Here is a 72,089-nt window from a genome sequence, read left to right as displayed (position 1 = left end):
GGGAAGAAAGAAGCTATTTGGCAGTCTATAGTGAATAGAAATTAACAGTGCAGGCCAAACAAAAAGGACAGTGCCAGAGTGCAAGAAGTGCTGGCATGATCATAAGTGCAGGATCAAGGAGAAACTGGCCTACAAACTGAAGGCAGCCATGCAGACCAGACGAGGAAGAGGACCTGAGGATCATGATGAGCTGGACTCCTTGGAGGAGCAGATGGCGTCAGTAAACCCAGCAGAGTTAGTGGCAGGAGTGGAAAAACAGCACAGTGCTGTGTTTCAGGACTGGGAAGATCTACATGGTAAAAGTGAACAAGGGACAATATGCTATAAACTGTCATGTAGTGCAGCGCAGCAAGACACTTTGCTGTGCTACATTGCACAGTGTGAAAGGGAAAGGACAGGAATCTATCACACATTAATTCATACCTCACATATATGTAAGTTATTTAGACCAGTGACATATTTTACTGCCCAGTCCAGCCCTACCAAGTTTGTCAGGTCCATGTGTAATGTGCCCACCCAGTTCAGGTTGTTCTTTGAATACTGCGACTTGTAGTGTAAGGTATGAAATGAGTGATCAGGACTACAAGTCCCACAACACAAAGCAAAAAACTTTACTGGGGCAGCACATTATGCACAGACCTTGGAAACCTGTCTAACCTAACTGACAATGCCAACACCCTTGCACCATGAGTCAAGTGTGCTTGTCTTGGAGCTACCCAGCAAAAAGTGGTTTGTAAAGTACGCAAAAGGAATGGGATTGCCAGAGGATTTACTTCTCACCTGATAGTGGATTCAAGTGTTGAGTATGTGAAGCATCTCTATGTTGGGATCATGTGAAGAGCCATGTGTACGGTCACTACAATGAAACCACATTGCACACAGTTGTCCTGGTGTGCTGTATGAGATCTCACATGTCTTGCCTGCCAAGTGAGAGACCACACTGCCCTCTGTTTAGTACACATTAATATTCAGTTTGGGGTTGAATGCAAGTGATGCATGCCAGAGGTCCATGAGTATTTGTTGAAAGCAGAGATGGTGTGCTAGCTTGGTGGACCTCTGGTAGTGTAGTGCCATGTAGGTCTGGCTGAGTTCATTGAACTGACAGTGAGTCTGAATGGGCAGCAATTCTATTTCAAGGAGGGGATTTGTGATGTGTGTGCCTCAAGGTAGCCTGAGTTAAAGTCACACACTGATATGTTTGATAGTGTCACACTTGTGTAGCGTCTGTGAAAGGATGCCGTAAAAGAGGGCGTTGGTGCACTACATTCAACATATGATGTGGGCCTGGGTGAAGGTGTAGCAGGTGTCAGGTTGGAAGGCATAAGTTCAAAAGTCTGACTATGTGCCATATGGCAATGCAGGAGGAAGTAAAACAGGGAAATATGAAGTCACAGGATGAGCTGGCTATCCAGGTTGATGGCCAGGTTTTGGGGATGGTTGGAGGGTGAGTTGTCTTGGCTTTGTCGTGTGGGCAGCCAGGGTAAGTACATGATACAGAATAACATCACTACTATCTGCTGACGGTCAGCATAAGCCAAAGCTCTCACACATGGGTAGGCATGTTGGTCAATTGCATATTGTAACAAATGTTGGATGGTGTAGGCGTCTCCTGCGATTCAATGTATGATCTGAGTGTCATCAGTGTGCGAGAGTAAGTTCAGTCCCTGGGCCTAAATGATGATTGCTGTAGGAGTCATGTACAGTTGCAAGTGAGTGGGGTTGAGAGAAGAGATTTGTGATACTCTGCAGATGACCAACTTGTGAAATGATCAAATGGTGTGAGCTTCAGTGGTTGCATATTGTTCTGTTCACTAGAGATGACTGTGTGTGCTAGGAAATCACAGGATTAAACACACATACGTAACCCATGTAAGTACATGTCTGCAACCACATCTTGCAGTGTAGCAAGGCTGCTTGTTCTGTAGAGTTGTGTGGATGTGTGTCAAACGTGAGCCCTAGGCCACATGAATGCACGAATTGCATGCAAACAGCACCACAAGGCAGATTGGCGTGGTGTACTGTGTGAAAGGTAGAGTGCTTGCCCAAATATAATGGATGACCGAGCTAACATCACTTTGTCAGGTGTTGTGGCCTAACTAATGGCTAGAGGGAAGGCAGGCACCCTGGTGACATGGTGCAATGTTCTCAGTAGTAGTGTCAAGAATGTAACCGTAAATAAAAATAACAGTGATATAAAAATAAGCCAAGCAACATGGTAATTGTGGCACTTACCTGCACTCAGGCCAGCAAGCAGCATAAATGTGTTGCGATGTGTGGGATGACACAAAAATGGCCCCTTGTCACCCAGTCATTGTGTCAACAATATACAGATATCGCCATGTGGAAGGCCGTAACAGTGCAACTTGTCCTCATTTACTGTGAGTAACACATTTTCAACACATCTCTCCGTATCATAAAGTAAATGAAAACTAAACTCTGTTTGCCACCAAAATTACCAATGTCAATATCTATCATAGATCATCATTAACCTTTTCCATGCATCGGACGGCCCCCGGCCATCCGACTTCACAGTGGGCATGTGTGGAGGACCGCCAGGGGCTGACCGAACTCTGTCCACTCATTGTTTGGCCTGCACCGCGGTGGAATTCGTGTTGCGGTCAACGGGTTAACATATGACAATTCCATTGCAGAGGGACAAACAACACTACCTGTTTAGAAGCCTGTCCTGGATGACCAACCTTTTGGTGATGACATCCAGCCCTCCATTGACGATGACATCTTCCAGCAACTCCTGGACTCCATACAATCTCCTTCTCTGGACATGGCAAGGGATATCAGTGTAGCAGAGTGTCCAGAGGAACCACCACCCACAGGACATACTCATTCTGCCAGTCCAACCCCAACTATGGAATCCGAGGACCCTCCAAGTTGACTTCCAATGGTGAGTGGTAGGAGTCGAGCAGCAGATGGTTGATGGAGACCACAAAGGGCAGCCTAGAGGGAGTCTGTAGATGCCTCGGTCCAATTAAGGATACATCTGAGACAATTACAGGCACCTACCCTTGGCTCCTTCGCATGAATCAGTTTCTAGCTGACATTGCTGATTTCCTGAGGGAGAAGCAAGAACAACAGCCCTCACCATCTGACACCAGTGAGGTTGCCACCAAACTGGGGACCATCCTTAACATCATGTCATCTATGGAGCACAAGTTGGACTCCTACATAACAACAATGGCTGCCCTCCATAGCGACATTGTTGCTTTTTTGAGAAGCCATCATTCCCCTTTCAGTGCTGCGCTGCCTACCTTGGAGAAGGAGCCACTTCTTCTGCCCCTGATGTGCTGTGCCTAATATGCCTCCCACACAAACACCACCAACTGCAGGGTAGGCACAACACCCATTAGTGAGAAAGATGAGGACTTCATCAGTTTCCATCAGCAATGAAGGACGGGGCCCCACGGGTTATTTTCCACAACCACCTGCTATGCCTTCCCAAATGAAGAGTCGGTCAGACAGTAGAAAATGCAAACTTACTTTATTCAATATGTGCTCTGCAGAGGAGCCCAGTCAGGCCTTCACCCTAAGATGGTTTCCAAGCGGGACTGACTCCCCAAGGCGTGCTAATACATGATAACCCCTTCTGGGGACTTCAGCCATGCCTCTTGTGGAAAAGTGCTGGCTTGAGCCGGGCATGAACAAAGGAAGTACAGAGAGATGAGCTAACACCTGCCAGATGGGTGTATTATCAGTACTCCAAGGCCAATGTGCTGGGCCTCAATATCTCCTAACATGGGAGCAGAACTACACATTCAGAAAGGAATGTATAAAAAGAACATCTATTCATTAGCAAGTCAGACTTCAACCTTGGACAGGAGAGAGAAAATAATAACAGTGTACAGTTTTACAGTTCTGCTGAAGCAAGCGAAAAGCAAAATGAGGCCTAGTGTGGATGCGGCCCAAACAGACCTTTAGTAGCAGTAAATTATTAAATGGAGGCACACAAGCCAACAAAGTTTACATGCTGCAAGGATAACTCAGTAAGTTGCATAATGCGAATACAAATGGTGTCTATTTAGCCCCATAATGCTAACCTATCAAAGTATGTATAAATGAACAGTAAGAAAAAGAATTTAAAACCTAACAGACCCTCCATTTAGCATATGTGGCTAAGCGCTTTCATTGCTATCCGGCAGGGTCTTTACAATTCTAAAGGGGGGAAAAAGAACTATTGCATAATCGTCCAAATGGCAGAATGTATTCAAAGCATAGGAAAGAAACATAGGAATCATTGCTCTTCAGTAATCAAATATTCCCTCATCTATTAACATAATTGACTGAATTTCTTGCACCATCATAGTGGTATATTTATTTTTCTGTGTGGACAACACAACGCTGGGTGGTGACTTTGTTTGCACAATATGTGCAACAGGCCGGGAGGCAGTTGAAGCACAAGCAACATGTGAAGATAACCCCTGCAATGGCTATTCGAACAAGAAATATCTTCCAACCCCATGAATTCAATAGGTCCCAGAGCCACCCTGTGAGAGACCATGAACCATTGTCCTGGTGGATCTCTGCGGCCAATCTGTGTAACTTTTGTTTAGCAGAATTTACAGTCGGAGCACTGTCAGGTATATACACACAGCTACTGCCGATGACCCGACATGCTCCACTCCTATCACCTAGTAGAGCATCCAAAACCATCTGATTTTGAAGTTCAACGAGTCTCGTAGCTTCGAGCTCAACTATGATATTAGTGAGTATACCAGCAGTAGTATTAATGACTCCCTCAACTATTCTGGCCAGACGGCGTATGTTGCGGCTATTTAACATGGAACCCCAGAATTGCACAATACACTTCATTATATCAGTGAATTGCTGCAGAGAAGTATCAATATCATCTACATTGACCACTGTTTTAGCTCGGTGCTTGAAGATATCCCTTCAATGCAACCTATGATCTTTGTGGTATGTGGATGATGCAATGTAAACAGGAGGCAGAAAGAAGGAGAGATAGCACTGGTCAGACCATCACCTAGGGAGCCACATATAAGCTTGTTCCCGACAGATGAAGTACACATTCAGAGGTGTCAGTAAGGGTGGACTTCGAGTCATATTCTGTTGGTAGATATAGTTACAATGACTCCCTCCTACAGAAACATTCCCTGACCCTTGAACACAGAAACTAGCTATAGCATTTATCACAGGAACGGGCATAGCTTTATCTTCAGTGTGATATTACGCTCTTGGAAACATTTAAAGTATTCAGTGACATTGAATACTTGAAAGTCTAATACTTCGTTTTTCAACCAGGTGACATTTTCAGTACTGTGAGAACATTCATGCAAGCATCAGGGTGTAACGTACCCTCCTTTCCATCTTCCCCGGGGGTATATACTTGATGCACCACCATGTAATCTAGGATTGCTTCATAGTCAGCCTGCGTCATTTTCATTGCAATTGCATAGTGCATTTGCTGTGGTGCATGAACATATAGGACTATGATACCTCTCAGATCTCATTGCACTGGCACCCGTAATGCGCTGGTTTCGAATCTGGGTTATTCCTGCACTTGTATTTAACCATCTAATGTTTGATGATTACAGAGTGCATGAGGGTACACTCTCTATCCCTTGGCTGTGGTACATTAGAAACATGTTGGAGAGGGTGGGTCATCCAGAGTTATTTGATAATACTAAAACCTTGAGGAAAAGGTACCTGCCAGAGATAAAGAATTTGCCACTCTTAATCAGGAAATCAGCAAGAAAGGGGAGGTAGCTTATTAAACCAGCAGTGAGGCCATATACTCTGCTGATGGTGGACTCACTAGATAATCCATATTTGGAAGCAGTCAATAATCTTCATCATCGCTTCCTCCTGACAAGATTTAGACTTAATTGAATTCCCTGGCCTCTATCTGTCCCAAAAGGCTTTCACAAAATAGGGGACTTAAACCCCTGTCTTTGTGACAATTCCTCCAAACAAGATACTATGTTTTTCATATTTGTTTTGTGATTATTACCAGACATTGAGGCAACGCTTCATTTTCCCTTTGGTAAAAGGAAAACAATTTGCCCAAGTCAAACCAGCACTGATATATTATGCGTTCGTCCCCCTTGGTCTGTTTTTGGGTTGCAATATTTTTGACTGGTGCCAACAGAGTCAGGAAACAGCTATTTAGTTATAAGGGTGTTCCCATACACAGAGTTGCCAACTCTTATCCTTGACCTGAAGGAAGTTAAAATTGGTTTTATTGCAGTTTTTTGTAAATAGTCTGTATTTTTTATTATTTTCACATGTACATATTTTTATTTTTTATCCTTCTATTTTTATAATACACATGTTTTTAAAGGTATTACTGACTTTGTATCATTTTAGATTACTGAATAAAGTATTTATGACTGACTGAATAAACTGAAACATATATAAAACTACAGGAGTAAATGTGTCATCTGTTTCAGAACTGGGCCCCAAGTTTTTGTTCTATGTGTATTGTTGCGCCTGGCCCTTTTTACAGGGTTATCCGAAAGCGTTTTGCCTGACTCGTGTATTTTGTCTGACCTCTTTTTGTTGGCTTTATGACTCTGGGCTCTTTACCACTGCTGAACAGTGCTAAAGTGCATTTGTGCTCTCCTGTAAACTTGGTAAGATTGGTCTACACCTGTTCGGCATATTTAATTTACTAGTAAGTCCCCTGTACAGTAGTATCCTATGTACCCATGGTATGTAAAGTAAATGATACTAGTGGGCCTCCAGTGCTGTTTGCGCCACCCACAGAAGCAGCCTTTCAAATGTTACTCAGCCTTTTTGCACTGCAGGGTCTGTGTGTGCAGTTTACTGCCACAGTGACGTGGCGTTTAACATGTTTGCCAAGTCTGAAACTCCACTTTTACTACATGTAGGTCACCCCTAGGATAGGCCCCAGGAAGTCCTATGGGCAGGCTGCTATGTAGGTAAAAGGTAGGACGTGTGCCCTTGTTGTGTGACATGTCCTGGTAGTGGCAAACAGCCTATTTGGTTTTTCACTACTGTGAGGTTTCTCCTGTCAAAGGCTTGCAGAGAATTCCCCGATATGTGTTTCAGTGGTAATTTCTAACCTGGAAGAAGTAGCATTGCCATGTATGGTATGTTTGGAATAGTGGTGATAAATTCTCCTTATTGGTGGAAGTGGATTTGCTATAAATATTTTATAAATGAAACATTTAGACGTGGGTATTTCTGTGCTTATGACTAGTTGTGCTTTGCAGCCCGACTCCAATCAACATCTGGTTTAGACTGACATGGGCCTGCTTTGTGCATTTACTCTAGACAGTCACAGAGGGAGCTTAGGTGTGCCCTGCATATCCTGATGAGTCTTCCTGGGTTAGAGTGGCGGGAGATGTTGTCACCTGCACCTGAATAGGGCTGTGCCTGCCTTTCACAATGCTGTCTCCGCCCCCCTGTAGTTTGTCTGGAGCCAGGGCTGGGTATTGAATGAGGGTGTTGTGCACTTCTAAAGTTGTTTGAAGTTACCTCCAGAACAAATAATTTGTGACTATAAGTGACCCCATGTTGGGGACGTGTAATTAGATGCTGCTTTCTCTACATACTACACATTGCCAGGGAACTGATGTGCTGCCAGTTGAAACCGCCATCTGAACTGCTTGCTTTCCTTTGCTGGCCTGTCTGCCTGCCGGTTGGGCTGCATTTCTGTCCTCTTACAATTTTCAGACAACTATAAAGATGTCAAGATAGCTCCTGTCATTAATGTACTTCCTAGAGAGAGAGCGGAAGTTTGCTAGTGAAAGTTATGACTCCTGGAAAGGTAGCACAGAGGGTTAATATGCTTGCTGCAAAGCACATGTACCATTCAGATTCAGATCACTTACTACAAATAATGTAAATAGGGCAGCATGTTACTGATTTTGTCTGAGAGTACCTTTTCTTACTTACAGTTTATAAGTTTTCATCCTAGCATATTACAGTGAGCTATTAACTGTCATCAAAGAGCCTCATGCAAACTGTAAGGTGTAATTTAGAGTGTTATGATTTATTTTTCCTCAGTTTTTAATTATCCTAATGTTGGAAATAGTGTTGATTTGGGTATAAATCAATTCTGATTATTAAAGAGAACCCCCAACCATGGTGTTACGTTTTAAATTCTGAGTTTGTGCTTCTCCAGACAAAGCACTATTAAGCTATACGGTCTACCAGTATTGATGACCTGTGACTCCTATACCTTGTTGTCATCTGTCTTATGTAACATTTCCTATACATTGATTTACAGACCTATGATTGACTGTCTTTGTACAGTGGTGTTAAGTGCACCCTACACTGGGATGAGTGGAGGTGGTGCTATACATCGAATTAATTGCACCTGAGAAAGAGTGGTTATGGATGCTTAAGGGGCATTGTAGAAGGGTGGTAGTGAGGGAATTCATGGCGACGGTGGTCATTGGTGGGCACCAACAAACATTGACGCACTGGGCACCACCAGCTCTAAAGCAGGCCCTGGAAGAATGCATGCACCAATTAGCCTAGTAGTAAGCGTTCAAAGACCCCTCATAGGACATGCATAAATGGATGTATTACGTAGCATCAGTGCATGCCTCAAAAAGCCAAGAATGAACTACTTCCCAGTGTTTTAAAGAGAATTGGAACCATTCTGTCAATTCAATTCAATTCAATTCAATTCAATTCAAAGATAGCTTTATTCGGTATTTTGTCAAAAAACCATAAAAGCAGACAAGAACACAAAATACATACATTGAACACTCTAGATAACTTTTCTCATTAAAAACTCATTACAAAATACGAACATCATACATAGGCAAGCATATAAACAATTCTTAATATCCGTATAAAAATTTAAAAATTCATTAAAAAATCATAAAATTCATACGGTGTTCAGGAGTACATGTTTTCAATTTTAATTTTAATTATTATGTATTATGTGATGTAATTATGAACAAAATAATACATTTTATCGTCATGCTCCTAGCCATTACCCATGGTCCCTCTACATTTTACAGCGAATGTCAGAAATTTGATCGCCGTGACAATGGTAAGTTCATCTTGGAGCATGTACAGTCTGATCAGTGCAGTTTTACAATTTCTCAGACCCCATGTCTTTAACAATGGTATCAAGTAACTTTTTCTCCCCCACTGATAATACTTGCAGAAGAAAATGCAATGTATATTTGACTGGATGGATAAGTCATCACACGGGCATTTTATCAATTTGGCAGACCAATCATTGGGAACGGGGAACGATGTTAACCTATAAAAACACTCCGTCCGCATTCGTGTCAAGAGCATTCTATGGTAACATGAATAGGTTGGCGCCAGATAAGGATGAAGTCCCACACCGTGAAGAATACAGCGGTGGGCTACGATAGTAGACTTATTCCCATCTAAATACCACCTCCTCTCCTCTAGTAGGTCAAGACATGCCACCTTTAAAGCTTTTTTAGTTATTTGTGAGCATGATGTGGGATTTAGATAGAGATCTGGTTGGCCAATTGAATTCAATTTTTTTTTAACATAGGCTAACCATGGCTGCTTACTAGGAGCGGATTGGTTTAAGCAGTCCAGGATTACTTCCCTGTTAAAAATTGTATCCTCACATGTCCATATCTTATACCACAGCATAACTGGAGCTATCTTTATCAGATCAGTAATGTGTACTCTATCAAGTTCGCTATGGCATATAGTTGTAGACGTGGATCGTGGGACTGATAGCAGGTACCTCAAAAATGCGTTTTCCACTGTTTGAATTTGGGTGCAGTCTGCCAATCCCCAGATGCCCGCCCCATATACAGCAGTGGAGACACATTTCGCTGCGTAGATCTTGAGAAGTATATCCACAGGTTTCCCGCCCAGTCTTTTAGCAAATTGTTTGACAGCGCCTATCGTGCGAGAAAAGGCCAGGTTCCGCGAGGTAATTGCTGATGTCCATGTGCCTCTATTATTAAAAATGATACCTAGGTATGAGAATGTTTTGGTCGTGGCTATCTTAGTATTATTTACAAAGGTTTTACAGTCTAGTTTGTTTTTTATAATAGTACAGGGCATTGTAAATGTTTTACCAACATTTATTTTTAGACCTCTGGTGCTCATAAAAGTTGAGAAACCCATTAAGGCCCTCTGTAGGCCCAGCTGTGTGCGAGCCATAATCACAGCATCATCTGCATATAATAATAGTGGGACTGAGAGGCCATTTATTTTAGGGTAATCCACTTCTAGGTCATTTAAATAGACTGCTACCTCATTAATATATAAATTAAAAAGGAATGGAGCAAGGATGCAGCCCTGTCGAACACCCTTTTCTATGGGGAATTTTCTAGTTCGCTCTCCATTTTTGCCATATCTAACCGTGGCACCTGCATCTCTGTATAATTCCTGTATGAAATATAAAATATTTTTATCTATTCCCATTTTAACCAAGGTTTCCCATAACAGTCTGTGATCTAAACAGTCAAATGCCGAGGATAGATCGACGAATGTTAGGAACAGATTCCCTTTTTTTACACCAATATATTTGCTCATTATTAGGGACAGGTTTAGACCCTGCTCTACAGTGCCTAGACCGGTCTTAAAGCCGTATTGGAATTTCGAAAGAATCCCATTACTCTTGGTCCCGGCTTGTAATTTAGTTAACAACACTCTGCCTGCAACTTTCATCAGAGTGTCTAGCAGGGAAATGGGACGGTAACATTTTGGGTCCTGCCTGTCCCCTTTCTTAAATATTGGGATTACTATTGCTTCATGCCATGTGTCGGGAAAACCTACTTTGCTGTAAGCATTTATTACGTTTGCAAGCAAGGGCGCCCAAAGATCTACGTTCTCTTTGAATAAATCGATGGGAACTCCATCTGTCATATTCAATACATATTCCCATATGAAAAAACACAACTAAATAAAAAAGACAAGAAGCAAGGAGTCACACACATAACGAATACAAAACACAACATTAGGGTTCAAACAATACATACCTTGACGAAAAGGAAAATCCCAGTAACATCTGTGAAATACAGGAAAATCACCTAGAACTAAACAGTTTCTCCCACAATACTGGCACCTTATCAACTTCTGCATCAAGGATTCATATTTCCACCTTCCAGCTTTTAACACACTATTTCAACGTTCCTAGTTCCCCCTCATATTGGGTGTTGAAAAATCAATTACTTGTTATTAACGCCATACACAGCAGAATTCATAACATCAGATTTCGAAAGGACAGAGACACCTTAAGTTAAGTGGTCACAGTACTAAGGAACAAAAAGCAACTGAGGCCCACAACATTCCTCATTAAATGAATGCATTAGTTTACCTATGTTTTCTGGCATGGGGATCTCATATTATGTGGTGTGCGCTGCATTTGTACGAAATTGTAGACAAAACCCTGTGACAGAAAACTAAATTGTAGGCACATTGATGGTAGTCAGTAGACCTAAAAGAAAAGGTGACTGTAATGGTAAGAGTCGCATCTCAAGTGAACTGAGGGAAACATTCCCTATGATTGGATATGCTTCATGCACTCAAATGTGTTTAGATATTTAATACTCTACTCTTTCCCTATATCAATGCTCATCATGAATGGTCACAGATTTGTACTTATTCTCACCTATTTCAGTTTTTGTACAGGGTAAACATTTTCTGCATGAATATCATGGCTTTTTATACAGTGGCTATTCAGGTTACAAAATTGCATAGATTTCCAAAATACTAAGGTATTTATTACACTGCCACGGGATGGTTTAGTAGGATTTAGCAAAACGACTTCAACTGAGACATGGTATGGTATGGGTGCATATTTTGTCATAAAGGTCCCGACATGTAAGGCACACTGGGATATCAGTGCTAGGGCACTACAATGGTGTCTGGACCCCTCTGTCCTTAGACATCCCTCAATGGATTTTTGTAGCACAGCAGCTAAAAACTCTATTATTAATAAAATTAATACTAATCTGATCTGAGAAGTAAATCCATACTGATGAGAGCTTAGAGAGTCTCTTCATGCATATTCTATTGTTTTTCATCTGGTGTTTGGACAAAATATAAATGTAAAAATATCGTGAGACAGAAATATCAGAAATTAAATATCGTGACATGCAAATATTGAAATGCATAAATATCAATGGCAAGAATATTGTTTTTGGAGGTAAATATTATCATTTTAAATAATATCAATGTTTTTAAAATCGGTTTCACTTATGTAGTGGTTCAACATATTGTTTAAATGTGTTTTAGTAGATATATTAATTTATGTTACTATTGTTTATATAAATGTTATCAATTGTTTTTAAGATGTAGCTTGCTATTTTAAGCGATTTAGATTCCTAAAATCGTTTTTAATGATTATTAATTGTGTTGAAGTGGGTTTTTGGATTTGAAGGGGCATAGTGTGGGAAGTAAATTAGGTAATAATTAATGAAGAATTATTTAATTCATTTCATTTAATTATATGATTGATATTTATTATGGAATCAATACTGATTAATTTACCATATACGTGCAGGCTATTAGGTGTGTAGGGTGGGAAGTTAGTTAAGTAATAACTAATTTACATTTAATTGTTAATTGGTAATTAATTATTTAATTTATTTTGAATATGAAATTATGTAATAGATATTTTAGATTTTATGTTTTAGGTGTGGGCTGCTGGGCAGGGAGGCAGGATGGGAAGTTAATTAACAACTGAATAACAATTATTTATTAATTGGTAAATAATTTTTATTGAATAATATTTATGTAAATTGATAATTAGTTTTCATTTTTTATGTTAGTTAATATTTCTTTATTAACAGTTTCTTTTTTCTACTTTCAGTAATTACTCTTATATTTAATGTATTTGAAGTTACGTATTTTCACTTCTCTTGCTTAGACTGCAGTAGGTATAGTACTACTGTTGCGCTGTTAGGAGTGGGAATAGTTAAATTTCACTTCACCGAAATTAAATTATTTGCTTACTGTGGCACAGACTGGCATGAGAATAGTAAGTTTTACCCCTTCAAAGTCCAACTCTTTAGCTACTGAAGCGCTGACTGGCGAGGGAATAGTAAACTTTACGTATCGAAATACAATTTTTTTCCTACTTTGCCCTGTTTGGCGTGTGAATAGTAAATGTAACCCATCCAAAGTGCAATGCTTTCCCTACTGTTGTGTAGAATGGAGTAGGAATAGTAAATAACAGGCCTCTGAAGTCGAATGCTTTCCCTACTGTTGCTGACACTAGAGTGGGGATGGTAAACTTCACTTATTCGAAGTCCAACACTTTCTCTACTGTTGAACTGACTAGAATGGGAATAGTAAATGTAACTTCTCTGAAGTCCAGCACTTTCCCTATTATGGCAGTTACTGGAATAGTAATAGTAAATATAACCCCTTTGAAGTTCAACACTTCCCCTACTGATTCATAAACTCAAGTGGAAATAGTGTATATTTATCTAACATTCTTAGGGCCTTATTAAGAGTTTGGCGGTTTGATGGACTGCTAAACCCATGATGGCGATGCAGCTACCGCTTCACCAGTGGTCCGACCACCCTATTACAAAAAGGATGGTCGGACCACCATAGAACTGCTGCTGCTGCCAGGGATACACAATCCCTGGCCGTCTTATAGCGGTATGAGGCCCCTAATATGCTGGTGGTGCCGCTGCTGCACCGTCAAGCATATTAAGAGTTTCCTCACCAGAGTTTTCATGGCGGTGAGCCCACCATGAACAGTGCAGCAGTGAGGAAACAAAAGGAGGCCCTACAGGGCAACCTGTTGCTGCTGCACCAGGGGGTGCATGTAGGTGGGCACATGGTATGCTACCCTATATGCATGCACCCCCAGTTTCCTCAGGGTATGGACTTGACAGTCCATGCCCTGCAGGAATATGCAGTGGGGTTCCCACTTATGAGCCTCAGCATTGCACTGCCACTGGCAAGCCACCGTAGAACTGCCAGACCTGGATTCCGGTGGACAGTCTCATATGGCTTTGGTGGTGTGGCAAAGTTTTAAGTTTATAATAATATTGGTTAAATAGATTGTATTGCATTGATTGTTTTATTTTTATATTTTACCTATTTTATTATTTTGAAATGTATTTTAATGTTTATAGTTTGTTTATAGAATGCATAGTATTTTTTGTAAATGTGTTTTTGGATTCTTCAATAATTTGTCTATGTTAATTAACATAATTGGTATAATTGCAAAAATATGTATTTAACAATATATACATTTTATTATTATTTTAAATGTATTACTAGCAATATATATATATATATATATATATATATATATATATATATATATATATCCAAATTAGAGCAAAGCAGGGTCCTTCTTGAATCTCTCCCAAGTCAGGTGGCGCAACACGCCGGCGGAGCCCCAACGCCGGTGGTCATTAATTGCAACAGCCAAAAAAGAATTTCAATGCGCACTCAGAGAGGGAAAGGTTTCACCAGTTTATTCCACAATAATCGCTACGCGTTTCGACACCCGGCGGTGTCTTGATCACACGATACTGTTTCGTGAAGTGATTACGTGCATAAATAAAGTTTTCAACATACATAGTGTAGACATAAACAAAGTACTGATGCAATGTAATGTATCTGTAACTGAAAGCGCCATCTTGGAGTGGAGAAAGGGAAAGTGTATGACAATAAATGCAGTGTATACACGTTACATGAGCTGTAGTCACTTCTGCAATGTTGATTTCTCAAAGTATAATGTCTTAAACGAACGCATAAATAATACATTTCCTTTAACATTCCCTGAGAAAAATGACAAAAATATCTTTTGCGGGCACATAATCACTTGAATATTGCATTTGCATTCTGCCCGATTAACCCTTTCGTGAAAAAAACAAAGGGGGCGATAGAAAACACGGCTTGCATAGGACAATGTCTACCAGCATGAGCCATATGTACAAGTGGCATGATACCCGGGCCAAAGGCCATACGAGTAATGCCTACTAGGTTCATCGCGTTGCAGTAAAACCGCAGGCATTTACTGTCGTGGTAAATTAAATTTAAATTTAAATTTAAATCAAACATTTTCTGTACTCGGACTAGTGCCCGTATTTATACACTTGAAATGTAAAGCCCTTCCTGAAAGGAGGCTCAAAACAACAGATATCATTAATGCATGACAAAATACACCATTGGAAAGAGAGTGCAAAAAAGTGCAAAAAATGTGCAAGAAAAGTAAGCAATTAAGCAATAATATTTAAACAGATACCCCTTATATACACATAGATTTGACATGAAATGTCTATATTGTAGTATATTTTATACTTGAATCCATGATCATATATTCTACCTCACAAGGATAGTGAGCGAGAAGAACGGAAGGTATTCTCATAAATAGGGAAACGGAAAAGAGTGAGCTGAATCCTGTATCCCAAGCTGCTACATTCAGATAGATCCCTGCTTGTTCCTCCTGCATGAATTAAACAGAAAGGAAAAGAAAACAGCTTAAAAATATGAATTAAAAGATTTAAAACCAATGCACAAAATCTTTCATTTAACAAACTCACAACATACTATGCTATAACCAGTTACTTGGCTCTTACACTCATTTGTCCCTCCCCTCTATGTTTCATGGAGGTGAATAGCCAATTCTTCGTCTAAATTATGCCCACCCGGGGATCTAGACTCTAGCTCCATGATCCATTTGCATTCTCTTTTACGTAGTGCTGTAAGTCTGTTGCCCCCTCTTTTGCTTACGTTCACCTGTTCTACTGCAAAGTATTTGAGCAAGGCATTATTTGATTGATGGTGGACTTGGAAATGACGTGCTATGGGGTAGGACGTATCGATGTTGGTGATGGCCCGCAGATGTTCTTGTACACGCTTTTTTGCCATGCACACCGTACTACCCACATATTTCAATTTACACGGGCACTCTAAGACATAAACAACATACATGCTACTACATGTTAGAAATTGATTGATATGGTGTTTTCTTTTCGTACCTGGTATTTGTACCTCTTTAGTCATCACACTATATTTACAAGCGTGACAGTGGCCACATGGATAGAACGCTTTTAGATTATGGGGAGATACAAAAGGGGATGATGGACGGAGCGTTTGAGCAAATCAAACACTCACCCCCAGTCAACTGATCTGTGTTTAATCCATCACCATTCTTTAGCCCACTCAGCCACCCCATTTCAGACATGGCCATATGCAAATCAGTCTGACCCTGTGCCTCATGGGAACAGTCCAGCCCAAACTGCCAAGCCATGTCTTCCATGGACCGGAAACAAGCATCCTGGGACCGGTTTCGGATTCATAATCCTCATCAGCCAGGCTATCTTAAATCCAGTGGCCAAGTGAGCAAGGGACTCACGTCTGAGCATACCCTGCCACACTTAGGGCGAACAAAGCGATACAAAAGGGGATGATGGACGGAGCGTTTGAGCAAATCAAACACTCACCCCATGAGGCACAGGGTCAGACTGATTTGCATATAGCCATGTCTGAACTGGGGTGGCAGAGTGGGCTAAAGAACGTTGATGGATCAAACCCAGATCTTTTGACTGGGTGTGAGTGTTTGATTGGTTCTGATGCTCCGTCCATCAACACCCCCTTTTGTACCGCTTTTGGCCGCCATAAGTGTGGCAGGGTATGCTCAGACGTGAGTCCCTTGCTCATTTTGCCACTGGATTCAAGTAAGCCGGGCTGAAGACGGCTGGAATGCCAGAAACCGGTCCTCAGAAGCTTGTTTCCGGTCCAGGGAAGGCATGGCTTGGCAGTTCGGGCTGGACTGTTCCCATGAGGCACAGGGTCAGACTGATTTGCATATAGCCATGTCTGAACTGGGGTGGCAGAGTGGGCTAAAGAACGTTGATGGATCAAACCCAGATCTTTTGACTGGGTGTGAGTGTTTGATTGGTTCTGATGCTCCGTCCATCACCACCCCCTTTTGTACCGCTTTTGGCCGCCATAAGTGTGCCAGGGTATGCTCTGACGTGAGTCCCTTGCTCACTTTGCCACTGGATTCAAGTAAGCCGGGCTGAAGACGGCTGGAATGCCAGAAACCGGTCCTCGGAAGCTTGTTTCCAGTCCAGGGAAGGCATGGCTTGGCAGTTCGGGCTGGACTGTTCCCATGAGGCACAGGGTCAGACTGATTTGCATATAGCCATGTCTGAACTGGGGTGGCAGAGTGGGCTAAAGAACGTTGATGGATCAAACCCAGATCTTTTGACTGGGTGTGAGTGTTTGATTGGTTCTGATGCTCCGTCCATCACCACCCCCTTTTGTACCCCTTTTAGATTATGGCTGTTAGCACTGCCCTTAGGACTGATATCGCCTTTGACAAGTATGTCTCTTAAGCTTTTTCCTCTTCTGTAAGTTATGGATGGACAATCACTTAGTGTGCTTCCTACGATGTTGTCAGTCTTTAGTAGATTCCAGTTATCTGCTAGTATTTTGCTAACCTTTCTCGAATCTTCATTGTACGTGGTGATAACCCTAGTGACAGTAGTACAGTCTTCCCTTCTTATTTTAGGCTGTAAAGTACTGTCCCTAGATTTACCAGATATTTTATTGACAGCCTTAGTCAGGACCCATTCTGGATACCCTCTCTCACGAAACCTTATGAGCATGTTATTCTTCTCTTCCTCATAGAGGCTTTCCTCACTGCAATTCCGCTTAGCTCTAAGTAGCTCACCATACGGTATGCTCCACTTGAGACTATGCGGGTGGGCGCTGTTGGCGTGTAATAGACTATTACCAGCCGTCTCCTTCCTGTGCAGTTTGGTTGTGAGGCAACCCTCTTGTACCATTACCGTAGTGTCGAGGAAGTTGATACTTGTCGTGCTGGTGTTAAGACTGAGAGTAATGTTATATGGATTCTCATTCAGTTTTTTGACGAAATCCTGGGCTTCCAGTGTCGACCCACTCCACACTAGGAACAGGTCGTCAATATACCTGATCCAGGTTCTAACCTTAACAAAGTCCCCACTGAGATGTTCATCTTGGCGTATCTCCTCCTCCCACACCCCAAAGAAGAGGTTCACCAAACTGGGGGCAAAGCTCGAACCCATGGCTGTACCACGTATTTGCCTATAGAGGTCACTATTAAACATGAAGATGTTATTGTTTAAGCACATTCTCATCATTTCAGTCAGCATTTGCGTGTGTTCTACAAAGGCGATGTCTCTTGTTTGTAGAAAGTGGAGGCAGGCTGCTATACTACCTACTAATGACCTACTAAGAACCTCCTGAGGCGGATGCCGGGAGTTGTGACAGCCCAATTCTGATTTTTAAAACTTGTATTACTTTGTTTACTGTGTTTTTAAAGACAACTTGCACTGACCCCCTGGCACTTACCTAATTCTTCGCCGAGCAGCAGATTGAATGCTGTTCCGGCAAAACCCTCGTTTCTGCTGCCATTACCTGATTGAGAGAGCCACGAGACACGCCCACCTCTGTTGGCCACGCCCCCCTCACCAGGTACAAAAAGTGCGCGCTGAACACTAGCGCTGCATTGACCTACTAAGAACCTCCTGAGGCGGAAGCCGGGAGTTGTGACAGCCCAATTCTGATTTTTAAAACTTGTATTACTTTGTTTACTGTGTTTTTAAAGACAACTTGCACTGACCCCCCGGCACTTACCTAATTCTTCGCCGAGCAGCAGATTGAACGCTGTTCCGGCAAAACCCTCGTTTCTGCCGCCATTACCTGATTGAGAGAGCCACGAGACACGCCCACCTCTGTTGGCCACGCCCCCCCTCACCAGGTACAAAAAGTGCGCGCTGAACACTAGCGCTGCATTGACCTACTAAGAACCTCCTGAGGCAGAAGCCGGGAGTTGTGACAGCCCAATTCTGATTTTTAAAACTTGTATTACTTTGTTTACTGTGTTTTTAAAGACAACTTGCACTGACCCCCTGGCACTTACCTAATTCTTCGCCGAGCAGCAGATTGAACGCTGTTCCGGCAAAACCCTCGTTTCTGCCGCCATTACCTGATTGAGAGAGCCACGAGACACGCCCACCTCTGTTGGCCACGCCCCCCCTCCAACGCCCAGAGCATCTACCATAAATCATGTGTCTATGACGGAAGCGCAGCGGACGAGTGCAGCGGGCGCGACGATGGCGCGCCGAATGCGCGCTTAAGGCAAGCTCGTCTGCGCTCGTCCACGCTAGGCAGAGCACAGAGCCAGACACTATACACAACACCTTCTATCCCACGCGCAGATACTCAAGGGATGCACTACTACACCTTAATAGAGAGTTGAAGGGCCCCTGCCTACACTCCGTACCCGGGGAACACCCCCTCAACCACTGCTACCACTGCCCATATAGACTCACACCCGCTGCGCCTGAATACCCACCCCCCACCCCAATGCGCATGGCTCTGATCAACTGTAGATCCCTTCCCAAGCACTCATTGGAAATCTACCAGTCGCTGGAAGACTATGAGCTTGACGCTCTCTTTTTAACCGAAACCTGGCTAGGACAAGACTCTGCTCCCGACATTGTAAACTCCCTACCACCGGGCTTCCTAATCCATCATATGGATCGCTCCAAAGGGAAGGGCGGGGGTGTCGCCATAATCTATAAAGACCATCTTTCCTGTCGACTGCAAGGCAGTCCTCTCCTAGACTGTGAAAATATCTTGTTCACAATCCAAGTCTCCCCATGTAGATCCATGTCAGGTCTCCTCATCTACCGCCCCCCAGGACCCCTAGGCCAGTTCTGTGAATCTCTTATGGAACACACCTACACACTGGCCGCCACGCACTCCACCTGTATGATCCTAGGTGATCTGAACATTCACTTCGATAAAAAGGAAGCCAAACCTGCAGCTGACCTAATAGCCGACTTCGAAAATCTTCAATTAAAGCTACTAAGTCAACTACCCACCCATTCACTGGGCCATTTGTTGGACCCGATCTTCTCCAATATCAACGATTTAACGGCCCTGGATCCCATCCCGGTAACTTGGACTGACCATTTTCTAATCCCACTAAATTGGCAGCTGACTCCCACTTCACGTCCCACAACCCTACCTAAGAAGGCCACGGCAACCTGGTCTAAACTTGATCCAGAAAAATGGAAACTCCAGCTAGAGCGATCCCCCCTTTACTTGACGCCAACCTTATCCACGCCGACGCACAATTCTCAACTTGGATAGGAGAAACACTGGAAAAAACGCTTAAAAAAAAAACCTCTGGCAAGCCTCGGGGCAAAGCTACCTCCCCATGGTTCACCCAGGAAATGCGGCTTCTAAAGAAAGCATGCAAGAAGTCAGAAAGAGACTGGAGAAAAAATTTTGACCCCAAAAAAAAAACGAATATAAAAAAACCCTTCTCAACTACAAAAAAGCACTCAAAACTGCCCAAGCCAAGTATTTTGAGGAAAAAATCAGGTCATCTACCAACTCATCCCGGGAAACATTTCAAATAGCCAAGAAACTCCTCAGAGTACCGGAGCCTCCCCCCCTAGTAGAAGCGTCAGTCATCCGTTGCAATAAACTTGCAGAATTTTTCAATCTGAAGATAAAAAACATCATCAACTCCCTTCCACCGCCAGCCTCCTCTGATGGCGACCAGCCCTGCCGTACACACCAAGCCACAGCTTGTCAACTGGCACACTTCACCCCTCTGACAATAGACACCCTCCTCCCTATATTCAACTCTATCAAAAGTGGTAGCCCTACTGACCCCTGCACCACTCAACATCCTTAAACTAGTTGCGCCCACCATCCTTCCACACCTGACAAAATTGATTAACACCTCACTCGCCCACGGCATCGTCCCCCCCAGCTGGAAAAAAGCAATGGTGAAAGCACTGATTAAAAAACCCCACCTGGACCCAATGGAACTAGGCAATTACAGGCCGATTTCCTTGCTCCCAGGCATTAGTAAAATAGCTGAGAAACACGTCAACTACAGCCTATCCCACCATCTTGAAACCAATGGGCTCCTGGAGCCTTCCCAGACGGGATTTAGGCCCGGCCAGAGCACTGAAACTGCGATATTGGCAGTGGTCGAAGAGGCAAGGAAAATCATGGACTCTGGAGGATCAGTGGCAGTGATCCTCCTGGACCTGAGCGCGGCCTTCGACACCGTCAACCACGCAACACTGGCACACAGACTCAGTGAGCTTGGAATCACAGGAATGGCCTTGGCCTGGCTCAAATCCTTTCTTGAGTACAGATCTTTCCGGGTAGCAGACGGCATGTTCACGTCCAGGTCCACTGCCATCAGTTGCGGGGTTCCCCAGGGCTCATCCTTGAGCCCGACCCTTTTTAATGTTTATATGTCCCCCCTTGGAAAAATTGTCACCCCCTTCGGATCAAGCTCCTAACCTACGCCGACGACACCCAATTGGTGGTATCGTTGAGTCAGCAAGATCACTCCCTCCCTAATCTCCAAACCTGTCTAAGTGAAATAACCAAGTGGATGAACCTTTCCCACCTTAAACTGAACAACGACAAGACAGAGATAATGATCCTGGGCAATAAATCCCTCTACCATTCCAAATCCCTATGGCCATCCTGCATGGGTACCCCACCTGTCCCGAAACCGGAAATCAAGAGCCTTGGAATATGGCTGGATGAAGGTCTCAATTTTTCTGCCCAAGCAAGGAAAACGGCTGGTGTGTGTCCCGGCCTCCTACGGTCAGCTAGGAAAATTCTGCCCCTACTCCCAGCACAATCCCAAAAACTCCTTATCCATGGTCTTGTGCTATCTCGCCTGGACTACGGCAATGCCCTCTACCTGGGGGCCCCCAAACAAGTACTGTCAAAATTCCAGACAGTACAAAATACTGCCGCCCGCCTACTTACAGGAACCCACCGTCGCTGCTCAGCCAAACCTGCTCTGAACACCTTGCACTGGTTGCCCGTTCAGGAGAGAATACAATTCAAAGCACTCTGCACAAGTATAAAATCCTACATGGTAAAGCCCCACCTATCTTACAAAACCTCATCTCACCTCACACCACCAAAAGAACGCTCCGATCCTCAAACTGTAACTTAGCTTCTGTTCCTAGAATCAAGAAAGCCCGTTCTGGCGGTCGACTGTTCTCATACAACGCTTCCAAACTATGGAACACTCTACCCCCAGACATCAGAGCCCAACCCACCCTCCTCTCATTCCGCAGAGCACTTAATACCTGGCTGTTCCCATAAGACTCCACTTACATCTGGTTCTTGTCACTTAATTTAATTTAATTTAATTTAATTGCGGGTTTATATAGCGCTAGGAATCGACTCCCGGAGGAGTATCTCCACGCTTCGACCGCTGGGGAACCCATCCTGGCTCACCCTGAGAGATGGTCCCTGATGGGTATCTCTAAGGTGCGACCAAGCATCCCCGGCGGTCTGGGGGGCCGTTGTGAAGATGAGGCAAGCTGATGCCCAGAGTTGCCGAGTGTGGTTTCTGACTAGAGTAGGCACCGAGGCGAGAATTATCGAGTCCGCTGACCCTGGTCCACGACCCTGCCGCGTCGGGAATCGAACCCTGGTCCCGGGCCGTTCTCTGCTTACGGGTCTGCCGCCTCTAACCAGTGAGCCACACTTCTCCATACCAGTGAGCCACACTTCTCCATCTTCTCCAACTTAGCGCTGGGACGCTCACGGGCAGCCATGCGCTCTACAAATCGGTTAAATAAAATAAATAAATACCTTTGCTCGTGGTCTATTATGGTATAGAGGGAACTCACATCCATAGTCATTAGTGTGAGACCCTCCTCCCATGGCATATTCAAAATTTTATTGAGGAAATCTTCAGTATCCTCAATATGTGAGGGAAGCGAGATGACATAATCTCTGAGAAAGTGATTGATGTAATGGGAGATGTTCTCATTGACACTGCCTATGGTGGACACTATGGGTCTCCCTGGTGGTATCCTGTGGTCCTTGTGTACCTTCGGTAAAATGTATAGGATAGGTAGTTTGGGGTAGTCCTTTTTAAGGTGGCAATATTCATGTCAGGTTATGAGCCCATCATTTTGCCACCTCTCTAGGTTCGCCCAGGTACTCGTGATAGTATGATTATACTCAGCTGTGTTGCTTATACTGTAATAATTCACATCATTGAGTTGTTTGTAAGCTTCTGTGGTATACATCTCTCTACCCCACAAGACTATATTCCCTCCTTTATCCGACGGTCTGATTATGACCGATTCGTCCTTAGCCAGGGAGAGAAGAAAATCACGCTGGATTTGTGTCAAGTTAAAGTCAGGTTTATATTCTGTTCCCTGCCTTGTGTTTGTGATTTGCCAGTTCTTTAGTTACCACCTCGTGAAAGGTGTCTATACTGTCATGAGGTAGAATAGGACAGAAAACAGATTTGGGTTTGAAGCCTGTGCAGGCTGCACTGTCTGTAGGGATGGCATTAGTATACTGTGTCTCTAGGCTTTGACTTACACTTTCGGACACTTCACCTAATTCCTATACTGTGTTTAGAACTTCATTATCTCCTACAGTTAGATGTAGTGTATTAGATGTATCGCGTCCTAGTTCTGGAGGTTTTCTATTGTACAACAAATGCCATTTCTTTAACTTCAATTTCCGTATAAACTTGAATATGTCAATTCTAGTATTGGGATAATTAAAAAGTTCAGTGGAGCAGAATGATAGTCCCAAACACAAAGTAGATTTTTCAGAGTCGCTCAAAAGTCTATTAAAAAGATTAATAATAGTTCTGTTTACCATTTCGGTATCCATTATTGTTTACCCCTTTTGAAGCCACCACGTTTGTTTCCCATGGGCTTTTTGTTTGTTGCTCCGTTGTTTAGCTTTGAGGCGTCGTCTTTTGGATCGCCCCTGCCTCTTGGTCTTCCTCTGGTTCGGCCTCGGGTTTGTGCACTCTGTGGCGTTGTGTTCCTGGCTTGTGCTTGTTCCTTCGCTCGTCGGGATCTGAGAACTCTGAACTCGTCTAAAAAAGAGGCTTGTTTTTTGGTGATTACTATGTCAGACACAGAGCTTACTGTTTGAATGGGCCCTTCTGTGTCGGAATCACTCACTGGTGCTTGTTCTTGAGGATCTTGCTGCAATACATTTGCTGATGAATCCGTGCTTTTTTTAGTCCCCTGTTGGTACAAGTGGTCGTACTTGGGACTATATGTCAAGATTCTGCCGCTTTCATAGTCCCCACAATCTCTATGCAACTTGCGTTGCTTTCGATACTTTATGTCATCCTCATATTTCTTCATCCTTGTTTTTAGTTCATCCCGAAATTTCATTATTTTGTCACTTTCTGAACTTTTTGTGAATTCTTCCTCAATTTCCTTTAATTTGAGAAGGATTTTGTCACGATCTTCCCAAGCATATTGTATGAGAATACAGAGCATTGTCTTGGAACTGCTTGCTGAATTATCAGCCCAATCCTCCAACATTTGCGGGTTGAGAGATTCGTGAGAGGGCGTGATATAAATCCTTAGGCCACGTGGAACCATCTCCTTCTCTACATAATCCTGAAGAGAGATAGCCTCCCACCATTTTGATGTCTCTTGCTTTTTAAGTTTTTCATATCTTTTACAGAGAACATTTAATGCATCACTTTCAGATTTCTCAGTTGTAACCACAGCCCCTGTTTTCTTCCCCGGGGCTCGTGCAAACAGTAATTGTGCCTCCTTCCTCCTAGCGCCTTCATCTTCCATGCTGGTTATAGATGTGTGTGAGTTTGTATTACAATCGTGTTCCTTGTCTTTGCACGTATACGAATACAAAGTTCAAATGTGAGGAAAACTCACAGTCGCCCTTGTTGGGTTTGGTGAAACCTTTCTCCCCTCCCCGCTTAGTAGTAAGCGGTTCCTGATGCCACGATATTCGGACTGTGTTGGGTGGAAAGATGTAATATAGTGAAACGGAAATGTTTTTTGCCAAACGACATTATTGTCATACACTTTCCCTTTCTCCACTCCAAGATGGCGCTTTCAGTTACAGATACATTACATTGCACCAGTACTTTGTTTATGTCTACACTATGTATGTTGAAAACTTTATTTATGCACGTAATCACTTCACAAAACAGTATCGTGTGATCAAGACACCGCCGTGTGTCGAAACGCGTAGCGATTATTGTGGAATAAACTGGTGAAACCTTTCCCTCTCTGAGTGCGCATTGAAATTCTTTTTTGGCTGTTGCAATATATATACATATATATATATTCACTGAAAAAACCATAGGTTATAGACCATATATAGTTAGGAATTAGCATTTACAAAACCTTATTTTACTCACACAAAACCATTGAAATTCCATATATAGTTAGTTGCACTAACTATATATCGCGCACCCGCAATCCACTGCTGATGATGTCACATATTACATCATTCATGACATGGCCAGTGACATCACTGATGACATCACTGATGACATTTCAAATGACATCACTGATGACATCACTGATGACTACATCCAGTGACTGTATGTTTCTGTAAAGTTAAAATATGTCTTACATATTGAAGAATGAGTGGATGTATAAGTGTCTGGACGAAGGATTTAGTAGGTGCATGACTGACTGTATGAGTGAGTGATTAAATGTGTCTCACTAAGTGCATGGGTTAGTGACTAAACTGTCTTAATTTGTGCATCATTATTTCTGTTGTTCTGTAAACTGCTGCATGTGTTGATCAGTAGCTATATGAGTAAATATATGGGTTATTGATTGGTTGCCCAATTATTTGTATGGGAGACTGAGTGTGTGTGTGGCTGGCTGGGAGGTGTGTGACTCTGTGCAGATCAATGTGTACTTGTATCAATGATTGTATAAGAGAGTAAGTATGTGTTAGTATATGTTTGAAAATGTTATGTGCTCTATGTTTAACTGTATAGATTAGAAAATGGAAGTGTGATTGATTCTTTACAGGACTGACTAGGTGTGTGAGTAACTCATGGATGAGTGGCAGAGTGTGAGTGTCTGTATAGGTGTATGAGTGCATATGATAGTGTTGTAAAGATGAGTCATTGTATGTATGAATGATTGTATGGGTGAATGAGTGAATATGTGTGTAGAAGTAGGAATCAGTGAGTGCGTCTGTAGTAATTAGTATTGGTGTGTCAATGGTTTCAAAAATTATACTCTGTATTTAACACTGGGTGTAACAGAGGTTATATTAAAGTGTGAGGAGATGCATTGTATTGTCACATGAATGATATCATCAGTGATGTGATCATTGATGTCAAATGAGATGTCATCAGTGATGTCATCAGTGATGTCATTTGAGATGTCATCAGTGATGTCATCAGTGATGTCACTGACCATGTCATGAATGATGTAATATGTGACATCATCAGCAGTGGATTGCGGGTGCGCGATATATAGTTAGTGCAACTAACTATATATGGAATTTCAATGGTTTTGTGTGAGTAAAATAAGGTTTTGTAAATGCTAATTCCTAACTATATATGGTCTATAACCTATGTTTTTTTCAGTGAATATATATATATATATATATATATATATTACCTACTGGCGGTCGCCAGTAGGTATATATAGTTAGGATTTTTTCCCTATGGGATTTTTGAAAATTCGATGTCTAATAACTTTGGCGTTTGTGGACGGAATTGGCTGACATTTTCAGGAAAATTGAACATTTTGTTTCTGAGCAGCCCCTGGAAATTTGGGGGGGGGTTCGTCAAGGGGTGGCCGAGAAAAAAGGGGGGTCCCAAAACGTGTTTTTCCCATGTTAATTTCCATAGGGCGGTTGGCCTCATTTTTAGGCCGAACGGCTGAATGGATTTGCACGAAACTTGGCAAAATTGTAGGGACTGTTAGCCCGATGTGCCTTTGCTAGGTCTCAATATATGTGCTCCAGTGGATTTTGAGAAATTAACGTTCAAAAAAAGATATATATCTGTAAGCGCGCTCCAGGCAGCGCTCCGGTTCGCGTACCTGACGCGTAACGGAACTTCGCGTAGCGAAGCTGATTGGCTCTCCGGTGTCTGTCAACATTCTAAACAGTCCGGAGCGGCCGCCATCTTGTCTCTCGGTAGGATCGAGAGACAAGAGGAGGCCAAAACAAAGGGGGAAATGACCATAAGGGGGCATAGTAGATCCTCCCTGACCCCCTAGGTTTGATGTGGAGGCTTTAAAAGGGCCCCGCGAACCGGGAAGCGTTCTGGGGAGCGTACTATAAGGAAAAAAGAATGATAGACTTTTAAAATACTGTATGTTAATTGATTGTTGGTTTTGTTGATTATTTTTTAATTTCTTTATTTTTTAAGCAATTATTTATTATTGTGATTGTGTTTCAAAATTTAATAACATTTCTAACATTTCACTGTCTGAAATGTCGTCATTTTCATTGAACATAGCTTGTAATCTCTGAGTGTGTAAAATGTCCTCATTTTGAAGGAGGTCATCTACTGCTTGCACACATTGCAGTAGTTCTTGGTCCCAAGTTTCATCCATAAATTCTATATAATTTGGATCAATTAATTCTTGGCTGCTCTCTTGCAGGACAATTTGAAATGAAACTTTCTGTTCGCCTTCCATGTTGCCTGAAATTTGGATAAAAAAAATACAAGGAATTTGCACCACGGGGAAAGGTCTTACATTAAAATGGAAAAACAACATCAGAGACACTCAAATGCCTTATAAAGAAGCATACACCATTATGTCCTTGTCATAAATGTTAAAAGCATTCCTTTTCCTCAAAAACGATTTTCAAGTCTTAATTTGAAAACACTGCACATGGGGAAATGACTTATAATGTCCTTAAGACACATGAAAGCGTTTTTTGATTGCCTTTGCAGCATTTTTGGGTCACTTTTAACATGGCTATGTAACTCAAACTATCAAAATGTAAATTTGCCAAGCACAGGTGGGAGCATATTTACAAGGAATTTGCACCACGGGGAAAGGTCTTACATTAAAATGGGAAAAATAACATCAGAGACACTCAAATGCCTTATAAAGAAGCAGACACCATTATGTCCTTGTCATAAATGTTAAAAGCATTCCTTTACCTCAAAAACGATTTTCAAGTCATAATTTGAAAACACTGCACATGGGGAAATGACTTAAAATGTCCTTAAGACACATGGAAGCATTTTTTGATTGCCTTTGCAGCATTTTAGGGTCACTTTTCACATGGCTATGTAACTCAAACATTCAAAATCTAAATTTGCCAAGCACAGGTGGGAGCATATTTACAAGGAATTTGCACCACGGGGAAAGGTCTTACATTAAAATGGGAAAAATAACATCAGAGACACTCCAATGCCTTATAAAGAAGCAGACACCATTATGTCCTTGTCATAAATGTTAAAAGCATTCCTTTACCTCAAAAACGATTTTCAAGTCATAATTTGAAAACACTGCACATGGGGAAATGACTGAAAATGTCCTTAAGACACATGGAAGCGTTTTTTGATTGCCTTTGCAGCATTTTAGGGTCACTTTTAACATGGCTATGTAACTCAAACATTCAAAATCTAAATTTGCCAAGCACAGGTGCGAGCATATTTACAAGGAATTTGCACCACGGGGAAAGGTCTTACATTAAAATGGGAAAAATAACATCAGAGACACTCAAATGCCTTATAAAGAAGCATACACCATTATGTCCTTGTCATAAATGTTAAAAGCATTCCTTTTCCTCAAAAACGATTTTCAAGTCATAATTTGAAAACACTGCACAGCTCCTATGCACAAAAACACCCTGTCAGTACTAATACTTCACATTTTCTCCAATTACAATTTCTCAAAGAAACAAAATCTATTTGTAAAACACTTGAGGCAAAGCAACATTCTAAAAACACAACTTTCTTCATAATTTTCTCCTTAAAGCACACTATTCTCTATCTAAATTAAATAAATCTTTTCTCACCTTAGCAAATACTTTGAGTTTCAAAACAGTCTCAGAAACACACCACTTTGTCTTTAGCAGAGCAAAAGGTATGCACTCCAGAGTCTGCAGCTATCAAAAGCACAGAAATGCTGTAATTCTTCACACATATTTCTCATGTCACCCAATCAAAACTCTTCCCTCACTTTTTTCAAATCAAAACCCTTCCCCCCTCTGCCCTCTCTGCCTTTTTTGCATAGCAACCACCTCCTGGAAGACCTCTGGTGTTTGCAAGTTCACACAACAATGTTTCAATTGAACTCTGAACTCTCAGTGCACCTGCATATCCAGTGCAATCTTTCATTTAATGATTTTTTATTGACCATTCAAAATACATCTTTCAAAGAACTCATCCATGCACCCTAACTTTCTGTTTTCAGCAATCAAAATCCACCAATCACTGTTACTGCTTCATTAACACAGAAACTCCACAGAACCTTCTCTCACCATGTTTTCTGTCTGGATTGTTGGACATAGTTACATCTATTGGGCTCAGAGGTATGCTGAGAACAGAAATTTACCTAACCTCAATTTACAAGATGTGGAAATTAAGTGGTTTGGCCACAGAGGATTAAAATGTCACCAATTGATACCATTGGTGAAAACCTTTATGCATTTGCCAAAACCTGACCTGTTAATTGTGCACTGTGGAGGTAATGATTTGGGCACTTTGACTGGGGTAGGTCTGGAAATGCTTTTAAAGGACACCTTTGAGCAATTAATGGCACTTTTTCCTCAAACTGCCTTGGTATATTCAAATATATGCCAAAGACAGAAATGGAGGTGGTCGAACCAATTTTGTCCACAAATTGAGAAGTCGAGGAAGCATGTAAACAAATCTGTTTCAGCTTACATGAGAGACCATGGAATGGGCTCCATGTACAACAATAACTTGCGTTACTACATGCAAGATATCTACAGAGGAGATGGAGTTCACTTCTCAGATGAGGGCAACAGAGTTTTCATTCTGAATTTAAGACTGTGCATTGGTACCTACTTATAAGTAACTAAATGTACCATAAACCCAAAAGCTCTTCTCAGAGCTACCCTACATCTGATCACTCACAATTATTATTTTATTCTAACTTTTTTCACTAATTTTCAACAAAGTACGCTCCCCGGGGCGCTACCCGGTACGCGGACCGGAAGCTAACCTCGCGAAATTTTTAATTTTTTTTTTTTTTCGCACATATGGGCCTCCTCAGTCACCCTCAGAAAACCTAGGGGGTCAAGATAAGTCTACCGTGCCCCCTTCTACCCATTCTGAACATTAGTTGCCCTCCATCTTGTATCTCAATTATACCGAAACACAAAATGGAGGACTCCCGTAACGCTTCAGGTTCGCGTACCGGGGCGCTCGCCAGTTCGCGTACCGGGGCGCTCCCCGGGAAGCGCTCCATCAAAAAAGGTGGGTAAGTAATTTACAGAAAAACGACTGGAGACACTTTCACCAAATATAGATTAGCTCATACTACATACCAATCCCTATCATTTTCACAAAATTTGATTGAAATTCCATTTAGCCATTTAGCCTGTAGACCTCTCTAAATACTGTGAGGTAAATTACTTCACAAAACACATCTGAAGTGTTGGAATTGACAACCAATGAAAATGTTACTTTCATTTTCTACTTTTTTTACCTGACATTTGATTGGTTATATACCTGAATATATATAAAGGAAGAGAAGGAAACACAGCCATTTTGACTACTACTTCCTGGTGTACATTTCAATTGGATTTTCACTAATCACTTCAACTTCTTTGTAAAGGTAAGTTGTTATTTTAAAAACTGAAGTATATTGTGCACTATCAGTTAATATGGTAAACTTTTTCTGATAGTTATATACTATTCCTCTGTAGTAGTTATAGATTTAGATAGACTTCTCTGTTATAGTTATGGATGGAGTTAGGTTTCTCTTGTATAATTATGAATTTACTTACGTTAAATCACATACACTTTTTTATATTCCTACTTCCACTCTGATACTATACACTGCCCAAAGATAAATTCACTGATAAAAACTGCCTATCTAAAATTAATCCCAACAGTGCCCTATCTCTACTAATATATTTTTTTTTTATCCAAATTTCAGGCAACATGGAAGGCGAACAGAAAGTTTCATTTCAAATTGTCCTGCAAGAGAGCAGCCAAGAATTAATTGATCCAAATTATATAGAATTTATGGATGAAACTTGGGACCAAGAACTACTGCAATGTGTGCAAGCAGTAGATGACCTCCTTCAAAATGAGGACATTTTACACACTCAGAGATTACAAGCTATGTTCAATGAAAATGACGACATTTCAGACAGTGAAATGTTAAAAATGTTATTACATTTTGAAACACAATCACAATAATAAATAATTGCTTAAAAAATAAAGAAATTAAAAAATAATCAACAAAACCAACAATCAATTAACATACAGTATTTTAAAAGTCTATCATTCTTTTTTCCTTATAGTACGCTCCCCAGAACGCTTCCCGGTTCGCGGACCGGGCGCTCCCCACGCAAAAAAACAAAATAATGTTGTTTTTTTTTGCACTGCGGGGCCCTTTTAAAGCCTCCACATCAAACCTAGGGGGTCAGGGAGGATCTACTATGCCCCCTTATGGTCATTTCCCCCTTTGTTTTGGCCTCCTCTTGTCTCTCGATCCTACCGAGAGACAAGATGGCGGCCGCTCCGGACTGTTTAGAATGTTGACAGACACCGGAGAGCCAATTAGCTTCGCTACGCGAAGTTCCGTTACGCGTCAGGTACGCGAACCGGAGCGCTGCCTGGAGCGCGCTTACAGATATATATCTTTTTTTGAACGTTAATTTCTCAAAATCCACTGGAGCACATATATTGAGACCTAGCAAAGGCACATCGGGCTAACAGTCCCTACAATTTTGCCAAGTTTCGTGCAAATCCATTCAGCCGTTCGGCCTAAAAATGAAGCCAACCGCCCTATGGAAATTAACATGGGAAAAACACGTTTTGGGACCCCCCTTTTTTCTCGGCCACCCCTTGACGAACCCCCCCCAAATTTCCAGGGGCTGCTCATAAAGAAAATGTTCAATTTTCCTGAAAATTTCAGCCAATTCCGTCCACAAACGCTAAAGTTATTAGACATAGAATTTTCAAAAATCCCATAGGGAAAAAATCCTAACTATATATACCTACTGGCGACCGCCAGTAGGTAATATATATATATATATATATATATATATATATATATACACACACACAAATATATATATTCTTTTCATATTAGTACATTTTAAATATTTAAAAATTAACATAATGTAAAATAAATAGTCATTTATTTTGTATATAAATATATTATATATCCAAAATCCAAATCCATCAACGCTTAAGGAGCGGGCAGAGAACAATCTACAAGCCTCTATGAATATTGTGCTGATTATAATTAAACATGCGGAGATAGATCGAGAGGCAACCCTCAAGGAAATTGAGCATATTAATGGCATTTGGATGGATTAGATCAAAAAGAACTGATAACAGAAGGCCATGCAGAGATTTAAGGGCGAATAAAGAAACAGGAGGAGGTGATTAAGGCAAGGAAAGCCTTCAAATTCGCTTGTGATAAGAATGATTATGAGTCAGGAAGGATTTTTACATTTACAAGAAAATTTGATACAGTGAAGAGACAATCTCTAACTACAAATCTGTCAGCAATTCAAAAAGTAACACAGGTGGGCAATGCCCTTGAAGCTTCACGTTCTGATTTAAGCTCACTACAAAGCATTATGAATTCTGATGACAACAGTGAGACAGCACACGGCATGAGATAGATAATTGCAAGTAACCTCAAACCAGTGCAGGAGTTGATTTTTTTAAGACAGGACAGAATAATAATCCACATTTGTAAAGCGCACCACCACCCGTAAGGGTCTCTAGGCGCTGGGGGCCGTCGGGAAGATTAAGCAAGCTATTGCCCAGTGTCATATGGCGCTGGTCTAATCTGCCGCCAGTGCCGGGGATCGAACCTTGATCCCCAGATTCCAGAGTCAGTCACCTTAGCTGGGGCGCCACACCTCTTCCCAGAAGGCAAACCCTGCGTCCCCGAAACGCTGCAAACAAACAGGGAGCAGCAGGAACCCGCGTAGGAAGGAGAGGCAGAGGAAATTGAGGCAACACTACAAACAGAGGGGCCCAAGTCAAGAAATGGAGACAATAGCCACGCCAACTGATAATACTGTTAACAATTTGACTGACACTATCCTAACAACCACTGAAACTCAACTCTTATCCCTTGGTCTAACGTACTGCCCTGAAAGCAATTTTAAATACAAGCAGTCCAGGGTTGATGTCTACAAGTTTATTCAAAAAATAAAATTGATGACATTTTACCAACTAAAGAATACAATTATGAACACATCTAGCGAGACAATTACTAAAGGCACTGACACTGTTCTACAGGCATCAGATGTGAGCACATTGAAGATGATACAATCATTGGCCAATGAGAATGAAGAATTTGAGAGCTCTACTCAACAAGCTATGTTAGAAGCTTGAATTAACATAAGCAGTGCTGCGGCCAGCCCCTTCTGCCCTGCCTCAAACTTTGTACCGATTATGCCCAAAGACGCAATTGATGTGAGAGGGTTGTAGGTGAATTCAAAAAACTAAATCGGACAGTAAATCAAAAGGTATAAAAAAGAAAACACCAGGAGGTTCAATACTCCAATTTAATGAAAAAGCTGGGAGACAACAAATAAATTGTTATCAATAAGGCGGATAAGGGCTGCAATACCTCTTGTGGCCCAAAGACGAATACTTGGAGGAAGCCAAATGACATTTGGACGATATGGCATGTTGTAGAATAGCCAGTTTTCATGATTTATGAAATGTGAAAGAAATAGCATTGAAAGAGATCTCTCAATGGAAGCGACTAGATTTGCTCCCTCAGGATGAAATGAACTTCTTGAAGATGGAACGCCCTATAACACCTGTCTTATATTTCATACCAAAGCCCACAAAGGTACTATGCTGGTCCCATGGAGACAAATCATTTCGGCAAGAAAAAGCCGTTTTGAACCCATGTCCAAATATGTAGATTTTTACTTACAAGAGTTTGTGAAAGGGTTACAATAGTTTATTAAAGACAAATACACAACATAAATTGGGAGCAAGATTTTTTATTCATAGTGATGGACATAACGTCTTTATACACCAGCATCAACCACAGTGATAGGATCAGAGCTGTCAAACACTTCCTTGACCAAAGATCGATACACCTTTTTGAACTCAACAAAATAATAATCACGATGATCGAATTATGTTTAAGAAACAACTATTTTTTGTTCAACAAAGATGTGTACCAACATATGAGGGGAGTAGCCATGAGGGCCTGCTTCTCCCCCAGTTTTGCGTGTCTTCTTGTGGGCTGGTGGGAGGAGCATGTCCTCAAAGTGTATTTTAGTGAATGTGGGATACAGATGTGATGCAATGGAGGCGTTTTATTGGCAACGTCTGTGTCATTTGGAGGGGCAAAATAGAGGAAGCAGAAAGATTTGTTGAGTCGATTAACTCCAATGAATTGAATTTAAGATTCACAGGTCAAATCAGCAGTCACAGTATAGAATTTACAGATGTGCAAACCTAAATTGACAACGATATGGTTCAAACCAAACTTCATACAAAGACCACAGCAGGAAATTCTATCCTGCATGCAAGAAGTGCACATCCTACAAATTTGATACGGAGCACCCCCTATGGGGAGTATTTAAAAATGTGCAGAATCCGCAGCTCTAATAACGATCAAGTACAATGCCAGAGAGAAGCAACAGAGAGATTCATTGTTCTTGGTTATCATATTGCTGATTTACATAAAGCCATCCAAAGAGCGAATGCTCAGACAAGAAAGGCCAGTCTATCTGTTAGAATGGACATTAGTATACCTACCAATGCTACTATTTTAAATGTTAGGGAGACTCCACAAGAGATTAAGATGATCACAACATATAGCAAGCAGGAATGGCAAATTAGGCAAATCATCAACACCCATTGGCCTATAGTGTTAACTGACATTACACTAAATCAGATCCTCCTAGAAAAAACATTGTTAACATTCAGGCATTCACCCTCCATGAGGGATGCACTAGTGAGGAGCAGTCCTGATTACCCCAGCTCTCACTTGGTTGAAAGACTGGATTATTCAAATGTAGCTTGTTTAGAGCTTGTAAATTTGGAGTTAATATGGCAGAATACATGACTGCATTTAGCTCAAAGGTCATTACACCTGCTGGACTGACCATGCAGTATACATATTGGAATGCCCTTGTTGGTTCAAGAACGTAGGGAGTACTAAACTCCAGGTTTTCAATAGAATCCTACAGCATCAGAGAACAGTGGTAAATTCCGACCCAAACTATCCGGTGGCCCGACATTTCAAGCTAGTGCACCAAAACAACACCAGAGAATTAAAATATTTTCTTATAGGGGCAGTTCCCATTTCCAGAAGAGGAAGTATTAGGGAGAAACTGTTGCAACCGCTCAAATCGCATTTTAAAATGGAACTGGACACTAAAATGCTGAATGGGTTGAACACTAGTGAGGATTTGCATAATTTCCTATAATAATGCACGTTTGGGTGTATTGCTTGATGTTCATAATTAACCATCTAATCGTATCATTAGATAACACATTATATGACTTTCAGTAGCAAATGTCCTCAGTATGCAGATAAAGGTTGATAAAATGGTGATTTCTCAATATCCAAGTTGCACTTTATATTTCCCCTTTTCACAAAGGATAATGTGTATTTGGAATTGAACTGTGATCTTTTTATTGAATCTTGCATCAGCACTTTAATACTTATAACACTGTAACGTTTTATGCTCAATATGTTTACAATGTGCACTGCCACTTTATTAACGTATATGAGGCTTCATGGTGGCATCTTAGAGTTCAGATTTTATACATGAGCGCTTCAATGCACTATAACACATTTTTTAGAACTTAGCACTTTATGGGTTTAATGCTATATTTTTTGCACAAGCACTTTTCAACATTTTAGAATATTGGGTTTAAGCAACAGGGACACAGACTCAATAAAAATCAATGGTATAAACGCAACTACCATGAAAATTTAAGACATGTACAACATTTTTTCAGAATTAAGGTCTTGTTATTGCTTGGTTTTCTGTTGAATTTGGCAGCAATGAGATAATAACTATGCAGCAATGCTCACATCATGATAATTGTTGGCAACAAGACTGAAGGCAGAGGCTGATAAGAACCGCACTCAACACTTGAATAGTGTCCCAAAATAGCTAATGGTGCACGAAACCAGGGAGTACTTCCCTCTCTACTCCACACAATGTAGGAACTAGTCCTACCAAACTTTGAATACAAAAATGGCTCCAGCACTCTATACAATGATGTCAGGATTTCTTGTTATAATCAATCAAAAAATTCAAGTAATTCAGCACATAAGGAAAAAAGGTATCCAAGTCCAGAGTATATTTTTCTTTATCCCAATGTTCTTTATTTTTCACAAACAGATTCTTCCTTCACAAATTCATTCATCATAAGCATAGCCTAATGCTATGGCTTTGATGGGATAAAGAAAAATAGACTCTGCAATGCTGCAATCAGCACTTTCCTCATGCATGCTGCAGTACCTGATGCTCTTACTAGGAAGCCCATAAGTCACAGTCATGTCCCTGCTGTAGAAAGCTACAGTACTTTAGGCTTTTCTTGGAGATCCCTCATGTCAGACGCATGCTCTTTCTTTAGCAAGCTGCTGTTCTTTGGTTTATTTATAAAGGCTATTGGAATCATACGATACAAAAGGGGATGATGGACGGAACGTTTGAGCAAATCAAACACTCACCCCCAGTCAACTGATCTGGGTTTAATCCATCACCATTCTTTAGCCCACTCAGTCACCCCATTTCAGACATGGCTATATGCAAATCAGTCTGACCCTGTGCCTCATGGGAACAGTCCAGCCCGAACTGCCAAGCCATGTCTTCCATGGACCGGAAACAAGCATCCTGGGACCGGTTTCGGATTCATAATCCTCATCAGCCAGGCTATCTTGAATCCAGTGGCCAAGTGAGCAAGGGACTCATGTTTGAGCATACCCTGCCACACTTAGGGCGAACAAAGCGATACAAAAGGGGATGATGGACGGAGCGTTTAAGCAAATCAAACACTCACACCAAGTCAACTGATCTGGGTTTAATCCATCACCATTCTTTAGCCCACTCAGCCACCCCATTTCAGACATGGCTATATGCAAATCAGTCTGACCCTGTGCCTCATGGGAACAGTCCAGCCCGAACGGCCAAGCCATGTCTTCCATGGACCGGAAACAAGCATCCTGGGACCGGTTTCGGATTCATAATCCTCATCAGCCAGGCTATCTTGAATCCAGTGGCCAAGTGAGCAAGGGACTCACGTCTGAGCATACCCTGCCCCACTTAGGGCGAACAAAGCGATACAAAAGGGGATGATGGACGGAGCGTTTGAGCAAATCAAACACTCACCCCCAGTCAACTGATCTGGGTTTAATCCATCACCATCCTTTAGCCCACTCAGCCACCCCATTTCAGACATGGCTATATGCAAATCAGTCTGACCCTATGCCTCATGGGAACAGTCCTGCCCGAACTGCCAAGCCATGTCTTCCATGGAGCGGAAACAAGCATCCTGGGACCGGTTTCGGATTCATAATCCTCATCAGCCAGGCTATCTTGAATCCAGTGGCCAAGTGAGCAAGGGACTCATGTCTGAGCATACCCTGCCACACTTAGGGCGAACAAAGCGATACAAAAGGGGATGATGGACGGAGCGTTTGAGCAAATCAAACACTCACCCCCAGCCAACTGATCTGGGTTTAATCCATCACCATTCTTTAGCCCACTCAGCCACCCCATTTCAGACATTGCTATATGCAAATCAGTCTGACCCTGTGCCTCATGGGAACAGTCCAGCCCGAACGGCCAAGCCATGTCTTCCATGGACCGGAAACAAGCATCCTGGGACCGGTTTCGGATTCATAATCCTCATCAGCCAGGCTATCTTGAATCCAGTGGCCAAGTGAGCAAGGGACTCACGTCTGAGCATACCCTGCCCCACTTAGGGCGAACAAAGCGATACAAAAGGGGATGATGGACGGAGCGTTTGAGCAAATCAAACACTCACCCCCAGTCAACTGATCTGGGTTTAATCCATCACCATCCTTTAGCCCACTCAGCCACCCCATTTCAGACATGGCTATATGCAAATCAGTCTGACCCTATGCCTCATGGGAACAGTCCTGCCCGAACTGCCAAGCCATGTCTTCCATGGAGCGGAAACAAGCATCCTGGGACCGGTTTCGGATTCATAATCCTCATCAGCCAGGCTATCTTGAATCCAGTGGCCAAGTGAGCAAGGGACTCATGTCTGAGCATACCCTGCCACACTTAGGGCGAACAAAGCGATACAAAAGGGGATGATGGACGGAGCGTTTGAGCAAATCAAACACTCACCCCCAGCCAACTGATCTGGGTTTAATCCATCACCATTCTTTAGCCCACTCAGCCACCCCATTTCAGACATTGCTATATGCAAATCAGTCTGACCCTGTGCCTCATGGGAACAGTCTAGCCAAACTGCCAAGCCATGTCTTCCATGGACCGGAAACAAGCATCCTGGGACCGGTTTCGGATTCATAATCCTCATCAGCCAGGCTATCTTGAATCCAGTGGCCTAGTGAGCAAGGGACTCACGTCTGAGCATACCCTGCCACACTTAGGGCGAACAAAGCGATACAAAAGGGGATGATGGACGGAGCGTTTGAGCAAATCAAACACTCACCCCCAGCCAACTGATCTGGGTTTAATCCATCACCATTCTTTAGCCCACTCAGCCACCCCATTTCAGACATGGCTATATGCAAATCAGTCTGACCCTGTGCCTCATGGGAACAGTCCAGCCAGACTGCCAAGCCATGTCTTCCATGGACCGGAAACAAGCATCCTGGGACCGGTTTCGGATTCATAATCCTCATCAGCCAGGCTATCTTGAATCCAGTGGCCAAGTGAGCAAGGGACTCACGTCTGAGCATACCCTGCCACACTTAGGGCGAACAAAGCGATACAAAAGGGGATGAAGGACGGAGCGTTTGAGCAAATCAAACACTCACCCCCAGTCAACTGATCTGGGTTTAATCCATCACTATTCTTTAGCCCACTCAGCCACCCCATATCAGACACGGCTATATGCAAATCAGTCTGACCCTGTGCCTCATAGGAACAGTCCAGCCCGAACTGCAAAGCCATGTCTTCCATGGACCGGAAACAAGCATCCTGGGACCGGTTTCGGATTCATAATCCTCATCAGCCTGGCTATCTTGAATTCAGTAGCCAAGTGAGCAACGGACTCACGTCTGAGCATACCCTGCCACACTTAGGGCGAACAAAGCGATACAAAAGGGGATGATGGACGGAGCGTTTGAGCAAATCAAACACTCACCCCCAGTCAACTGATCTGGGTTTAATCCATCACCATTCTTTAGCCCACTCAGCCACCAGTCTGACCCTGTGCCTCATGGGAACAGTCCAGCCCGAAATGCCAAGCCATGTCTTCCATGGACCAGAAACAAGCATCCTGGGACCGGTTTCGGATTCATAATCCTCATCAGCCAGGCTATCTTGAATCCAGTGGCCAAGTGAGCAAGGGACTCACGTCTGAGCATACCCTGCCCCACTTAGGGCGAACAAAGCGATACAAAAGGGGATGATGGACGGAGCGTTTGAGCAAATCAAACACTCACCCCCAGTCAACTGATCTGGGTTTAATCCATCACCATCCTTTAGCCCACTCAGCCACCCCATTTCAGACATGGCTATATGCAAATCAGTCTGACCCTATGCCTCATGGGAACAGTCCTGCCCGAACTGCCAAGCCATGTCTTCCATGGAGCGGAAACAAGCATCCTGGGACCGGTTTCGGATTCATAATCCTCATCAGCCAGGCTATCTTGAATCCAGTGGCCAAGTGAGCAAGGGACTCATGTCTGAGCGTACCCTGCCACACTTAGGGCGAACAAAGCGATACAAAAGGGGATGATGGACGGAGCAATTGAGCAAATCAAACACTCACCCCCAGCCAACTGATCTGGGTTTAATCCATCACCATTCTTTAGCCCACTCAGCCACCCCATTTCAGACATGGCTATATGCAAATCAGTCTGACCCTGTGCCTCATGGGAACAGTCTAGCCAAACTGCCAAGCCATGTCTTCCATGGACCGGAAACAAGCATCCTGGGACCGGTTTCGGATTCATAATCCTCATCAGCCAGGCTATCTTGAATCCAGTGGCCTAGTGAGCAAGGGACTCACGTCTGAGCATACCCTGCCCCACTTAGGGCGAACAAAGCGATACAAAAGGGGATGATGGACGGAGCGTTTGAGCAAATCAAACACTCACCCCCAGTCAACTGATCTGGGTTTAATCCATCACCATCCTTTAGCCCACTCAGCCACCCCATTTCAGACATGGCTATATGCAAATCAGTCTGACCCTATGCCTCATGGGAACAGTCCTGCCCGAACTGCCAAGCCATGTCTTCCATGGAGCGGAAACAAGCATCCTGGGACCGGTTTCGGATTCATAATCCTCATCAGCCAGGCTATCTTGAATCCAGTGGCCAAGTGAGCAAGGGACTCATGTCTGAGCATACCCTGCCACACTTAGGGCGAACAAAGCGATACAAAAGGGGATGATGGACGGAGCAATTGAGCAAATCAAACACTCACCCCCAGCCAACTGATCTGGGTTTAATCCATCACCATTCTTTAGCCCACTCAGCCACCCCATTTCAGACATGGCTATATGCAAATCAGTCTGACCCTGTGCCTCATGGGAACAGTCTAGCCAAACTGCCAAGCCATGTCTTCCATGGACCGGAAACAAGCATCCTGGGACCGGTTTCGGATTCATAATCCTCATCAGCCAGGCTATCTTGAATCCAGTGGCCTAGTGAGCAAGGGACTCACGTCTGAGCATACCCTGCCACACTTAGGGCGAACAAAGCGATACAAAAGGGGATGATGGACGGAGCGTTTGAGCAAATCAAACACTCACCCCCAGCCAACTGATCTGGGTTTAATCCATCACCATTCTTTAGCCCACTCAGCCACCCCATTTCAGACATGGCTATATGCAAATCAGTCTGACCCTGTGCCTCATGGGAACAGTCCAGCCAGACTGCCAAGCCATGTCTTCCATGGACCGGAAACAAGCATCCTGGGACCGGTTTCGGATTCATAATCCTCATCAGCCAGGCTATCTTGAATCCAGTGGCCAAGTGAGCAAGGGACTCACGTCTGAGCATACCCTGCCACACTTAGGGCGAACAAAGCGATACAAAAGGGGATGAAGGACGGAGCGTTTGAGCAAATCAAACACTCACCCCCAGTCAACTGATCTGGGTTTAATCCATCACTATTCTTTAGCCCACTCAGCCACCCCATATCAGACACGGCTATATGCAAATCAGTCTGACCCTGTGCCTCATAGGAACAGTCCAGCCCGAACTGCAAAGCCATGTCTTCCATGGACCGGAAACAAGCATCCTGGGACCGGTTTCGGATTCATAATCCTCATCAGCCTGGCTATCTTGAATTCAGTAGCCAAGTGAGCAACGGACTCACGTCTGAGCATACCCTGCCACACTTAGGGCGAACAAAGCGATACAAAAGGGGATGATGGACGGAGCGTTTGAGCAAATCAAACACTCACCCCCAGTCAACTGATCTGGGTTTAATCCATCACCATTCTTTAGCCCACTCAGCCACCAGTCTGACCCTGTGCCTCATGGGAACAGTCCAGCCCGAAATGCCAAGCCATGTCTTCCATGGACCAGAAACAAGCATCCTGGGACCGGTTTCGGATTCATAATCCTCATCAGCCAGGCTATCTTAAATCCAGTGGCCAAGTGAGCAAGGGACTCACGTCTGAGCATACCCTGCCACACTTAGGGCAAACAAAGCGATACAAAAGGGGATGATGGACGGAGCGTTTGAGCAAATCAAACACTCACCCCCAGTCAACTGATCTGGGTTTAATCCATCACCATTCTTTAGCCCACTCAGCCACCCCATTTCAGACATGGCTATATGCAAATCAGTTCATCCCCTTTTGTATCGCTTTGTTCGCCCTAAGTGTGGCAGGGTATGCTCAGACGTGAGTCCCTTGTTCACTTGGCCACTGGATTCAAGATAGCCTGGCTGATGAGTATTATGAATCCGAAACCGGTCCTAGGATGCTTGTTTCCTGTCCAGGGAAGACATGGCTTGGCAGTTCGGGCTGGACTGTTTCCATGAGGCACAGGGTCACACTGATTTGCATATAGCATGTCTGAACTGGAGTGGCTGAGTGAACTAAAGAATGGTGATGGATTAAACCCAGATCAGTTGACTGGGGGTGAGTGTTTGATTTTTTCAAACACTCCGTCCATCATCCCCTTTTGTATCGTATTGGAATCATACAGCAGCCATTTCAGCACCTGTGCTTTGTCATTAGAGGCTTCTTGAGCCAGAAACAAGTCTTTGCTATAAACAAGGTGCATTACCGTCTGCTGTTACAAGAGGTCCCTTCATCTGTAAGCATGCTGCAGTACCTTAGACTGCTATTATAATTCTTTGTTCACTCTTAATATCATGATACCAGAAAACTATGAACAGAGCATATGTCACCTTTTGTTGAAAGTGGAAAGGAACAATGAATGTCAAAAACGTATGCTTCCCTGCTTAATATTCGCCTGTCACAAATGTGACCCACCAAGTGTGGTGAACTATGTCATGCTTCTCTTTGCCTTGATGTGTGAGTTATAGTGTAGATCATCAATATTCCTTCAAGTTATCTTGTTTTACCCTATGAACAGCACGCACACCATAACAGCAACCACAAAAACAGACGGTAACAATAAGAAAAACAGAAAGAAATACACATCACATCTAAGCCTGGGCGTAGTTTGCGTAGTAGCTCTACGTGTAGCTACGCGAAGTGCACTCGGCAGAAGTGGAAAATGATATGGGCTCTTCGGCAGGTCAATACTCAGTCGGTAACATCAAAATAATTTGATCCTTTGTCATCTAAAGAGGGACATGAATCAGAGTAGGGTGTCAAAGCTTTCCTGGAGCAAAAAAGGTGTCTGTAAGGCAGCTTAGCTGTCTATTCACTCCTTTGTCCTCGATAATTATTGTCCTAAACATAGTCTTGAAGGGACAAGGAGTAGTGGTGGTGTTGCTTCAGAGGCTGCACATGCAAAAACCAAACAAGCAATTAAGGGAATGCATGAATTATTTTCTGCCTTGGGTGGTCACTCACATTCCCATTCCAGTCCATTGTTTTTCAACCACTATGCCACTCTAGATAGAGACCAATCATATACAATTTAGTCCCCTTTCTGCTCCAATATTAACAGTCCAGACTGAACTGCCAGGCCATGTTACCTCTAGACGTAAAAACAAGCATCCTCAGGCTTGTTTCTCCCTATTTGGACCTCATAGGGGACGTGCATTTTGAGTTCTATTGCTCAGTGAAGAAGTGACTCACTTTTGGGCATAACTATTGCACTTTTGCTTTCCACTGAATAAAGACCAAAGTGAGTGAGCCACTGGTGTTCAATTAGAGCCACATTCCAGGTCATCATTTTGCACTATTGTCACCAGACAGAGAGATCAGCCTAATGCAAATCAGTCTTTGTACTCCTCCAGTCCAATCAGTCTAGAACAAACTGCCGGGAAGGGTCCCCACCGGGTGTGAACACAGGCAATCCCAACCTGGGTTATGGTGCTCAGTACCACTCCAGAACAGAGCCCCATAAATCTTGCATGCCATCATCACTTGTACCACACAACATCTCCATGCAGACATGCTGTTTTCCTGTCACATCCTGGAGGTGCACTTTGACAGTAAGTTAGCCAAATGCCATCACTCACATTGTCTGATACAATAAACATTGGATGACTGTAAGGTGGACTGATTCAAATGTGAATCATATCAGGATGGCATACTGCAAAGGCACCGGCTGAATTGGGCTGTTGTGAGAATACAGTGCATGTTAGAGTGGTGAGCTATAGCTCATATAGTGTGACTACTGGGTTCATACACTGTGTATGAAAGTTTGTAAGTGTTTCTGACTATAACAACGGTTTAGCATTTGTTCTTTTCATTAAATGTTATCCCTTTAGGTGCTCAGGTCAGCCAGGAGCCGTCCTGAGCCATGGTGCTCGTGTGCTCAGGACAGCTCTCGGCCGTCCTGACACAGGGCACCGAAAATCCTTCTGGTGCGGCCACCAGAGGGATTTCTTTTTCCCCAGAATAGCCTTGGGGGCTGGGGAAGAGCTTCCCCAGCTCCAGAGGCTGTCTATTTGGTTTCTGTGAAATGATGATCAGTGCCCACATCACGCTTGCGGGATTTCAAGAAATTGAAACTGAATTGAGCCAATAGGCTCATTTCAGTTTCACTTTCTACATGCTCAGGGGGCTATCTCAGCCCCCTGAGCATGTAGAAAGTCAGGAGAGGTATCATTAGAAAGGGAAGAAGCTCTCTAGTGGATCCCTGCTTGGGGATCGCCCCAGGAGGCTGATCCCCAAACAGGGATCCACCCACTAGACACCAGGGAGGGGGAATAGCCCCTTGGACTAGGGCCTAAGCTCCCCCCAATTTTTGGGGGCAATTCAGTCTTTCTGCTCCCCTGGGGGGGGCAGAAAGGGCAGTAGCCCCCAATCTGCCATGCCTGGGGGAAGAAAGCCCACTAGTTCCAGGGAATTTATTTTGAATTGCTATAGGGGTGGATCCTGCCAAAGATGGGCATGACAATGCCCCCACCCTCTCAGCAAAATTCCAGTCTAACTGCCCACCTAGGGGGCAATGGGGGTAGTTGCAGGGGATTCTGGATAGTTAAATGTTGGGGGATCTACACAGGCCATACCTCCCTGGAATCCCTTGGGTCTCTAGTTTTAGAAATGTGTGGGTTTGGTAGGTGTCCATGGCTTGCCGCCGAGCCCGGGCCCAAAAACCCAGGTGGCCCCCCCATGCAAAACTAGGTCATTTTGTGATAGGTAATTTTGATGTCTCCACAAAAGTTTTGGGTCCTTGCCTGCCGAGGCTACTGGGCCCACCCACACGAATGAGGTACCATTTTTATCAGGAGATTTGGGGGTATGCTAGGTGGTAGGAAACTTGTGACAGCTTGTAATCCCTGATATTTCCCAAATAGAAATCTGAGGAAAATTAGATTGTGTCTGCTAAATTTGAGGTTTGCAAGGGATTCTGGTTAGGAAAATGTGGAGGAATCCATGCAAGTCAGCATCAGTTGCGTTAGCAATGTTCGAATTGGATGGTACCTGTGTGCCGCTTTTCTCTCGTACCTCACCATCAGCATTTTGCATCTGTGAGATCTCAATGAATGCCGTCATCAGGATTGGTAGCCGCTGTGGACAACACAGTACATAAGCCATCACTGGTACAAGCAAAGTATCAATATCCGTTGGCATGACTGATGGGAGTGTCAGACAGATGTCTAGCACACATTCTTCTCCACATAGCAGGCATCATAGAAAAGGTAAGATGCAATCTTGCCAGATTGGTCTGAATGACATAAACCATGTGGTATTCAATTCTCTTAAACAAGTTAATCCCAAAATTTGGACTATGCGCTCACAACACTTCATCGCCAGTAGAGTATTTTACATGGTGATCTGCTGTGGATTGGCTTGCCATATCGAAGCAGTAGGAGCGAAAATAGTATCCCTTCAGCGAGTCCCAAAATGAGAGGCAATCCGCCGAACATAGAGTGCACGAAGTTTGGAAATATTCCTAGGACTGCTTCAAAAGGTGCTAACAGTCCCGAAAAAACTGTCTTAAATACATGTACAATACCACTCATATCAGACAGGTTTAAGATACGACTTAACATTTCTTAGAAATGTACAGGGCAATTTGTAGTTAATAGGGTATGTATCTCTGCAGAAGTCCTTGCGACGTGCAGATCATAGGTCTCTTTGGCCGAGGTCAGTGGCACAGTAAAAGAATGGCTTTCATTCTGCTTTAAGTATCAATTTGTATAGAAGAGATGTTTAGTGAACGTCATAATGGCGACTCCCGGTCTGTCTTGGTTTTTGGAAACAATACTTGCATACAGCAAGTGACCCTTGCTGACACAGTTAGGAGATAGGCTAAACCTGGCAACATGCCACAGCAGCTGTGATAATTCAACATAATGTAACTCCCATTAGAAAGTTGCCTTAAAATCGGTTCAATCACTGCAGCTGGTGAACCTTGCAGGTGGCAGAATAAATTGTTAGAGGAACCATCGCAGGCCCCGTGTAAATTAAGTCCCTGACAAAGGAGAGAACCGCATAGTGCGTTTTCACAATTTTTGCCACTAGGAAACACTTCTTTCCCCCCACTCCAACATTTGTGTGTGTATGGTAATTCCCAGGATGTCTTGATGTATTCTTTACCCAATCTTTCATATATGCCTGCTGGTATATGTTTTAAGCAATACTGAAAATGAAAATTGTAACAGGCAGAGTGATTGTTCCGTGTTTTATTCATTCAATGACGGTTTTTTCAGCGACAGTAAATGGCAATCTTTCCAGTTTTTCAATTCTCAGCACCTTATAGTCTGCTCCCCTCTGTGCCAGTTTGATCCGTTTATCAGTGAGATTAAATTCTGAAAACAGTGACGTGGTATTGTTTAAACACCAAGGCACATAGCCTGAACGAAGGTTTTGTAACGTCCAGCCTAATAGCATTATAGAACGTAATTGCGACTGACCTTGTTGCAACATGACCAAGTCCTGTTCCATTATGTCTATGGCAGAGGATACTATGCTGTCTAAAGAATATATCCTGGACGACAGAGTCGTTAAACCATTGTCTTTTTTTTTTGTTTGTTTTTTTGAAATTTTTATTAAATTCGAGACATACATAAACGAATAGAGAAAACAAAACACAAGGCAGTACATTATAGATGTGTCGCGGCGGAGTCGGAGGAGGGAGTACACTAGCAATTCAATCGGCAGGGCCATACATTGTGAAAGGGGGGGGGAGGGAGACCAGGAGCAAGCAAGAACACCTAATCAATAGTGGAGGAAACAATAGGTTGGGGGGAAGATAGGTCAGTTTCAAAGTCTGTGGGAGGGGGGGTACATATATCACCACGGTATGTGTTCCACTGATTCCAGATCATACCCCATTTACGGGGCGTGCCACGGGCAACATAAACCGTCTTCTCTCGAAACATGCACCAATCCATGTTTTGTTGCCACAGCAGAACCGTCGGCGGCCTCTGAGCACCCCACAATTGGACAATGTCCCTCTTAGCAATCATATTACCCAGGGTCACCCAGCGAAGCTGCGCACCGCTGTAATCATTCGGCTCCCAAACATTCAACAGGCATCTCCTCGCCTCAGGCATTGACCGCACACCCGTGACCTCGCTCATAACCTCGTGCACCCGAGTCCAGTAGCGCATCACGGCAGGACATTCCCAAATAATATGGAGAAATGTACCCACAAGACCACAGCCACGCCTGCACAGACCATCCACAGAGAATCCCATACACACCAAACGGGGACCAGTCACATACACCCTATGAAGAATTTTGAGCTGCACAAACCGAAGGCGCGCCGGGATCGCCACTTCCTTCGGGGAAGAGATCGCCGCCTGCCAGTCCTCATCATCAAGTTCCAGACCGTCACTGGTCCAGAACTCTCGAAGATGACAGAGGAGGTCAATCCTGTTGTTGATGAATTTTTTGTATATGAGCCAAATCGTACTGTCCGGGACGTGTCCGTACAGAATCCGATCCTCCAGCGGGGACGCCTCCGGGATATCCGTGCCAGATGGGAAAACAGATAATATGGCATGTCGAATTTGCGCATAACGAAAAAACTCCCTATCATTCAAATCGTACTCAGCTTTCAACTCCTCAAACGTCTTGACTCTACCCTTGGTCCACACATCATTCACCCTGCTGATGCCGATCACATCCCACCTGTCAAAGCCCTTCGATTTCCAGAGGGACCCGAGCCTATCAGACGCGTAAAGCGGAGTCGCACGAGTCAGTTTATCTGTCCAGCCCAGAGCCGCAGTCGCACGATACCACACCTGCACGGCTGTCATAGTGGGGCCCGTGAGGGTCTTGCAAACAGACCTCGCGTACAGTGCCCTGTTATAATCTCTGCCGGGCAACAGCCACTTGTCCATTTCAAACGCCGGGTTCAGCGAAGGACCATAAGTACCATGGTTAATCGCCCCCAGCTGAGAGGCCCAATAATATCGGCGAATGTCAGGAAGCGCGATGCCCCCGTCGTACCACGGCAGCGTCATCTTCGCCAGGGCAATACGGGATCGACCCCCCCATATTAATCGCCTTTGTAGACTCTCGACCTCCCGAAAGTAGCTAGCAGGCACCGCGTCGAGCGTGTTTTGAAGCGCATAAAGGAAACGGGGCAGCGACATCATCTTGAACAGTGCAGCTCGTCCCAGGGGGGAGAGGGGGAGCTTACCCCACGCTATAACATCAGCGCGAAGGTGCTGGAGCGGGGGCAGCAAATTGCGCTCATAACGAGTACCGGGTCCAAGGTAATAAAGATCCCCAGATACTTAAAGCCTTCCCGCGCCACCGAAATAGGGCAGCCGCGGGGCAAGAGAGAGGCCTCGCCCGAAAGAACATAGACGCACGACTTAGACCAGTTGATGACGAGACCAGAGTTTTTACGGAAGGAGGTCAAGACGTCGAAAAGAAGGATCAACGATTTCCGAGGCGACGTGAGATACAGCAGGATATCATCTGCATATAAGGACACCCGGTCCTCAAAGTCCGAGTTACATCTAATGCCCTTCAAAGACGGCTCCCATCGCAACCAGGCCGCCAGTGGTTCCAGAGCGAGGGCAAATAAAAGAGGAGACAAAGGGCAGCCCTGGCGCGTCCCTCTGCCGAGGGCAAATGGGGCGGAGACACGGCCGTTGATGACCACTTGTGCTAAGGGGTCGGTATAAAGCAGTTTCACCCAATTAATAAAGGTCGGGCCGAAGCCAAATTTAGAGAGGACCACCCAAAGATATGGCCACTCCAGCGTATCAAACGCCATGGTGACGTCCAGAGACGCCAAAATGGCCGGTTCGCGCAACGTCCCCGCCCGCGCGAGGACACCATGTAGGCGCCGGAGGTTCAATGCCGTGTTGCGGTGCGGTATAAACCCGGATTGATCCGGGTGAACCAGATCGCTAATGACAGTCACTAAGCGGTTAGCCAGCAATTTAGCCAGGATCTTCGGTTCGGCATTGATCAGAGATATGGGCCTAAAGGAGGTGCAGCGGTCGCGTGGCTTACCATCCTTGTGAATCACAACTATGGTGGCCAATCGTTGGTCAGGGGGAAGGGAACCCGACTCCAACGATTCCAGGAACATCGACCGTAGATACGGGGCTATCGTATCCGGACGGAGCTTGTAGAGCTCAATGGGGAGCCCATTGGGGCCCGAGGCCTTCCCCGAGCGGACCGAGCAGATGGCAGTAACCACTTCCTCCACCGTGGACGGTGCCTCGAGGAGCCCCCTCTCAGGGTCTGACAAACAAGGCAGCGAGAGGTCTTGCAGAAGTAGCTGGGAATCATACTCGGGTCGATCGGACATGGGGGAATACACATCCCGGAAATAGTCCGCATAACAGTCTACAATGTCGGCGGGGTCAGTGAGGCTCACTCCTTGCACATTCACAACCACAGGGACCACCCGACTCGCTCGCTCCCTCCTATCCAGCCAAGCAAGCAACTTCCCAGCCTTGTCTCCCACATCATACAGACGCCCATGCTGTTTCCTGCCCATTTCTTTTGCAGCATCCATAACTAGTGCTCTGTAATCAAGTATTTTAAGACTCAATAGGGGCAGTCTATCCGGGGTGACCCCGGATTCCAACTCCCCCTCGAGAACAGTGATTTCGTTCTCGATCCGGACAACCCCTTCCTGTTTAACCTTCCTAACATTGCTAATCAAGGAAAGGGCGTGGCCCCGAATCACAGTTTTGTACGCTTCCCACAGTGTAACAGAGGAGGAGACGGTGCCCACATTATCAGCAAAATAATGGTCAAGCGCTTTAATCAGTTCAGCTCTCACCTTTGGATCACGGAGATACAAGGGGTTAATCGGAGCCACTCGGCCCTCAGTCCCCAGCTGCGTATCTATGACTAACCATAATGGGGAGTGGTCCGATATACCCCTAGCAAGGTGGTTTATCTCCCTGATGGAGGAGGCCTGTGAGGAGGGCATCAACACATAGTCTAGTCTCGAAAGACTGCCGTGAGCCCCAGAGTGGAAAGTGTACTGCGACTGCCCTGGGTGGAGCAGGCGCCAACAATCAGTGAGCCCCAGAGTGTCCAAGAAGTCCCCCAGCCAAGATTGAGACCGTGCATTTTCCCGGGGAGGGTAACGGTCAGACATCCCCGACACTACAGAATTGAAATCCCCTCCCACTATAAGCTGACCCTCAGGGACCCCCAGGAGTACTCTTCCCAGATCGGCAAAGGTAGTGGCCTGCAGACCAGGCGGGACGTAAACAGAGAGCAGGGTGATGACTTTCCCCTCCCAGCGTCCCACAATGGCGGCGTAGCGACCCCTATCATCAAGGATAATGTCGTCAATAGCGAGAGGGAGGGAGCTCCGTACCAGAATGCCCGCCCCCCTAGAGCCAGAGGAGAAACCGGAGTGGGCCAGGAGACGGTACCCACGCCTATTCTTTGCGTGGCATGTATTGCCAATCAAATGCGTCTCCTGAAGCAACACCACATCAGGGGATAAAATCCGCAACAGTTGCAATACCACTCCCCGTTTTATCCTGTCCCCCAACCCGTTGACGTTCCAACACAACACTTTAAGCACCCTACCCCCCATCCCAGACACCAACCCCGATCCCACCCCACACCAGATGCAACACCATGTAGCAGGAGCACATCAACACTATGCCTTGAAGAAAACAAAGAAACACAAACTGCAACCCCCAGCCCCCAAAAAACCCCTGAACACCTCGCCCCCCACCCTGCACCCCTGCATAAGACTCAAAAGCCACCCCAACTTGCAGTGTGCCTGTCGCCCCATCCTACAACTAGTCTACGAAAAGAACCCCTTAGGAGGAAGACTCACTCAACCCCCGCCCACATCCCGAAAAGATCAAACATTAGCAGGCAGTAGTTGCATAGCATCAAACCACAGCTGAAAGTCAATGCGGTGGCCCGGGAGCCAGCGTCGCTCCCTATTCCCGCTCCACCGGGCCGCCCTCTGCCCCTCTGGGATGTCCAAATTGTTCAGAATGTTCCTGCCCAGGGGGCAGCGTGTCAAGCCAGTCACTTGCGGCCCCAGGATGGTCGAAGAAGAATGTTCGATCTCTGTACACCACACGTAGTCGGGCCGGGAAGAGCATAGCGTACTTCATGTCTCTGTCTCTCAGCCTCCTCTTCACCCCTTGGAATCCGAGTCTTTGTTTCTGCACCTGCTGGGTGAAGTCTGGGTAGAAACTGACCGTAGAGTTTTCAAAAGCCACAGGACCAGATTGACGCGATGCTTGGAGGATCGCATCCCTGTCTCGAAAATGGAAGATTCGAGCAATGATGGGACGTGGAGTGGCTCCCTGCTTAGGCGGGCCTCCCGGTATCCTATGTGCACGTTCCACGGCAAAGAACTTACTGAGGCCTTTAGGCGCCAGGTGGTTCAGAACAAGGTCCTCCACCAGCAGGTCCACCGAAGAGGCTTTAGATTTCTCCGGGACACCAACCAGACGGCTATTGTTCCGCCGTGCACGGCCTTCAAAGTCCTCCAAGCACCGAGAGAAATAGTCATTGGAGGCTCGCAATTTGCCGACTTCTGTCTGTAAATTGGAGACGTCAGTAACGAGGCTGGATGTCTTCAGGTCGAGAGATTTGACCTTCTCGTTGGTTTTCACAAGATCAGCCCTGATCAGGGTAACATCGATGGCAACCGTGTCCAGCTTGTGAGACAAGGCCTCATACTGTTGACCTAATGTGGCCTTCATGCCAGCAATGGCGCTCATAACGTCTTTTAGCGATAAGTCCTCACCCATCGAGGAATCCTCTCCGACATTAATCGGGGATTTGGTCGGTCCTCCCGGGGAGCCTTTAGCGAGGGTGTATCTGTCCATGACGTTAGACTGCACGGCACCCCCCCGGAGAGCCGTCTTGGTCTTGCGTTTCTCGCCCTCAGGTCTGGTGGCCATCTTGGATATCGTGCCCCGGAGGGTTGCCCGAGACCTGGTGAAAATGGCTACACTCGGTGCGCCCGCAACAGTTTAAAGGCACAAAGTGGGCACTCCACACCATTTAGTGAGCCACCCTAGGCAGGTCCGCAAATGTTGAGATATGGTAGGGTGAAGGGCAACCGAGGGAGGCCGATCCGGACAGAGTCAGAGAGGTCGCAGGGCGGGAAACGAAACCGAGAGTAGACGACGGAGCTGAGGTGACTCAGGCGATCCGTTGTTGTTCAATTACCGTCCGGCTAGCAGAGCAGCAGAGCCCGGGGTGGCACCAGGGAGCAGGCCAACAAGATTCAGAAGTCCGTAACTTCGGTTCCCGGAGTCCAAATCGAAATCTGGAAACAGATAAATGATCAGCAGGGCTGTGCCACAAACGACCCGTCCTCTAAGTAAGGATAGGGTACGGGATAAACGACGGAGGTGGCGAAGGTCCGGGAGCCCTGTGCTCACGTGACCATCTTGGTTGCACGCGAAGCTCCTCCCCCGTTAACCCATTGTCAACTACAGAGAGAGATTTCTCTAAATTAATAGAATCAATTTCTCGTATTCATTCTGCAGTCTCTGCTTGCATAATCTTCCATGCTTCATTATAAGCAGCATGGATACCGGCATATATAAAACGTTTATGGCGCGGTTTAGTAGGTCCTTGTAAGATGTCCCTCAGATCAGCGCAATCTTTAAGTAAAGATAAGTGTTGTTTTACTTCCTTTAGTGTAGACTTGTATACACTGTATGTTGTTACTATTCCTGGATGCTGTCTCTGAACATATCTTGGATATGGCCTAGTGTATGTGAACCCTTGTGTCTTATTCAGGAATCTATCTTGACAGTTATTTGTGTCTGTGGGCCAGATTAACCATTTTTCCAATCTGGATCTATTCTGTTGTGAAGCAAAATAGTATGAAGAGCAAAGAGCCAATTGGTGGACAGCTGGTCACGCTAGATTACGAAAAGGGTTAGGTTTAAGGATGACCACAATGGAGCACAGGTCAGATACAGACACCATCTTTGTCTCAGTCTTTTATGGAGAAAAGGTTGTCATTGACGAGTCGTCAGGAAGGCAAACTGAATCAGGTCTCTATGACTGTGGGCTGCTGAAGAGCAAGGTCCTAGTGTGGTCATTGATGAAGGCAGGAAAGCTCTGATTGAGTGAAGTCCAATGTCTGTGCCTAGGAATGACTCAACATCGATTTGATGCTGCTCGCCAAAAGTCCCGATGAAGTCCTATAAGTTTGGTCTTCAAAACCTTTCTGGAAGTCGGTTTCCCTTTACTGGGGCAAACCAGCAAGTTGAGGCTGAGTGGCAATTTGAGGGCGACCCCCAACCTTTGTCAGTTTCTTGGCAGAAAGTTGGCAAAAAGTTTCTAAGTCACAGCTTTTTCAGTTTGTGTATTAGGAGTACACCTTGACAACATTCCAAGAATCCAGGACATCAGGAACAGCACTTGTTGGTTAAGAGACACTCCAGCAAAAAACACCAGCAGGTTCAAGGACAGTTCCAGTTGAAAATGGTCAGCTGGACTCGTTCAGGAAAGCCGTCCTCTTGCTGATTTTATGTCCCTGTATCTTAACAGAAGATCAGTGAATTGACACTTGGATCCTACGTCTTTGCCCTGGATGCAAGTGGCAGCAGGTCCACCCTCTCAAGTCCCCTCACGAGTCCCAACAGCAGGTATAGTCTTTTTTCTGTCTTCCACAGGTCACTCTTTGTTCGGTGGAAGGTGCCCCAGGATGCCATACTACTGCCTGCAACTACCCTGTGGGAGGGGGTGATGCCTCGTCCCTCCTTGGCCAATAGGGAAAAGGTTAACACGGTCAGCCTTACTCACTTCTGCAGCAGTTCCTATTTGCCTAGCAGTAAACAATCTCACATTGCACTTCTCTCCCTAAAACCAACATGCCAGAACATTTCTTCTCTTGTGCAGAGCTCCTTGTGACCTGTGGTATGGCTATGGAAATGGACTCCCCCCCCTTAGGTCACTTTAAACCAGTTCTAGGGGCAGCTGCTCTCCCACTGGGATTGATACCTGTCACGGTAGTTAGACAAAAGGAAAGAAGAAAAAAGTGTAAGCTACATCTCATCTTACAGTGTCAGGGTTGGCATCCTTTGAGTGCAAGGGCCTGGGCACAGCACCCAAGCCACCCGGTCAAGGGAAGGTCAACCTCTCCCCTTACTGTTGTCTGGAGGTGAATTTACAACTCATAAAGGAGATATCCAGCTCCAGGGTGACAGTAGGAAACTCAATTGAATGGGCTTCTTGAGGCTTTAGGCACAATAAAGATGATGTTCTAAAAGGAACTTTTGTAAAATGTTTACTACAAACATGCATTTACTCGTGGAATGTGGTAGTAATAAATATAATAAGCAGTTCAATAATGGACTTAGTAGCTCATTCCTCAGCAGAAATAACATGATTTGATCTTAATAATAAATCCCAATGCTTTCCTGTAGAACAGAAAACCTGTTTACAGTGAAACTGCTTTTGGGGCCTTGTTACTGTAAGGGCATGTTTTACATCAATTTTGTATATGACCTACGTTTAAAAATCATGCACCATGTAATTTTGGACCTTATGGCCTACTGGTTATTTGGTCGGTCAAATTTGTAGCTTAAACCTGTAAACCCAAGCTACTGGTGGCAGGCCTACAGTCATGATTCGCATTGTTGCGTTAGTGGTGGTACAATACTTGCTGCATTCCATTAGTGATTTGTAACTTACAAGCCCTCTGTACACTTTGTACCATATACTAGGGATGTAAGAATGCTAAATATGGCAATTAGGTGGATACCAATTCAGCATGTGTTTAGGCGTCAGAGCACATACACTGGGCACTGGACAGAAGTTTCTCAGTGTGCAGAATGGAAAAGCCAGCAGAAAATCTAGGGATGGCCCCAAAAAATGGCTTTTCTCACAGTATTAATCCCACTCCTCTGCACTGTGAAACTTGAAAATCAAGGAGACATCTAAATGTAAATATGGGAGGGGTGAGGGCTGGGCTGGTCATTCTGCTAATGTGGTGTTATCTCGGTGCGCTGCTTGTTGGCGGCTGTTTAAGAACTCCTGTGTTACCATGACCCAAGAACTGGGGCAGAAAATGATCTCAAATTAGTACTTCCTAAATGTATTTTATGTGATAGAGCCCTCGGTCCCTGTCACAGTTTTGGGTTGACTGATCTCTCAAAAAGATCCAATAGCTTGACCAGTTCATTGTCCACTTTAGACAGTGGTATAGGACTGCTTTTCTTGGGATCTTACATGCACTTGCTGCATTTGGCTGTCAATGTAGTAGTAAGTATACAACAGAACAAAACTGCAGTCAGCAAAAGTTGGAAAGAGGGAGATGCAATCACAGTTCCCAGTACTGTGCTGCCAGCAAGATATGTACTAACTCAGAGAAATGTCAAGTTAGACGCATGCACTTTAGACACTGCGAGTGCAAAAAAAACAGCGCTCTGCTCTGTACTGAGCTAGGAAAACTGGTCATGATATAGCCCATCTTAAGTTATCATGGTATCATGGTTGCCCCATCATCCTTGTAGCAAGAGGTAGGACAGATCTTCCTAAACTCCAAAGAGTCTCACTGCCACAGAATCTGTCACCTTCAGTATGAAGCAGGCCACATGTAACTTTGGATGCGACCTATCAACTAAAAAAATTGTGCCAAAAACAGTTTTGAAAGCAAGTATAACCATTTGACGATGCAGTGGGCTGAAGATCAACCTTGCTCTTGACCATGGGAAGATTGACATGCGTGCCATCACAGAACAAATCTGTGACACCCCTTAGATATAACTTGCGACCCTACAAAGTACAATAACGATTTAACAGGCCAACCTCTTTCCCTATATTGGCCTACAGCTTCGGCTTCCTCCCTTTAACAGTAATCCAAATGCACAATCCTTTCATTTGATAAAATCATTGGCTGAGCCAATATGTCATTTTCCTAAACAAGATTTACCAAAGTCAATATATCTGATTAAAACCTGAAAATGGCAAGCCAAACCTATCAAATGGCTTCTTATATTTAACTCTCCATCTCACTAATACCATTTTCTCACCTCCCAAAGAAACAATATTTAAATACCCGAAAATCACACAAAAACTTCAGTTAAATGTGGCAGCCACATTTCCTCAGAGTTTTGCAATGCTGCAATCAGCACTTTCCTCATGCATGCTGCAGTACCCGATGCTCTTACTAAGAAGCCCATAAGTCACACTCATGTCCCTGCTGTAGAAAGCTACAGTACTTTAGGCTTTTCTTGGAGATCCCTCATGTCAGACACATGCTCTTTCTTTAGCAAGCTGCTGTTCTTTGGTTCATTTATAAAGGCTATTGGAATCATACAGCAGCCATTTCAGCACCTGTGCGTTGTCATTAGAGGCTCCTTGAGCCAGAACCAAGTCTTTGCTATAAACAAGGTGCATTAGCGTCGGCTGTTACAAGAGGTCCCTTCATCTGTAAGCATGATGCAGTACCTTAGACTGCTATTATAGGTCTTTGTGCACTCTCAATATCATGATACCAGAAAACTATGAAGAGAGCAGATGTCACCTTTTGTTGAAAGTGGAAAGGAACAATGAATGTCAAAAACGTATGCTTCCCTGCTTAATATTCACCTGTCACAAATGTGACCCACCAAGTGTGGAGAACTACGTCATGCTTCTGTTTGCCTTGATTTGTGATTATAGTGTAGATCATCAATATTCCTTCTAGTTATCTTGTTTTACCCTATGAATAGCTCGCACACCATAACAGCAACCACAAAAACAGATGGTAACAATAAGAAAAACAGAAAGAAATACACATCACATCTAAGCCTGGGCGTAGTTAGCGTAGTAGCTCTACGTGTAGCTACGCAAGGTGCACTCGGCACTACGCAAGCTATGCGAACTGCGTAGTGCACTGTGCTAAATGCGGTTCGCACTGATTGCAAAGTGCCCGATGCTTGTCCACACTGTGCAATCATTGCAAACCGCATCTTGCATAGTGCAAGCGTTTTATTTCTGGCGCTCGAGTAAATTTGTACTTGAGCGACAGCTTTCTCAACGCGGACTAGTAGTTTCTGATCGCAAGCGGTCGCAAGCATACGGGGCCACTCGCAATGAGAAACCTGACCTCCTCGCATTGAGAATCTCGACGGGAGGTTTTTTTTCCACGCTCGCGATCGTCAGCTTGATGTTGCTGATCGCGAACGAGGAAAAAGTCTCGCTGGGATGTTATTTTGCTTGCTCGCGGTCGCCAACTTGATGTTGAGGGTCGCAAGCAAGCAATAAATTACCTCTACGCGTTTTTCAACTGTGCTACGTGTAATTCGCGTAGCGCGTAGTTGCTCAAACTACGCGAGCGTAACGTAGTCTTACGTCACATCCCAATGCATTTGGCAGTTAAGCTGTTGGAATAGTCATTAATTCCTCAGCTATTCTCTTTTACCTACTTTGAACGTTTTTTGCAATGAAGGGGGAAATAAGCGTAGGTCCCAAATTGCAAGGCCGAAGTGGAAAAGGATATGGGCTCTTAGGCAGGTCAATACTAAGTCGGTAACATCAAAATAATTTGATCTTTTGTCATCTAAAGAGGGAAATGGCTCAGAGTAGGGTGTCAAAGCTCTCCTGGAGCAAAAAATGTGTCTGTAAGGCAACTTAGCTGTCTATTCACTCCTTTGTCCTCGATAATTATTGTCCTAAACATAGTCATGAAGGGACAAGGAGTAGTGGTGGTGTTGCTTCACAGGCTGCACCTGCAAAAACCAAACAAGCAATTAAGGGAATGCATGAATTATTTTCAGCCTTGGGTGGTCACTCACATTCCCATTCCAGTCCATTGTTTTTCAACCACTATGCCACTCTAGATAGAGACCAATCATATACAATTCAGTCAGCTTTCTGCTCCAATATTAACAGTCCAGACCGAACTGCCAGGCCATGTTACCTCTAGACGTAAAAACAAGCATCCTCAGGCTTGTTTGTCCCTATTTGGACCTCATAGGGATGTGCATTTTGAGTTCTATTGCTCAGTGAAGAAGTGACTCACTTTTGGGCATAACTATTGCACTAATGCTTTCCACTGAATAAAGACCTAGGTGAGTGAGCCACTGGTGTTCAATTAGAGCCACATTCCAGGTCATCATTTTGCACTATTGTCACTAGACAGAGAGATCAGCCTAATGCAAATCAGTCTTTGTATTCCTCCAGTCCAATCAGTCTAGAACAAACTGCCAAGAATGGTACCCGCCGGATGTGAACACAGGCAATCCCAACCTGGGTTATGGTGCTCAGTACCACTCCAGAACAGAGCCCCATAAATCTTGCATGCCATCATCACTTGTACCACACAACATCTCCATGCAGACATGCTGTTTTCCTGTCACATCCTGGAGGTGCACTTTGACAGTAAGATAGCCAAATGCCATCACTCACATTGTCTGATACAATAAACATTGAATGACTGTAAGGTGGACTGATTCCAATGTGAATCATATCAGAATGGCATACTGATAAGGCACCGGCTGAATTGGGCTGTTGTGAGAATACAGTGTATGTTAAAGTCGTGAGCTATAGCTCATATAGTATGGCTACTGAGTTCATACACTGTGTATGAAGGTTTGTGAGTGTTTCTGACTATAACAAAGGTTTAACCTTTGATTTTTTCATTAAATGGTATCCCTTTAGGTGCTCAGGTCAGCCAGGAGCCGTCCTGAGCCATGGTGTTCATGTGCTCAGGACAGCTCTCGGCAGTCCTGACACAGGGCAGCAAAAATCCCTCTGGTGCGGCCACCAGAGGGATTTCTTTTTCCCCAGAATAGCCTCGGGGCTGGGGAAGAGCTTCCCCAGCTCCAGAGGCTGTCTATTTGGCTTCTGTGAAATGATGATCAGTGCGCACATCACGCTGGCGGAATTTCAAGAAATTAAAACTGAAATGAGCCAATAGTCTCATTTCAGTTTCACTTTCCACTTCCACTTTTCACTTTCCACATGTTCAGGGGGCTATCTCAGCTCCCCGAGCATGTACAAAGTCAGGAGAGGTATCATTAGAAAGGGAAGAAGCTCTCTAGTGGATCCCCGCTTGGGGATCGCCCCAGGAGGGTGATCCCCAAACAGGGATCCACCCACTAGACACCAGGGAGGGGGAATGGCCCCTTGGACTAGGGCCTCAGCTCCCCCCAATTTTTGGGGGGCAATTCAGTCTTTCTGCTCCCCTTGGGGGCAGAAAGGGCAGTAGCCCCCAATCTGCCATGCCTGGGGGGCAGGGAATTTAATTTGAATTGCTATAGGGGTGGAGCCTGCCAAAGATGGGCATGACAATACCCCACCCCCTCAGCAAAATTCCAGTCTATCTGCCCACCTAGGGGGCAATGGGGGCAGTTGCAGGGGATTCTGGATAGGAAAATGTTAGGGGATCTACGCAAGCCATACCTCCCTGGCCTCCCCTGGGTCTCTAGTTTTAGAAATGTGTGGGTTTGGTAGGTGTCCGTGACTTGCCATCGAGCCTGGGCCCAAAAACTCAGGTGGCCCCCCATGAAAAACTATGTCATTTTGTGCTAGGTAATTTTGATGTCTCCACAATACGTTTTGGGCCCTTCCCTGCCGCGGCTACTGGGCCCACCCACACGAGTGAGGTACCATTTTTATCGGGAGATGTGGGGGAATGCTGGATGGTAGGAAACTTGTGACAGCTTGTGATCCCACATCTTTCCCAAACAGAAATTTGAGGAAAATGAGATTGTGTCTGCTAAATTTGAGGTTTGCAAGGGATTCTGGTTAGGAAAATGTGGAGGAATCCATGCAAGTCATACCTCCCCACACTCCCCCGGGCCTATAGTTTTCAGAAATGTGTGGGTTTGGTAGGTTTAACTAGATGACAGCTGAGCCGGGGGCCTAAAATTCATGTGATCCCCTTGAAAAAACAGGTAGTTTTGCTATAGGTAATTTTGATGTCTCCACAGTACGTTTTGGGCCCTTGCCTGTCGCAGGTCATTTGCCCAACCACATGAGTTGTAGTGTAATTCTATATTCCCAATAGGCTCTGTGCATTGAAATAATATATCCTATAGATTTGACGTAGGACTGAAGTCAACTAGGTCTCTATTGAATACACTAAACTTAATTGAGTGTGTGCCAGCTAACTCAGAGGTCACAAGAACCTTTCTCGAATACATAAGAAGGGATTAGTTTCTGACAACCGCATAAACATGACAACTTTATTTCCCAAGAATAAGAATATATCTCTCAGAGTCGCGGAAATATTAGATAAGTATTTCACTCAGTCAATCTTGCAGGCTTCGTTTCTACCAAGGTTACAGAGAAATAGTGAGACCGGCGTTTTTAATAAAAAAGAGAGGTGAACTGCTACAATCGTTATGCAGGCTGCAAAGTATAATGCGTTCAGCGTAAACAGTACTATGAAATAATGCTATAAGAGCATTGTATGGTTTCTAAGCCATATAAAAATACATACATAAATAACATTGACTAAAATACTCAACTGGTGCTTCTAAAATACGCCTACCCCATGTACCCAACCTAAGTCTAGTAGGAGGGAAGAAGTAAGTATTGTGTAGCATAGGTTTAGTTTTGCCAAGAATCTACCAAAGGTTTCTCTAGGGTCTAATCAGCTCCATAACTTGTTAGAATGAAGGAGGTCTGGTATCTCTGTCTCGAGACTCGATTTCCCAACACCCCGCAAGGGGAACCATAAACACTGGAGCTGGATTCTCGGCAGGAGAAGGGCAGCTTCCTGATCAGTGCGTCAGCTGGAGAGTCAGCTTCCTTCTGCACTTGCTGTAGCTAGCTGTGTCGGGCAAGTGGGTCTTCGAACTGCTCTGATCCACTGTATCTTGCTAGAGCAAGTGAAGGTAAATTTATACCTTGAAGGTGTTTAGGGTGCCATAGTTTGATGTAAAGTCGGGCATATGAACATCAGGAAAGAACCCCTAGGGAATAGTTGTTCTTTGTAAAGTAACTGAGTTCTTGGACAAATCAATATTCAAACAAGGGGAAATCCCTGACTGCTTAAGCTGGTTTTCCAAGAAGTCGTTGTGACATTTGGTACGGGCGGGAGTAGCCATGCCTGTATTTGGGTAGCATGGGCTATACCTAAATAGTGGCTTGGTTTATATGCCTACATAAGGGCAATGTGAATTGTACCTATATATGGGCATGAATCGGGAAAGTTCACTCGGAGCTCAAAAGGCCACACACACCCACTCCACTTTCTTATGTACGACATTACTAAGTTCTAAACACATAAAAACATATCTCAACAAGATGTGTTAAAACCCACCCAAAATACATTAAAATGCATTGGTACTGGTTGTACATGAAAAGCATTTGTACTGTACGCAATTAAAGCAATGTTTTATTCTAAGCATATAGATGACATTTGAAAATTGCTGAAAAAATATATTTGCAGCACTTGAGGTGTCCGAGTGGTTCCTTTGTCGAAAGGAGCCTGGGAGTGAATGGACATTTGCAAATGCTATCAGAATGAATCACGCAAAAACATTTATGAAATGGCTCTTAATTACAGAAGAAAAAGTTGAGACCATTTCATGGCAGATTATGTAAACTGTTTGAGTGTGAACAAGGTCAAATATTGTCTCTTTTGAAGTTTTCAAAGAATTCAGGTTCTCAATGAATTGTTCTACTTTAAGCAGATTACTTTGTGCCAAAAAATGAAAAAAGTACAAATTTGGAAAAACAAAAGTTTGAACATAGAAAAAAATAGAGTTCCAAAGTTAGGACGTTGTGTTAAAAATGAAGGTCGAATTCAGAGTCTCTCAGAACACTGCGTGCCAAATCAAATGTCTGTGTTATTGTTTGGTGAAAACATAAAATCTTCTAAGTCTGTAACTAATTTGTCTGCCATGTAGGTGAAAGTTGGATTACCTCATTAAGAAGATTAATCGTACATAGATGTGAAGCATCGCCGTCAGCGATAGTCGCGTTAGCAATGTTCGAATTGGATGGTACCTGTGTGCCGCTTTTCTCTCGTACCTCACCGTCAGCATTTTGCATCTGTGAGATCTCAATGAATACCGTCATCAGGATTGGTAGCCGCTGGGGACAACACATTGCATAAACCGTTACTGGTCCAAGCAAAGAATCAACATCCATTGGCATGACTGATGGGAGTGTCAGCCAGATGTCTAGCACACATTCTTCTCCACATAGTAGGCATCATAGAACAGGTAAGATGCAATCTTGCCAGATTGGTCTGAATGCCATAAAACCATGTGGGATTCAATTCTCTTAAACAAGTTAATCCCAAAATTTGGACTATGCGCTCACAACACTTCATCGCCAGTAGAGTATTTTCCATGGTGATCTAGGTGTCTGCTGTGGATTGGCTTGCCATATCGAAGCAGTAGGAGCGAAAGTAGTATCCCTGCAGTGAGTCCCAAAATGAGAGGCAATCCGCCGAACATAGAGTGCACGAAGTTTGGAAATATTCCTAGGACTGCTTCAAAAGGTGCTGACAGTCCCGAAAAAACTGTCTTAAATACATGTACAATACCACTCATATCAGACAGGTTTAAGATACGACTTAACATTTCTTAGAAATGTACAGGGCAATTTGTAGTTAATAGGGTATGTATCTCTGCAGAAGTCCTTGCGACGTGCAGATCATAGGTCTCTTTGGCCGAGGTCAGTGGCACAGTAAAAGAATGGCTTTCATTCTGCTTTAAGTATCAATTTGTATAGAAGAGATGTTTAGTGAACGTCATAATGGCGACTCCCGGTCTGTCTTGGTTTTTAGAAACAATACTTACATACAGCAAATGACCCTGGCTGACACAGTTAGGAGATAGGTTAAACCTGGCAACATGCCACAGCAGCCGTGATCATTCAACATAATATAACTCCCATTAGAAAGTTGCCTAAAAATTGGATCAATCACTGCAGCTGGTGAACCTTGCAGGTGGCAGAATAAATTGTTAGAGGAACCATCGCAGGCCCCGTGTAAATTAATCCCTGACAAAGGAGAGAACCGCATAGTGCGTTTTAACAATTTTTGCCACTAGGAAACACTTCTTTCCCCCCACTCCAACATTTGTGAGTGTATGGTAATTCCCAGGATGTCTTGATGTATTCTTTCCCCAACCTTTCATATATGCCTCCTGGTATATGTTTTAAACAATACTGAAAATGAAAATTGTAACAGGCAGAGTGATTGTTCCTTGTATTATTCATTCAATGGTTGTTTTTTCAGCGACAGTAAATGGCAATCTTTCCAGTTTTTCAATGCTCAGCACCTTATAGTCTGCTCCCCTCTGTGCCAGTTTGATCCGTTTATCAGTGAGATTAAATTCTGAAAACAGTGACGTCGTATTGTTTAAACCTGAATGAAGGTTTTGTAATGTCCAGCCTAATAGCATTATAGTTTACAACAAGGGGTGGTAAAGGAACAGAGTCTCTGAATTAAGCAGAATACTCTCACCCAGTCAAGAGATCAGGGCTAGATCCAACACCGTTTTTTAGCTCATTGCACCATCCCAGTTTCAGAACCTGGCTGTATGCAAATTAGTCTGTTCCTGTCCCAGTGCATGATGGGAACAGGGCAAACCAAACTACAAAAGCCAATTCTTACACTGGGAAGGAAACAAGCTTCCGAGGACCGGTTTCTGGCATTACAGCCGTCTTCGGCCCGGCTTGCTTGAATCCTGATGGTGCAATGAGCAAGGGACTCATGTCTGAGTATACCCTTCCACGCTTAGGGTGGACAAAATTATTTACAACAAGGGGTGGTGAGAGACAGAGTCTCTGAATTAAGCAGAATACTCTCACCCAGTCAAGAGATCAGGGCTAGATCCAACACCGTTTTTTAGCTCATTGCACCATCCCAGTTTCAGAACCTGGCTGTATGCAAATTAGTCTGTTCCTGTCCCAGTGCATGATGGGAATAGGGCAAACCAAACTACAAAAGCCAATTCTTACACTGGGAAGGAAACAAGCTTCCGGGGACCGGTTTCTGGCATTACAGCCGTCTTCGGCCCGGCTTGCTTGAATCCTGATGGTGCAATGAGCAAGGGACTCATGTCTGAGTATACCCTTCCACGCTTAGGGTGGACAAAATTATTTACAACAAGGGGTGGTGAGGGACAGAGTCTCTGAATTAAGCAGAATACTCTCACCCAGTCAAGAGATCATGGCTAGATCCAACACCGTTTTTTAGCTCATTGCACCATCCCAGTTTCAGAACCTGGCAGTATGCAAATTAGTCTGTTCCTGTCCCAGTGCATGATGGGAACAGGGCAAACCAAACTACAAAAGCCAATTCTTACACTGAGAAGGAAACAAGCTTCCGGGGACCGGTTTCTGGCATTACAGCCGTCTTCGGCCCGGCTTGCTTGAATCCTGATGGTGCAATGAGCAAGGGACTCTTGTCTGAGTATACCCTTCCACGCTTAGGGTGGACAAAATTATTTACAACAAGGGGTGGTGAGGGACAGAGTCTCTGAATTAAGCAGAATACTCTCACCCAGTCAAGAGATCAGGGCTAGATCCAACACCGTTTTTTAGCTCATTGCACCATCCCAGTTTCAGAACCTGGCTGTATGCAAATTAGTCTGTTCCTGTCCCAGTGCATGATGGGAACAGGGCAAACCAAACTACAAAAGCCAATTCTTACACTGGGAAGGAAACAAGCTTCCGGGGACCGGTTTCTGGCATTACAGCCGTCTTCGGCCCGGCGTGCTTGAATCCTGATGGTGCAATGAGCAAGGGTTGGATCTAGCCCTGATCTCTTGACTGGGTGAGAGTACTCTGCTTAATTCAGAGACTCTGTCCATCACCACCCCTTGTTGTAAATTATTTTGTCCACCCTAAGCGTGGAAGGGTATACTCGGATGTGTGTCCCTTGCTCATTGCACCATCAGGATTCAAGCAAGCCGGGCCGAAGACGCCTGAAATGGCAGAAACCGGTCCCCGGAAGCTTGTTTCCTTCCCAGTGTAAGAATTGGCTTTTGTAGTCTGGTCTGCCCTGTTCCCATGATGCACTGGGCCAGGGACAGACTAATTTGCATTCAGCCAGGTTCTGAAACTGGGATGGTGCAATGAGCTAAAAAACGGTGTTGGATCTAGCCCTGATCTCTTGACTGGGTGAGAGTACTCTGCTTAATTCAGAGACTCAATCAATCAATCAAGTCATTTGTATAGCGCACTACTCACCCGTAGGGTCTCAAGGCGCTGGGAGGGGGGGGGGTGCCGTTACTGCTCGAACAGCCAGGTCTTGAGCTTCTTCCTGAAGGAGAGGTGGTCTTGGGTCAGGCGCAGGTCGGACGGGAGTGAGTTCCAGGTCTTTGCAGCCAGGTGGGAGAAGGACCTTCCTCCTGTTGTCGCTCTTCGGATGCGGGGGACGGCGGCGAGGGCGTGGCTGGTTGATCTGAGGGGGCGCGTGGGAGTGTAGAAGTTGATCCTGTTGTTGAGGTAGCTCGGGCCTTGGTCGTGTAGGGCTTTGTGCGCGTGGGTGAGGAGGCGGAAGGTGATCCTCTTGTTGACCGGGAGCCAGTGCAGGTCTCTCAGGTGTCCGGAGATGTGGCTGTTTCGTGGGATGTCGAGGATGAGTCTGGCTGAGGCGTTCTGGATCCGCTGGAGTCTCTTCTGGAGCTTGGCGGTGGTTCCGGCGTAGAGGGCGTTGCCGTAGTCCAGTCGGCTAGTGACGAGGGCCTGGGTGACAGTCTTCCTGGTCTCGGTGGGGATCCACCGGAAGATCTTCCGTAGCATGCGCAGGATGTTGAAGCATGACGAGGAGACGGCGTTGACTTGTCTGGTCATGGAGAGGGAGGAGTCCAGGATGAAGCCCAGGTTGCGTGCGTGGTCCGTCGGTGTGGGTGCGGTGCCCAGGGCGGGGGGCCACCAGGAGTCGTCCCAGGCGGAGGGCGAGGAGCCCAGGATGAGGACCTCCGTCTTGTCTGCGTTCAGTTTCAGGCGGCTGGTCGTCATCCATTCGGCAACCTCTCTCATCCCTTCGTGCAGGTTGGCTCTGGCGGCGTCGGGGTCGTTGGTCAGGGAGAGGATCAGCTGGGTGTCGTCGGCGTAGGAGATGATGTTTAGGTTGTGTCTGTCCATCACCACCCCTTGTTGTAAATTATTTTGTCCACCCTAAGCGTGGAAGGGTATACTCAGATGTGAGTCCCTTGCTCATTGCACCATCAGGATTCAAGCAAGCCGGGCCGAAGACGCCTGAAATGGCAGAAACCGGTCCCCGGAAGCTTGTTTCCTTCCCAGTGTAAGAATTGGCTTTTGTAGTCTGGTCTGCCCTGTTCCCATGATGCACTGGGCCAGGGACAGACTAATTTGCATACAGCCAGGTTCTGAAACTGGGATGGTGCAATGAGCTAAAAAACGGTGTTGGATCTAGCCCTCATCTCTTGACTGGGTGAGAGTACTCTGCTTAATTCAGAGACTCTGTCCATCACCACCCCTTGTTGTAAATTATTTTGTCCACCCTAAGCGTGGAAGGGTATACTCAGATGTGAGTCCCTTGCTCATTGCACCATCAGGATTCAAGCAAGCCGGGCCGAAGACGCCTGAAATGGCAGAAACCAGTCCCCGGAAGCTTGTTTCCTTCCCAGTGTAAGAATTGGCTTTTGTAGTCTGGTCTGCCCTGTTCCCATGATGCACTGGGCCAGGGACAGACTAATTTGCATACAGCCAGGTTCTGAAACTGGGATGGTGCAATGAGCTAAAAAACGGTGTTGGATCTAGCCCTGATCTCTTGACTGGGTGAGAGTACTCTGCTTAATTCAGAGACTCTGTCCATCACCACCCCTTGTTGTAAATTATTTTGTCCACCCTAAGCGTGGAAGGGTATACTCAGATGTGAGTCCCTTGCTCATTGCACCATCAGGATTCAAGCAAGCCGGGCCGAAGACGCCTGAAATGGCAGAAACCGGTCCCCGGAAGCTTGTTTCCTTCCCAGTGTAAGAATTGGCTATTGTAGTCTGGTCTGCCCTGTTCCCATGATGCACTGGGCCAGGGACAGACTAATTTGCATACAGCCAGGTTCTGAAACTGGGATGGTGCAATGAGCTAAAAAACGGTGTTGGATCTAGCCCTGATCTCTTGACTGGGTGAGAGTACTCTGCTTAATTCAGAGACTCTGTCCATCACCACCCCTTGTTGTAAATTATTTTGTCCACCCTAAGCGTGGAAGGGTATACTCAGATGTGAGTCCCTTGCTCATTGCACCATCAGGATTCAAGCAAGCCGGGCCGAAGACGCCTGAAATGGCAGAAACCAGTCCCCGGAAGCTTGTTTCCTTCCCAGTGTAAGAATTGGCTTTTGTAGTCTGGTCTGCCCTGTTCCCATGATGCACTGGGCCAGGGACAGACTAATTTGCATACAGCCAGGTTCTGAAACTGGGATGGTGCAATGAGCTAAACAACGGTGTTGGATATAGCCCTGATCTCTTGACTGGGTGAGAGTACTCTGCTTAATTCAGAGACTCTGTCCATCACCACCCCTTGTTGTAAATTATTTTGTCCACCCTAAGCGTGGAAGGGTATACTCAGATGTGAGTCCCTTGCTCATTGCACCATCAGGATTCAAGCAAGCCGGGCCGAAGACGCCTGAAATGGCAGAAACCGGTCCCCGGAAGCTTGTTCCCTTCCCAGTGTAAGAATTGGCTTTTGTAGTCTGGTCTGCCCTGTTCCCATGATGCACTGGGCCAGGGACAGACTAATTTGCATACAGCCAGGTTCTGAAACTGGGATGGTGCAATGAGCTAAAAAACGGTGTTGGATCTAGCCCTGATCTCTTGACTGGGTGAGAGTACTCTGCTTAATTCAGAGACTCTGTCCATCACCACCCCTTGTTGTAAATTAATAGCATTATAGAACGTAATTGCGACTGACCATGTTGCAACATGACCAAGTCCTGTTCCATTATGTCTATGGCAGAGGATACTATGCTGTACAAAGAATATATCTTGGACGACAGAGTCGTTAACCCATTGTCAACTACAGAGAGAGATTTCTCTAAATTAATACGATCAATTTCTCGTATTCGTTCTGCAGTCTCTGCTTGAGTAATCTTCCATGCTTCATTATAAGCAGCATGGATACCGGCGTCTATAAAACGTTTATGACGTGGTTTAGTAGGTCCTTGTAAGAAGTCCCTCAGATCAGCGTCATCTTTAAGTAAAGATAAGTGTTGTTTTACTTCCTTTAGTGTAGACTTGTATTGCCATTCAAGGCACAGTTTCCCTACACTGTACGTTGTTACTATTCCTGGATGTTGTCTCTGAACTTAAATTGGATATGGCCTAGTGTATGTGAACCCTTGTGTCTTATTCAGGAATCTATCTTGACAGTTTTTTGTATCTGTGGGCCAGATTAACCATTTTTTCCAATCTGGATCTGTTCTGTTGTGAAGCAAAATAGAATGTACGTCGACCACCCCCTCTGAAGTGTTATCGATATCAGGTGTGGGTGTAGGTATTGACACTTTGTTTAACTCCTTGATCTTGGCTAACCCAAGACAAGATGTCTGTTGGACAGTGTCATTCAAAAACATAATTTGCTCTGGGATAATGCAGGCTCTAAATAAAGCTTCCAATCCCAGCACCTGCCAGTCTTTTGTGCCCCAGACAGTTTTTGTCTCAATGTTGTCTTTCCAAAAGTCGAAACCTAACGAAGACAGCTGAGCATAAAAGGCCGCAGAATAAATTTGCTTGGTATTTGTCAACATACTTTTAATTCCTGTCCTATTACCATTTGGAAAGTAAAATGATTCTGGATTTGAAACATTAAAACCTGAAAAGTATGGAAATTTGCCATAAAATATTTGTGAGCTACCCTTTCGTGGCGAATGACAATGTTCCCATTGATTATATTTCAATACATTTCTAGGATTTGCAGATTTGTGCAAGAAATGATGACCATAGTGATTATTACAAGCTTACAAACAGGCTAGGGCCAAATGGCTCAAGCCTATATGCATTTAACTGGGCACTAGAAACCATCTCGCCGCTCTACCTATCCTGAGAACGGACTCATCTAGGTCTTTGTTTGTATGTGGTGTTGCCAAGTACCTGGGATGTGTTTGGATTATCCGCATAAACGCACAAAACAAGAAAAAAAGTTCAAATAAACAACATCTAATTTAGGGCTAGCAGAGTAAGCTTACATATAGGAATGATCTGTAAAGTACTGTTGATTAATTGATAAGTGCGAGACATATGTATTAGTAACTATATACATTTTAAATTCAATGGTGGAACAGTGATTAGGAAGAGGTGCTTAATTTTAGAGCGCCTTGTATAGAAAGGTTTTTACATGTTTTAACCATATGAAATGTAAATCTATACTCTTTTATACAACTGTAAAATGCTTTTATGATACTTGCTATCGAATAATGCCAATTTGAAATGAAATGTTTATAACAATACATTTGTTCAGAATCTGATGAACCTTCTAGGTATTCATGATTTGTAAATACAGCAGACATTTCTAAGTCAGACATCTTATTATTAACAGTCTAGAAGTCCCAATCATCAGAAAAGGTACTAGATGAAACAAAGTCATTCAAGGAAATCTTGAACTGGTGTGGAATCTTCACCAGCACCTCCGGACCGAAAATGTCATAATCAGTTCTTTCCCAAGCTCTACCACCAGGTATAGGAACGGCTGTGATGTTCACTGATGACAAGTCTCTTTGTTCACAATGAGATTAATTGTGTGGCTTGAGGAGTAAGTTGATGTTCTTACTTGCTGTGTCCTTTTTAATATATCTTCTATTTATCAGCATTCCTAAAGTTATTACAAGAGTCAACTAAAGTAGAAGAAAAAGTACACCCAACTCAATCTAAAGTTCAATCCATGGTGAAACCAGATAAGTCTTTTCCAGGTGATGAAAAAGTTCTGTTGCTTGTTCTTTAAAAGCTCTTTTTACTGGCATTGTTTCAGGTTCACTGGGAACCTTGAAAAACGTATCAAAGTTAATGAAATAGCTAGAGGCAGTTCTGTCAATTTTAGGGATTGCAACAGGATTTGTTGAAATCGCTGGAACCACTTGATCACATGTTACATTTGTATAGTCAGATGCTTTTTCTTGATGAACTGGTTTTTGGCTCTCACGAGGTACAAATTCCTGGCTTTGTTGCATAGTCCTTCTTATGCACTGCAGATTCTTCAAAGGTGATGAGTCTCTCAGTTTGAACCTCTTGGATAGTAGCCAGATTAGGGCCTCTGCTACAACTTTGGAGTCCACTTGGCCCACTGCTTATGTTCGGCCACATGATGTTGTTTTACCAGGTCGATGGACACAAACCTGTTCTCCTTTTTACCAGCAAGGGGCGGCAGTAATACTGTTCTTGATCCGTGGAGTGCTAGGACAGGCACTGGTTGTCTGTAAGAAGGCCCAAATTCCTTCTTGCCCGCGATCTTTTCTCTGACTAGATCCCCAATGTTTGGAATCCAGAGAGGTCTTGCTGGGATGGTCGGTTTCTCTTCAGTGGTTGTTGGCTTCAGGAACATGTTACTTTGGCCTTTCCTTATTTCATTTAAGTCCTGCAAAACAGCCAAACGATCTTTGATATCAAAGGGTTTTTGTTCTACCACTGAAGTCTGACAATCGAGATCCGAATTAATCATTCATGTTCCAAAAAGGATTTCATATGGAGTGATTCCCCCTAGAGAACTTCTTGGTAGATTATGAAGACTACGTTGGAAATGTATTAGATGTTTGACCCACCCATCACCCGAGACTAATACCCTAGCTGTTATAGATTGCTTTATGTCCCGTTTTTTTCTCTCCACTACGAATTTCCCTCAGGATGGAATGGACTAGAGTACCGCAATCCAACGCCCAATTTGGCCATGGCCTCCTTTTAAGCTCAAAAACGAAACGCAGGACCCTGGTCAGTATGTAGCGTGCCGACTGCGTATGTGCCGATAAAGACTCGCAAATCTTTTATAACAGTTTGAGCGTCAGCCGAGCCCTGAGGCCACATCCAAATAAATCTTGTCTTAATATTTGTGGGACCGCATTTGTCCATATGGATGTCTGCGTGTAGAAAGTCTAATGCTGTCTAACAATGGTGTCTGTACTGGGCTGTCTACACTGTAGTCAGGTATCTGGCAGCGTTCTATGCTGCGATCTCTGTTGCAGTTATGGCAGTTAATTGTGAATGTGTGAATGTGACCATTCATCCCGGGCCACCAGTATGTCTCTTTTAATTCTAGAATAGCTTTAGAGATCCCCCGATGTATCAGACCCTCTCTTAAATGGGCTTTATGTATCAAAGCTACTCTACGTTTCCTGTTTGGAATCACTCTATCCCCCACTCCAGGAATTCAAGCAAAAGGAAGGGAGTTTGCGTCAATTATGTATGAGTATTTGAGTGGATAGTTTTGAGGTAACGCTGCACCGCTGCCTTTGCTTGTCACATTGACAGCTAGCATTATTTTGCCATCTATTTCGTTTTTGAATGAGAGATTGCAACTACGGAAGCCGTTTGCACAGCTGCCTTAGCGGCTTCATCAGCCAATGAGGCTCCTTTTGAGGAGACCTACCTCGGGATTGAGAACGCTTCTCTTTAGAAGTTTGTTTAGTGTTCTCCCACTTCTTTTTAGGAAGCGTGGGAGTGTTTAATAAAGACCTTTTCAGGAGTTTCTGACAGTTGGAGTTTAACCGGTGTCCCACCCAAGCTATCTCTGCCTAATTCTTCATAGGATTTTTCAATTATTCTGGTCAGTGCATGTGGTTGCTCAGTTACATAAAATTCTCTTAGCTTTTGGCGGATCGCCACGGATGCTGCTTCACCTTTAATATTAGCTATATTATTGTTGAGACCTGTTTGAAATCTTTCAGTAATTTCACCAAAATTTAACGCAGGCTCTGCCCCGTATTCATTTTGAAACTGTTTCAGGATGTCTGGTATTACCGCCATAGACGGAACACCATGTTTTTTTAATGTAGATTGCAGCAAAGACTGTACCCCAAGAGTCGCAGACCACCAGGTGTGGTGCGATACCCATTGGCAAACAGATTGTTAGAATTCTGTGTTTCTCCTGAGGTGTAATATCAGGAAATAATGCCTCTATTTGAGTAATT

Source organism: Lissotriton helveticus, chromosome 6 (assembly GCF_964261635.1).
Source record: "Lissotriton helveticus chromosome 6, aLisHel1.1, whole genome shotgun sequence".
NCBI lineage: Eukaryota > Metazoa > Chordata > Amphibia > Caudata > Salamandridae > Lissotriton > Lissotriton helveticus.
This window is presented reverse-complemented; position numbering follows the sequence as displayed.